This window comes from Canis lupus, chromosome 7, assembly GCF_011100685.1.
Source record: "Canis lupus familiaris isolate Mischka breed German Shepherd chromosome 7, alternate assembly UU_Cfam_GSD_1.0, whole genome shotgun sequence".
Lineage (NCBI taxonomy): Eukaryota > Metazoa > Chordata > Mammalia > Carnivora > Canidae > Canis > Canis lupus.
The window spans coordinates 42,845,957-42,916,609 of NC_049228.1; the positions used below are offsets into that span (position 1 = coordinate 42,845,957).

Here is a 70,653-nt window from a genome sequence, read left to right on the forward strand (position 1 = left end):
ACGTTGGTGCCAGGCTTACCATCCAGCTGCCTAAATCCTACAGCTCTGTATGGTGGTGGTAGAAGTCGCCAGCCCGCAGTGAGGGTGCCGAAGTTCGGAACCATTCCACAATGTGTCCGCGTGGAGAGTGCAGACATTGGGTCATCCGTGTCTGCTTTTACTTGCCATACCCCGTCTCAGGTGATTTTAAGTTTTATTTTTGCCTACAAATGGTTTTTGTTGGCTTGTCCAAATAGTCAAATCTAAAGGATGACCTCAGTGTTGGGGTGTCCCTTTAAAAAATCCGTTTTGGAAAAAAAATAGACTTTTTGATTTATCTAATTTGTCTACTTCTTGTAAAACTTTGAATTTCAGAGCTCCTAGATTATATCTGCTTTTGTTCAGATCTTTAGATTTATTTGATAAGGAAATATTCAAATCATTTATTTTTTAGGGAGAGCTAGGGGAGGGGCAGAGGACAGAGACTCCCCTCTAAGCTTGGAACCCAAGTTGGGGCTCGATCTAATGACCCTGAAATGACCTGAACCAAGATCACAACCTGAGCCAAAATCAAGAGTTGGTCACTTAACCAACTGAGCCACCGAGGTACCCCTATTCATTTTAAATAAAAAATGAGAGTATTAATGAAAGATGTGACCAAGGGCACCTGGGTGGCTCAGTGGTTGAGCGTCTGCCTTCAGCTCAGGTTGTGATTGATCCAGGGTCCTGGGATCGAGTCCCACATCGGGCTCCCTACAGGGAGCCTGCTACTCCCTCTGCCTATGTCTCTGCCTCTCTCTGTGTGTCTCTCATGAATGAATAAATAAAATATTTTTTAAAAGATTTTCACTTGAAACAGCCCTTTTCTGATTCTGAGGGAAAAACAGCCTCTGAGTCTGTAAGTTTATCGTTTTGTAAGCATTGTGAGATGGGACGGGAAAGGTGCATTATAGAAATGTGATTAACATTCTGTGTGAACTCTGGGGTGGAAAGGCAGGGGCCCGGGGAGCTGGCTATAAACGGCTCCCCTGACCATGCACGGCCTCAGTTTATTCACCTGTGAAAATGGGCTCACACATTTCTCAGTGCATCACACAGATAGCTTCACGAAGATGCTGGTGTAACACACCTGGTGCACGCATGTCCAATGCATGGAGTCATTCCTTAGACACTCCAGAGAGAACTGCATTTTCCAAGAGAATTGCAGACAAGCGTAGAGGAATAGTAATTGCCAACTGCTGTCAGCTTTAGTAAGGGTCTTGCATGGGCCCAGGCCAGCCCAGCAGGTGGTGTTTATCTACGGCCACCACGGTGTGTTGTCGCCGAGGTAAATGGCCTCTATCATCGGAGCAGAGCCGGGGCGTAGCTTCCTCTGGCTGTTTCCTCCTCCTCAGCCCTGTTTCCTCTCAGAGCCAGCTCTCCACGTCAGGGGCTGCTCTCCCCCAGGAAGGTCGGAGCGCGGCTCCAGGATTGTTTCTGTTTCTATGGCGCCACAGGCTGAGGGCGGCCAGGTGCTGGGGTGGACGGGGGCCGGGGAAGGGAGGGTGTGCTCAGGCCCTGCTTTCCCCTAATTAAACATTGTTTTCAAGGTGATAATACCTCGCAAATTTTGTCCCACCCCAGGGCCATCCCAGGAAGGAGCATGGCCGGCCACACACTCCCCGGGGATTGGGCTCACAGGCCACCCCAAGGACGAGGAGGGCAGGGCCTCCCCTCCTGCACACACACACACGTGATGACAACCCAAGGTCCTAATTATTGACCATCGTTTCAACACAAACATTGAAATTTCCTGGTGATCAGGACTCTGGTCTTTTTTTTTTTTTTTTTTTTTTTAAGATTTTATTTATTCGTGAGAGACAGAGAGAGAGGGAGAGAGGCAGAGACAGGCAGGGGGAGAAGCAGGCTCCATGCAGGGAGCCCGATGTGGGACTTGATCCCGGGACTCCAGGATCAGGCCATGGGCTGAAGGCAGATGCTAAACCATTGAGTCACCCAGGGATCTGGACTCCGGTCTTAAGGTTGGAATCAAGTCTCTGTTTCTTTCAGCTGGGGCAGAGGTGAGGACCGTGGGAAAGGTGACCCCCGTGGCACCAGGCAGCCCAGACCAAGGACAGACTTGGGTTTTGATCAGAAACTTAAAATTTCTAAATTCACCCTTTGAATTATTTTGTGTTTTCTCTTTCCTCTTTCTTAGCTCTATAGAAACGTTCTTTAAAAAAAAAAAATTCCAGCCCTATCTTACTGGACCAGGAGCAGAGTGTTTTTCATTCTCTGTAACTTGGTCTAGAATAATGGAAAGGAGGCTTAGGATTGAAAGTCAAGAGGCAGGACAGAGAGGCAGCCCTGTGTCCTGCCCGGCTCTCGACAGGGCATCAGACAACTCCAGACACCACTTGGATGTGGGGGATTCAGACCTGGGGGAGCCCCTGTCCAATGACAGGATGGCCGTGGAGGGAAGGCCAGATGGGAGCTCTGGGGCCCAGGAAGGGTGCGGGTGCTTCTGGGGCTTCGCTTCCCAGGAGAATCCTGGGCCCTAGAGCTGCTGAATTGGGGTCCTGGTGACGGGCCGGGCCTCAGGGCGCTCTGGCAAGCTGTGGATGTGAGGTGTCAGGTTGGAGCTAGCTACATTCAGGGCCCCGTTCAGAATTAGAACCTAATCCTGAAGCCAGTGTCACCCTTTTGGATTTAGGGTCCTGGTTTTCCTACTTTACCTTGAATGTTTCATTTGTCATCCCCTCCTTGGGACGGAAGTCAGTAAGTCTACTCCCCAATGTCGCCAAGCCTGTTTCAAGTGACTGGCCCTTTCGTGCTCATCTGGCCTCTCCCTCTGTTTCTTTGCTGACACTTCTCCCTCCGCCCACCCGGACAACAGCAGCAACCTCCTCCTATGTAGAGGATAGGGAAGGAGTCCCCACACGGCCACAGACTTTGGAGACTCACTGCTGGGCCTGGGGGCTGTCCCAAGCCACCCGTACCTGGTCGGTAGACCGTTGAGAGCTCACAGGGCTGGAGCAGTGCCCCGAGTTGCTTGCACTTAGGAAGGTTCTAGACTGTATCCAGGTGGGCAGATTGGAGGCCTCGTGGTGGGCGGTTAGAAGAAATGCAGCACACTCTGGGGCCAGGCTCCAGCTCTAAGGCCTGTGGATCCCAAGCTGGCCAGTCCCACACACTGCTGGCTCCAGCCTGCTGAGGCAGCTTAGCCCCTGCTTGGTTTTTGGATCCTTTACTTCCAATGAAACACAGACATAATCCATGTGACCGTTTGTTTTTTTTTTTAATTTTTATTTATTTATGATAGTCACACAGAGAGAGAGAGAAAGAGGCAGAGACACAGGCAGAGGGAGAAGCAGGCTCCATGCACCGGGAGCCCGACGTGGGACTCGATCCCGGGTCTCCAGGATCGCGCCCTGGGCCAAAGGCAGGCGCCAAACCACTGCACCACCCAGGGATCCCTCCATGTGACCTGTTACACAGCATAAGATGCATGGCATGTGGAGCATCCTGAACTGTTCATCCTTGCCTTTACAACTTGTGCATTTGGAGCGTGGCACGTCCACCCTTCTGCTCCCTGGCCCTATGTTCCCTCCTGGCCTCTGTCCTCTGAGCCCCTCTCTCGCTTCCCCTGGGGTCCCCGCCCTGTATCTCCACTCAGGCAGGTTCCTCCACTGGAAGTGACCTCCTCTGTCACAGTAAACCCACCTTCCATTTCTCTTCCACTTGGAGTCAGTCCAAGCACAGTGGCTTCTGGAGCCCAGCTTCCTGCTCTTGCATCCAGGCTCTGCCACATTTGGGTTTGGACGGTTACCCTAAACTCTGCACTTCAACTTTCTCTTCTGTAAAATTAGGGAAATAACGGTACCCGCTTTGTCGGGCAGTTGTGAAAATCGGTGCACCCAAGACGATGTTAGCTGTTTCTCTTCATCCTGCAGTGATCAGCCTGTCACGTATTATTTGTGAGTGTGTCTGGCTCCCAGTCTTTTGAAACCACCTAGAAGTCCAGAACTCCATCCAGCGTAGGTAAACCTCTGCCATCAGGGTATGTGGCCCAGTGCTGGGAACACGGCAGACAGCTCTTCTTACAATACTATGGTCTCAGCTTTCTAGGCCAGTGGCACCCCAGGGCCATGGGGCAGGTACCCTGTGGCCATGTCCCTTCCCACTCGCAGCTGGGGGCCCCAGAGGCACGTGTGTTCAGGTGCTTCCTGCTCATCGGGCCCGGCTGCGTACCTGGCTCAGGTGCCTGGAGGAAGGTGTTGGGCACACTGCGGAGTGAGCTCCGTGTTCTCTGCCACCTCTATCCAGACAGCGGGAGCTCGGTTCATTAGGGGCTTCCTAGGCCTTTTCCTGTGAAGGTTTTGTCTGTGGTGTGTTTTCAGAAATCCGACGCCGAGGTTCAAAGGACCCCCTGGTGAAGGCTCTCCAGCTGCTTGAGGGTGCCTGTGAGCTGGGCGAGAACAGCGCGAAAACGGAGACTTTGGCCAAGAGACGGAGCTCAAAGGAGCTCCTGGGGAAGCCTCCCCAGCTGTACGACACGCCCTACGAGCCAGCAGATGCAGCTCCTGACCGGAGGGCACGGCTGCCCGTGGAGGACGAGAGGCCAGCGGCCGAGTACGAACAGCCCTGGGAGTGGAAGAAGGAGCAGATTGCGCGGGCACTGTCAGGTGAGGGTCCCCCGCCCCGCACTCCCCTGGCCTTCCTCCCTGCGGCCCCTGCGCCTGCACATCCGAGGGCCTGAGATTGCACCTGTGCCTTTGGCGGCTGAAAACTCCCAGTCCGATGGCTGCCTGCTTGCCTGCCCCTAGGCTCTGAGGTTGGAGCAGCTCTTACCAGCTCCTCCGCGGTGCTCCCCCCCAGAGCCAACGACGTTCCTCCTTAGACGATGGCAATACCGGGTCAGCACATCACGGACCGACCGGTGCTTGGGGGCTGCCGAACTCGCTTGTTTTTCTGTCAATAATCGTCCTACGGGAATCTTTCTCTGAGAGCGAGTATGTAGAATGACGGCAGAGGGGGTTAATGAGCAGGGTCAGTAGAGGGAGGGATATTCTTCCTTTTGCTTCTCCCAGGGTGTAGCTTTTCTGCCTGGCTGAAACCTTAGGAACACAGACCCTCCTTTTCCTTGGATTTAAAAGAGGGATGCCCGTTCCATCCCCCGATAGAGCAGGCTGCTATGGCTGGAGCGTAGAGGGGCAGGATGCCTGACCGCCAGCACCTGAGGCCATCGGCTTGAGTCCCGTGGCCTGTGGCCCCATGGGCACTGGCTCTCCCGCAGACGCCAGCCCCTGCGGCTCCAGACTGTCTGTGTTCTGTCCGGCCCAGGTGCCAGAGTGGCTATCATCCCATAGTTTTTGCTTCCAAGTGCAGTTCTCTGTTTTAATGATTTCATAGTAAAAACTGCTTCTTTGGTTTCATAGAATGAGATGCTCTTTTTTTCTTCTAAATATATTGAAGTAGAAGTTTTTAGAAGTACATGCCCATGTGTCCTGGCACCCCCACCCCACGCATCTCCCCACATGGGAGATGGGCATGTCCCAGGAAGGTGGCCATGGAGGACATCTGCGGTCAGGGTATCTGCAGGGCACTCCTGCTGTTATGATGGGGCTTCCTTCCTAAGCTGAGCCAGGCAAGGGGGTGTTTTCTCCAATGTGCACACGGGCCGCCCTGGGGGCTCTGAGGTGAACAAGCCCTCTTTCCAGTCCAGTTTGAAGGCTCTGACCGACCTTCCGTCAAGGAGGACACAGTGAAGCAGCACCAGCGGCAGAAAAGCTGGACGCAGAAGATCCTGAAGCCAGCTGCCTCAGACCACAGCGAGGGCGAGAGGGTGGACCCAGCCCTGCCACTGGGGAAGCAGCCGTGAGTGTCCTCCTCGCGCACGCCCCACATGAGGGCTGGGGCCTGCCCTCGAGGTGGGGGAACCTCGCCCATGTCACAGGATTATTTTCGTTCATGAGTTCAAGTCTGGGTGGGGCTAATATTATTAGTGAAAACCAGTCTCCAAAGCCCATTTTGTGCAGAATAGAAAGTGCACTGCATCCTAAGAGCCCGGCTTTAAATTTCATTTTCTGGTACAGGCTGAACACTTAAATGACACCAGCTCTATTAAGTCCCTTTCACAGGATCGATAGGTTTTGTGCCCAGGATCACCCACACCCGTACCTTGTCCTGTCTGAACATGAAGCAGGGTCCAGATCAGGCTATTGAGCTTCCCCCAGAACTGCATTAGAAACAGTCCTCTGTGGAGCGGGGCCCTGTCAGGGTCTGTATTTTGACAATGGTGCCTCCCCCTTTACAGTTGGTATCATGGTGCCATCACCCGTGCAGAGGCCGAGAGTCGACTCCAGCCCTGCAAAGAAGCTGGTTATCTGGTTCGAAACAGCGAGTCGGGGAACAGCAAGTACTCCATTGCACTGAAGTGAGTGCGGGAGCTGCGTGGGGCTTCACAGAAGGGGCAGGGAAGGGGGCGGTTGGGGTGAGGAGCATAACGAGTGGCCTTTCATCTCAGGCACAGGACCTGTCAGAAAAGACCAATGTGATGGGGGTTCTCAGGGTGCATATTGCCAGGAGACGCAGCGCCCTTGCTGGAACTGTGGGATGGGATGTGAGAGGCTCAGGTTGGCGAGCCCGTTGGGAGGGAGGTAGATGCCCCATAGTCTCCTGTGATAATGTGGGCCTCTCTTGTCCCTGTTTGTGCTGAACGTTCCCTGACCCATGAGGTCCAGCAGAGATAATCCTGACAAAAAGAGAGTTTCCAACAAGACAGATTGGTGGTTCTCTTATTCTCTAGCATCTGTAACTTTCAGATCCTTGATGTCAAAATGCCATGTGCAGTTTTGATACCAGTTTCTTGTGGGGAAGGAGGAAACGCTGACTTGCTGTTACTTCCCTGTTTAATTGAACCAGAACGTTCATTCTTGCACGAGGGGCCTGGTGGAGCTTGTATTATGGAAATTCTCGCTGCCCTGTGGGCTCAGCGGTGCTGTGTTGGAGGATCATTGTCAAAGCCCTACCAGAGTTTCCTTCCTGAGGAAGCTAAGCCCCTGCAGCTGAAACAATCAGACAGGCTGGGGGTGTTTGAGCAACGTGGCTTGCAGAGCAGGGCCAGCCAGCAGATACACAATACCAGGAATAGCTCTGCCGTGTTCCTGAAACAGGGCTTGTGGGGTAGATCTTGGGCCTTAATATACAACTAGAACAGCCTTCCAATGTGGGGGTGGGAGGGGAGGGAGGAGGAAACTGGGTTGGTTTTGTTGTTGTTGTTGTTGTTGTTGTTGTTATTATTACTATATTATCTGGGGGAGGGAAGAGGGCAGTAAACCTTATGTGTCCTTGTCCCATGACCAAGAAGGTTTTTTTTTTTTTTTTTTTTTAAAGGTGGGTTTTTAAAGGTGGGTTTAAACCTCACATTTGTAATCTGGCAATTCAGAAGACAGGGGAACTGGGCTTTGGTTTTCTTCGTCTTTTTTGGTCCAGTCCCTGATGCCTTGTGTGTATGAAGGACAAACAACGCAAGATGCCCCACCATAGCCAAGGACTTCAAGGCCCTCTGTGATCCCCCTAGACTGCACAGTGTGTTTCTGTTGGCATCTGTGACCGTTCCAGGGACAGGACGGGCAAGACTGCCTGTGACTGTGGCCAACACGGTTGTCAGTGGGGTGGGACCCCTGGCCACCTCATTCACAGCTCCTCCTTGGTTTTGTTTTGGTCTAGGACTAGTCAAGGGTGTGTCCACATCATAGTGGCCCAGACCAAGGACAACAAGTACACACTGAACCAGACGAGCGCAGTCTTCGACAGCATCCCTGAGGTTGTACACTACTATTCCAATGAGAAGCTGCCTTTCAAGGGGGCAGAACACATGAGCTTACTCCACCCTGTGCACAGCAAGCTTCACTAGAGAGCCCGCCAGCAACGGCCCTGGCTGGTCACCCCCACCCCCCTGAGAAGGGTGTCAGCACCCAGCCAGCAGCAGGGGATGAGACTACGCCACAGTCGTCGGTGGGAAGTGGGTGTCTCCATCCAGAAGTCAAAATCTTTGGCCTTACATCCATTCTGTGACACTTGGTTACTGACCAAGTGGCTTTTCTGCAATAAGAAGTCATAATTTACCAGGTGCCTCCTCTCTCTGGAGTAGGCAGGTGGAGGGTGAGTCCGGGAATATTAAGGTTTTCCAAAAATGTACTTGTTTTTACCTGAACACCTGGTCTCTAAACAAACCAACACAAATGCAATTGGCTTTTATGTAAGGCAATAAAAAATGGTCATGTGGACCAGAAGAGCATGTATCACGGATCCGTCCTGGGGAAAAAGGATGAATAGTGGAAAACAAGTGCACAGTGGACGACTTGGAGAAAATGTCCTGCTTCAGCTCTGGAGTCCATGGAAATTCAACTCTCAAGAGATTATTCTGTTGCTCAGCCTTCTAAGAAAGTTTGTTTCCTCCATCTCTGTGGACTTTTTCACCATTATCATCAATATAAACATAAGTAGGAAGGAAGATGCCCCTGATTGAAGAATCCGCAATATAGATTAAGCATTGGTAGCATTATAATTCTGAATTATAGAATAAAATAATGATTTAATTCTTGATTTTTTAAAAATCTGAAAATTTGCACAGCTCAACTTATTGCATAATTATACAGAGCTTCTAAATCTTTCATTTCACCTTCGGACATTTCAGTTGTTAGGGTATGGTTTTTAATTTTGGTCCCCCCATTAGATTTACCTTGTATTTCAGAGTAAATTTTAAATATACGTACCTCTGTCCTAAGGATCTGAGTGCCTGAACTGGGTCTATAACACCTGCAGCTGCTCTTTGCAGAATGACCAGTTCACATTGTATACAAATGGTTTTGAAGACTGAGGTTCCTCTACTACTCCTTAAGATATTAAATTAATACTCATAGTATTATCATCCTTATGGATATTGCCAGTTTACTTACTGTGAAAATAAAAATAAACCATGAGACTGGCATTCTGTGAGGAGGCCCCAGCAAGTGGCCAAGAATGACAGCTGAGCAGGTGCTTCTGTCTCTGGCTTTGCTGTGTGGCTTTCAGAACTGATCCAGATGCAAGTGCGCTGCCATTCATGAAAAGTTCACTTTTGTAGCTTCTTTTAAATACATGAAAAAGGTTGATTTGGTTCATTTTTAGGAAAGTATATCTTTCTAGTTCTTAGTTATCATTTTATTATTATGGTTAGTAAATACCTGCTTCTTTATTCAATTAAGGTTGTAGCCAAACAGTTGTGTGATCTTTGATTTAAAAAATTTGAGAGGAACTTTTTCTTAACTGAATCTCAATGATTTTATTAATAGGGTGTCTGTTTTTTAAATACTGATAGAATTTTTTAAATGTGTATTAGTTCATGTGTGACATCTTTAGTCCAGATTTCTAAAAATTTTTAGCATCTATTAGTTCCAATTCCATTCAACAAATATTTATTATCTTCCATATACAAATAATTCATTTATTAAACTTATTTTTAGTTCGACATTTTAGAAGTGAAAGCTTATTTTTTAAACTTATTCTACAAAATATAGCAGTTATCCTAATTTTAATAAATGCTAAAAAGCCTTGTCAAGTTTTCCGTGTGCACTCGATGTTTGTTGGCCCATTCCCAGCAATGGTGACGAATGTATAACAAAACACCATCTTGAAAGCAAACCTGATGCATTAGGTATTTATTAAACTTCTATTGTATGCTCAGTATTGTGCTTTCTCCACACTGGTTCCCTGGACAGTTATATCATTTTATTTGTGTCATTGAAAGTAAAGATGTGGAGTTTGTATGTGGTCCGGGTCCTACACAGCAACGCAGGGGCTGGAAGAAGAAACGTACATTAGAGCTGAGCTGCCATGTTCTTCCTGGGGTTCTGAGCCTCTTGACAGAAGCAGGGGCTTAACTGTGGCTGTGGCAGCGCAGGCGCCCTGTGCTCAGAAGACAGGCCGGGCAGGTGTCCCTTGCAGGCGTCCCTGATGGCTTCCTCTGGAGGCCTCCTGGACCAGCTGATCTGAACCGCAGACACCTTTCCTCTTGGAGCCCCTGGTGCTTGGGCTTTTTGTCGTTTTGTATCCATACACATATTGTGTCTCCATTCTTTTGAGTTACCTCTATCTCTCAGAATCTTTTCTGATTCTTTCCGGAGAAAATTCTGTTCTCTAGCAGATTGGAGCTCGCCCGCCTTAAATGTGGCACCGGGAGCTCCCTGCGCCTGTGCACCTTCTCCATCACACCCCTTTGTAAACCACACTCTGCGCAGACTCCCTCGATGAATTTATTTAGTTGCTTCATTTCAGGCCATAAGACATTTCTGTTCATTTTGCTGCCATAGCGGTTTCTATCAGGATGAATTTCAACCAGAGGAGTTGTCTGTTTAAATAAGTAGGAATAAAATAGTGGAGTGCATTACGATATGTACAAAAAGGAAAATATTGAGGGGCGCCTGGGGAGTGCAGTTGGTCGTGTGTCCAACTTTTGATTTTGGCTACGATCATGATCTCAGGGTGGTGGGATCAGCCCCATGTCAGGCTCCCCACTCCCCAAGAAGTCTGCTGGAGATTTCTTCTCCCTCTGCCCCTCCCCCATATTCGTGCCCCCCCCTCTCTCTAAAATAAATCTTTTTTTCAAAAAAGGAAAATACCAATATGCCTACTCTCTTTTGGGGAGAGAAATGTCCTTTTAAGTTATCCAGAGTACTTTCTCAAGCATTTATGAAAAGAGCCTTTATTCTCTGCTGAATCCTTACCTATCTATTGGCCTCTGCCATAGGATGGGGAGGTGGGCTGACGATTTTGAGATACGTGGGAAAATAGTCCTGATTTATTAAGTGGATTATTCAACTTCTATTACTCTGTTAATGGCCATTGTGAGTAACTGTTAATACTGGATTGAGCAGATCCAAGCATCTAGGATATTCTACACTAGGGTGGCCTTCCCGTTCTATGAAAATATTGTTTTTCCATCAGTCTAGAGGGAACGCGAAGATATCTGCATCTCACTTCTCCTCTCATCCTTTCAGTAGTCGCCGAATTTCTGTGACCCTTTGTCACTCAGGAGCGCTCTCCCACTTGCCACAAGCGTCACTACTCGGACCTCGCGGTCTCTTTGGAAACATCCTCTTTATTTTAGCCTCCGCTTTTTGTGCCCCAGGAACTTGTACTTGGAGACTCCCGGCCTGGAGCAGCCTCACTTCCTCCAGCGATTCCTGACCCCACAGGAGCGAAGAGACGGCGCGTTACTGCCACCTGCCGGAAGCTCGGCAAATGGCCTCAGGCCGGGCTTGGGGGAGGGCGCTCTGAAGTGTCTGCAGCGGCTGAGACCGGACGGGGCGGGAGGACGCGGGCGCGGATGGGGCCGGGGCCGGGGACGAGGACGGGGCGGACGGGCGCAGACGGGCGCAGACGGGAACGGGGCACGGGGACGGGGAGAGCGCGCGGGCGCAGGCGGGGACGGGGACGGGGAGAGCGCGCGGGCGCAGGCGGGGACGGGGCGGGCGTAGACGCGGACGGGGGACCGGGCGGGCGCAGGCGAGGACGGGACGGGGATGGGGTGGGCGTAGGCGGGGACGGGGACGGGGAGAGCGCGCGGGCGCAGGCGGGGACGGGGGACGGGGCAGGCGCAGGCGGGGATGGGGATAGGGAGAGCGCGCGGGCGCTGACGGGGACTGGGGCCGGGGCGGGCGCAGGCGAGGACGCGGACGGGGGACGGGGCGGGCGCAGGCGGGGCCGGGGGACCCGGAGGGCGCAGGCGGGACACGAGGCGCAGCCGTTGCCATCCCGAAGCCCGGCTTCCCGTGCGGAAGGCAGGCGGCTGTGCGGCGCGGGTGCGGCTGAGAGCCCTGCGCCCTTGGGCCGCGGGTCTCGTCGTCGGCCAGTGAACAGCTGGCAACAGGCCCTGGAGATGGGCTTTGCATTCGGTCATGTCCGTAACCATTCGGTTATTTTGTTAGGGAGCTGTGACATTTGAACATAACTAATACATACTTCTGATGCTTGAGAATATCTGGAGATCCTGGGTGAGGCCAGTGCCCGTCTGGAGTGCTTTGGTAAATTATATGGAGACTGTACAATTTCTGGATGTGTTGCAGCTGCCAGTACAAGCCACGTGCCCTCCTGAAAATGGTTGAATCCGAGATGTAGCTTTAAATAAACATTGTTCCGTGAAAACCTGCCTGTGTGCTCACTTCCATCAGCTTTGAGAATCCCATCCCAGTGTCAACGCTTCCAGGGGCTGCTCACCTGAAGGCTAATGGGAGGGCGCGGAGACCGTGCTGGGCCTGGGTCACCATGAGACCCTCCAAGCATGGTTCCTCCCTAGTCACATGTGGCCCCGGGGAGCTTCAGGCTGGGCTCTTGGCATCTTCTAGAGCAGACAGCCGCTGCCTTGGTCCTCAGCCCCTAACCCACCTACCTGTCATCCGCCATCCTCTGGTAGCTCTGCTTTTGTTCCTATCCTTTGTTATTCATGCAGATGCCGCGTCCTACCCGAAGGAGTTGATGCTTTCTCCTGTTGTGAAGCTTGAAATCTATAATTGTTGAGACTTCTACTACCTGACTTTGATAGTAGCCATGGCTGAGAACCACCAAAGAAAACTGTTCAGAAATGCACAAATACGTTCTAGAATGCTACTATATTTTTTCAGGATCAATTTTTTAATTTCCAGGGCAGCCCCAGTGGCGCAGCGGTTTGGCGCCGCCTGCAGCCTGGGGTGTGATCCTGGAGACCCGGGATCGAGTCCCACATCGGGCTCCCTGCATGGAGCCTGCTTCTCCCTCTGCCTGTGTCTCTGCCTCTCTTTCTCTCTGTGTCTATGAATAAATAGATAAAATCTTTTTAAAAAATTTTAATTTCCATTGAACATTTACCTAAATTGCCAGCAGGTGGTACAAGTGTCTGTTGTGTTTGCCCATCTCTGTGCAACAGAAAAGGAAGTTTGCACTGAGGAGTTTGCACTCTCCTCCCCCCAGCAGAGTACAGCATCACAGTCCAGGCTGAGCACATTTGTAAGAGCCCCTGGTTTGGCTGGAAAGGTCAATGTGTGAGCAACAAGAAGAGACATTGAGCACCGGTGCTGCTGAAACACATGCTCTTGTACATTGCCTGTCTTTAATTCTCCATAACTCTGTGAGCCACGTGGTAGCCTCGTTTTTTGGATCAAGACATCTGGAAGAATCCAATTCCTAGTCCTGGGTGAATCCCAGAGTGAGTTGTGGGGCACAGTCCATAGTCTCCTTGTCACTGTGCCTGCACCTTCTTATAGCCTGTCACCTCCCCACATGTGAAGAGCACAAACGAGTGGCACAAGGTCTGTCAAACTAGCCACTTGGTTTATGAGCAAGTGAAAAATGAAGTTTAAAAAAATGCACAAAAGCGAAGACATGGAAGCAAGCCAAGTGCCCGTGGACAGATGGAGGGATAAACCAAATGTGCAGACAACACAAAACAAATGTTACTCATCCTTAGAAAGAGGCAAGTTCTGACGCGGGCATCAACGTGAGGCTTGAGGATGCTGTATTGAGTGAGACGAGCCAGTCCCAAGAAGACAATACGGTAAGATCCCACTTATATGAGATACCCCATCAAACTCACAGAAACAAAAGAGAGCAGTGGGCAGCAGGCTTGGGGAGAGCGGGAAATGGGGATTATATGACAGCAGTTTTGGTTCTGCAAGATGAAATGTTTCAAGGTTGTGTGCACGATTGTGTAAATATACTCAATGCCACCAAACTGTATACTAGGAAACGGTTCCACGGAAAATTTTGTTATATGTATTTTGCCACAGAGGGAAATAAATAAAAACAACACCAGTGTCTAGACAACCAGGGACCAGGCTGTTCTCCCCACTTGTGAACCCCGTGGACTCGGGTTGAGGCATGGCATCTACCGCCGCACACACCATGCTGGATCTGAGGGCCTATCCTTTCCCCAGTGCGGGACAGGCTCTGCCATGGGACCCATGCTCTTATCAAGTCCAAAATCCAAAAAAAAAACGGTAAAAAAAAAAAAAAGGTCCAAAATCCACAGGTAGCCCCAGAATCACCTCCTCCAAGTCATGAATCACTATCATGTGAGCCACAGTATCCTCTTGGATTCAGACTTAAAATGCCTCCTAAGGATATGTTTTTAATGATTCAGATTACCTTCTGATTTATGATCATAAACAGGATGACTAGTTTTGGATTGAGGGAAGATGCATTCACATAGTAAAAGCTAATGTGAAAGTAATTAGTTTATTGAGGTACCAACCAGTGTGTTGTTGACAAGTGAGGATTGTGGTTTACCTTAGTGATAGTTAAGGAGGAATTATTTTAGGGCACCCCTGGCTGGCTCAGTGGGCAGGATACCCACGGAGATCACTTTAAAAAACAAAATCTTAAAAAAAAGAAAAAGATATATTTATATTCATTTTTAATTGTTTTAAATGGCATATTTGCAAGTGAAACATTCTGCTTAAAATCCTTTCGTTGTTTGTTTGTTTGTTTGTTTGTTTTCTGATGGAGGATGTCAGAGCTTTGGAAAGACTCACATAACGAGCTCCTCTACGCCAGCTTTGCCTTGGCTGTCTCGTGCCCCGCTTTGTTTAACCTGTGGTCCCACCTACTTCTCATACTTCTCCATCAATATTCTTGATAGCACAGTGTGGCTGAGCTATTCCAAAACAGGGACTTATAAATGTTAAATGAAAAGCTTTCTTCAATTGTAAAAGCATGCATGCTCATATGAAAAAATGTTTACTGTGCATAAAAGAAAAAAGTTGAGTATCTATCTAGTTTTTGGTGATTCCCTAATGCTCTTAGAACGTCACAAAAGTTGCTCAATAGAGTGTGTGTACAAGGCTGCCCACTGCCCCCCAGCCGCAGCTCTGGGCAAGCCCCTCATGTGCAACCACACTCCCACTGGACCTGTCTGCCTGAACTCCTAGGCAGACTGGCCATAGACTCCTGGAGACAGTGTTTGCTCACAAACTGTGGTGGACGGTCAGCATCCTAAGGAACAGGCTGGTCCCTCTGTCCCCCAGCCAGCACTGAGAGTCTCACTGTCCAAAGAGAACCACCATGGGATCCCTGGGTGGTGCAGCAGTTTGGCGCCTGCCTTTGGCCCAGGGCGTGATCCTGGAGACCCGGGATCGAATCCCACATCAGGCTACTGGTGCATGGAGCCTGCTTCTCCCTCTGCCTGTGTCTCTGCCTCTCTCTCTCTCTCTCTCTGTGACTATCATAAATAAAAAAAATAAAATAAATAAAATAAAAAAAAAAACCAAAGAGAACCACCATATAGTGTGGTGACCAGAGAGAGTAGGTATAAGGTTTCCATAAAGCACAATTGGAGCATTTCGAGGAAGTTCACCAAAGTGTCTAGCAAGGAAATAGCAGGAGAAAACCAAACCATTCACTCAAGTTCAGAGGTGAGAGCTGGTACAGAGGGGGAAGGAGAGTGGTTAGATTTGGTTTCTGATCAAGGGTCATTTCGAGGAAGGAATTGGCTGCTGCCCCTCCCCTCTGCACCTCATCCTTTGGGGTTTGGCTGCCTTTGGAGGCTCCTGACCCACAGGCTTGGCTTCCTGTCCCTGCTCACATGACAGGTGTTGACAAACCAAACGGGGAACCCAGGTCTATCCACCCCCGTGGAGGTGAGTGGGCCAGGCCCCCGCCCACGAGAGATTGGGAAAAGAACCATCCAGGTGGTCACCAGTGCCTGTGGGCCTAAGGCACATGGTAAGGACAGAGCACGTGCCCCACGTGATCTTGGAGTCGAGCAGACCAGGTTTACGGTCCAGGTGAGCCCCTTAACCAACTCAGAGTCCTTGGACCGACCACTACCTCAAGCTCAACTTCATCCGTGAGCTGGCAAGAGCACTTACCTTGTAGCGTCATTAGGATGACAAAGAATATCCAGTTTGTGAGCACATGGTGGAGCGTCCACAGGCTGCAGCTATTACCAACAGCTCATTTTAACATACTCTTTCTACCAAAAAGGGGCTGTGGCCTTCAAGTGACCAGTAGGGCTGGTGGTGTCTTCTTTGCTGTCCACAGAGTTTGTTGCCCAGTTAATACCACACATGGTCGCAGGATCCTGCCTGCAGCCTAGTGGTCTCCAGCACAGAGACTAACACTGGTTGTGCTGTGGGGGACCTGGGAGTGCCCACTCAGGCCACAGACACCCTGAGCCAGAGACCTGGGGCTGGAGCCCAAGCTGCTCCTGACCCTCAGACCTGCCCACGGAAATGATCCGCCAAAGGACGCCATACGTCCTCAGGTGTGGAGCTCCCACAGCACCCACATCGTCCTAGAAATGGCCACGGTTCATAGTCACTCCTGAGCTCCATGACCATCTTCCTCAGAGCCATCTGGGAGGCTTGCTTTCTATGCCCACATCAGACCCGCTGAACAGGGGTCCCTGTGGATGCCCACGGGATTTTGGATGCCCACGGGATCCGCAGGGAGCCGCAGGCAAGTGGCTCTACAAGCGGGTGTCTGCCCCTCATCTCTCACTGGGCACAGACTCCAAGATGTCACACTTACAACATCCAGCATTCCAAAATCCCTATTGCACAGCACATCAGCTTAGCAACCAAAATAGAACGCAGTTGTCTTCTCAATGAATTCTATTCTGCAGAATCATAGTGAAGCTTCCATTATGCGCAGTGAGATTTGTGAACGCTGGCAACTCTATTAAGAGATCTGAAGTTCTCTTAGAAGAATGTCCTTAATTAAACAGTACATCTGTAGCACGAATGTTTTTTAATTTTTATTTATTTATGATAGTCACACAGAGATAGAGAGAGAGGTAGAGACATAGGCAGAGGGAGAAGCAGGCTCCATGCACCGGGAGCCCGACGTGGGATTCGATTCTGGGTCTCCAGGATCGCGCCCTGGGCCAAAGGCAGGCGCTAAACCGCTGCGCCACCCAGGGATCCCAGCACGAATGTTTAATGACTTTACTGAAAAACTTATTTTACTCGTTTTGAATCCTCACCTAAACGACTGGTGTGAAATAAGACACGGCTAAGGTGTTTGTGTGCTCAGTGACACACACTTGCAGTAGGCAGGGACTTCCATGAGGACACTGGGGCAGGTCAGCACCCGGAGACAGCACAGGGTTAGGTCATCGGTCATCACCATACCAGCACAGGCGGCATGTGCGGGGGCGGGGGGCTAACCCCCTAGCCTGGCCTTTGCACAGCCCAGCTGCGGCAGGAAGCCGGAGGCCTCCAGCAGCAAGCAGTGGGTCTCCTGCCCCTGGCCCGGGCATCTCTCGGGTGTGGACAGTCCTGGACGGAGGAGAGTTCTCTCCTCAGCGTCTGTTCTCATAGCTGGTGGCCCTTTGCCACCTCCAGGAATCACTCACTCACAGCACCCCCCAGTTCTGGTGGAAGGAGCCTCAGGACCATGTCACCCTGATGGTGACACTGGAGAGAGATGCACCTCCTTCTGTTTCCGGCCCGCTCCCACACTGGCACGGCCCACAGTGGCCACCCGGGGGGGACATCTGCTTCCTGCCACACTTCAGGCTGAACGGAGGCCAACCTCAAGGAGATGTGGCCCGCAGCTCATCCTGGGCCTCGGACTGCCAGCCCAACTCACATCAGTCCTCGGCTGCCCAGCCCAGAGCCGTTGGCATGACACCCCTGGTCCATGGAGCACCCACACGATGGCTCTCCTCTGTTTGGAAGATGTGGGGTGGCCGTGCCCTGGGTCTTTCCTGCCAAAGACCCTTTTCCAGAGGGGACACGTTTGGCTGATGATCGGGAGGGTGGGGTTGCCTTTGTGACACCATTCACATGCCCCCCACCCCCATACAACAAATAGTTTTTTGATGAATAACTGCCCTCCCTTCCTCCCTGACACGCCCATCACAGGGCCACAATGATAAACATGGCAGCAGTATCCACGCCCTTCCAGAAACCCCACGATTCATTTTGGGAAACATTTTTATAATTCAAGTCTTTCGAGAAATTGCTCATTTCTTGAAACTATCTCTTTTTAGAGGTAGCTCAATCCTGCCGGGGGCGGGGGGGGGGGGGCTCCCCACGTGGTCCTGAGCTTGACGCTGTGTTTCTCCAACCCTTCCCTCTCTAAGCAGGCAAGTCTTTCCCCTAAACAACACAGGGCACCAAACCATAATTACATCTCAAGCATATTTTTAGAAATTATTTATTTCAAACATGTACAATTTTCACTTTGAATGCAAAATAGCTGATAAAAAGAGAAAAATATTGAAAAACATTATACTGACCCTTTGCCCCATATACAGACATCAGCCTTTGGTATTTGCTTTCAGGTAGTTAGGTAAAAAAATTTTTAAAAATTAAAACTATTATTTTTCTTTAAAAAAAAGGTAAAGTTGAGGTATTATATTTAACAGATGTGTGATACCCATCCAAACACAGTTTCTCTGCTAATTAACAGCCTTGCTAACGTGCTGTTCCAATCCTCTTCCTAAAGCAGACATTCATTTGAGCATATGTTCATAAAACTGGCAGCATTCCTTAATAATCAGTAAGGTTGTCATAGAAACTCCCTGGCACTGCCCCCAGGCCACCCCAAGGACACAACGCTAGCAGAACCTGCAGAGGATGCACAGGGGTGTCTGGCACAGAGCCTGAGCCAGCTGGCCTGCCTTCCAGCAATAGCCCCGCTGCCAACTGCCGCATGGGAGAGCTGGCATGACCTCGGAAGGGCCACCCATTGCCCCTGCTTCTCCAAATGAAGGCACATTTCTCACCAACTCTACCTGAAACTGGATGTCAGACTCTTCCCCAAGTGGGTCAACCTTCAGTACCTTTGATGAGGGGATATAGCTCAGCTGGGCAAGATATTCCTAAACATTCTGCAGGAAACCCACAGACATACCATGACCACGTCAAGCCTGCCCCACACGGCTCTTCTCACCAGCGGGAGGCTCCCAACATGGTTCCAGTGGCAGCTGCCACACCTCATCACGGTATCCTGCCCCTGGGATAGCAGGGGACTGGCAGAGGTTCTGTGAGCCCAGAGCCTGGCACACAGACTTCAAGGTCAAGACCTCGTCAGAGCAAAGAGCTCTCAGAGTTACCAAAAGCTTTGTAGGTCTATTCAATGCTACCCACTTGAAGTTTCAGAAACATTTCCATTAATGCTACAAGAATTACTGACCACATTAGTTGAGACCTTGACCCAGCATATTTTCAACTTTTCTCACCCAGCAAGAAGAGCTGTCATCTCAGGTCTGGCTGTGGTACAGGGGTCAGGTGAGTAACACCCCTCTCGAGGGAAACAGGTGCCCTGTAGGACATGGGGGAGGTCGGTTGAGGCATGCTCACTGACAGGGTTTCGAGATTCCAGCGCAAAGCCCAGCAGGTGCACTTGAGCACACTGAGCATGACCTACAATCCAGAGAAAAATACTTTTCCTTCATTTTCACTAGCTTATAAAGAAATAAAGGGAAAACACCCTCTCCAATACTTTAAAAAAAAAAAAAAAAGGCAGTTTCATTACAATAATAATGAAAGTAACAACAGGAGATCAGAGCAGCGCCTGCGCTATCTGTTTCATCTTCCGCCACCCCTGGGGCCTGGCTCTGGTGGCACTCTTGGAAAAGAAGAGGCTTCTCGTGCACAGTCTCATTTGTGTATTTCTCTTTAACAGCATTTTTGCTGTTCTCAAACTTTAGAGAAAAACAACAACAAACACCTGCCTCACTTCTGGCAGCATCAGGACCCAAAGTCACACACAGAACCGCCCGGCCGTGGCGCCAGAGCACACAACCGATGGGACCCAGCAAATAGTCAATAAAGCATGGCTCTCCTCCTCCTGTCGCCACCTGTCGCCACCTGTGCGCCACTGTGCTTGTTTCTCCAAAAAGACAGGCTACTAGAAAAGTCTGTGGTCTGGTGACTTCTTAGGTGGTCACAAGGCTGACTTTAGTCACCGCTTCACTCTGGGACATCCCGTGCGGTGACCACACACATCCCTGAATTGGCAAGGCCACACTCACAAGTGTGAGTAGCCACCCCACCACAGCAACACACATGGTGACATACTCGGTCAGTGCCCTAATCCTACCCAACCTGAAGCAAATTGAGGAGTCACGTAAGAGGATAACCCCAAGGGAGAGGATGGTGTGACAAGGCCTTGGACAACCTGGGGCTCAGGGGTGGACGCTGGATGCCGTGTTCACAGCTGCCAGGACGGGAACAGCGTGCCCCCAGGTTACAGAAGACACACACTATGTTTTCATGTTTCACTATGTTTTTTAAGACAAAAACAAGATGTAGAATGAAACCAGACTCTCTGCTTTAAAAGGAAAACTGTGTTTTCTCCCTTTTCACTTGACTGTTTTGTGCTAAAAAGGTTACTAAGTTTTTCCCCCCAAGTTATTCATACATTGACAGTGAGCACAGGCTCTCCCACTCTCTCAACATAAAACAACAGGTGTTTCTTTCTTTCTTTCTTTCTTTTTTTTTTAAAGCAAGTTAAAATGCATTCTTGCCAGGATCTTTTTGTCTTTTCACATTAACATCATCTTCCCTTGTTTCTTCGGCTCAACTGAAAACAAAGTCGTGGCAGCAGGAGTACAGCAGCCGCAGGCCTGGACCCCCAAGGCAGAAGCCCCCTGCAGCCAGCTCTCCTCCCTGGGAACAGGGAGGCCTGTCCCCATGACCCTCTTCCTCTTGGTCCCTCCTCCTGAAGTCCTGGGATCCCAAGAGGGGAAGTAGACTAGTGCACCTGCTTCCGGATTCAGCAAGTGCCTGGGTCACCATTCACATTCAGCAAAATGCTAATGAGGAACTAATCACAACTGCATGCCAAACCCACAGGCCCTGAGATTCTCAGCAATACCTCTGTGCTGATTCCAGGTGTGGGGAAGAAGGCAGGTGCTTCTCCCATCCTCAGACCTGGAAAGACTGAATCGTGAAAGCAGAGGTTCCACAGACAAGCTGGGAGGTGAGGCTGTGCCGGGAGCTGCCAGGGGCGTCTCAGCAGGAAACCTGCCACCTGCTGTAGGCTGCAGCTTGTGCCTCCGCAACCACCCGGCTCTGCCCACCTGAGTGTCCTGCCCCCTCTGGGCACCGGCATGGACTCCAGCTCCTTTAGGCACTTGGGAAAGGAGGGTTCCAAGACTCAATCACCTCTTCCTTCTGAACAGAGGCAGCAAGCAAACCTGTTTCAAGAAGTGAAGCACCTTGCACGAGGCCCTCCTGCACAGGCAGAGCTCCAGGCCCCACGCCCCTGAGATGAGTTGGTTTGTGCTTCATTGTTCACACAGCTCAGCAGGTCTGGCGCCCTGCTGGCCAGGCGCCACCCAGCCAGCTATCTGGGGAAGAAGTAGTCTGTATTGCTGATGTCGTAGGGGCTCTGTGGGCCCCTGGCATCCGGGTGGCTGTGCCTCGAGGTGTTGTCAGACCCAAGGCTGCTGGGGGACACTGGTGGGGAGATGAGGGGCACACGAACCGGGGTGGGCTTGGGCCTCTCAGGGACCAGCTGTCCCAGAGAATACGGCGGGTGCACGCTGGCCTTGCCTTCCTTCAGGGCATGCAGCTTCCACGTCTTCTTGAACCTTCACAGGGACACACAAACACAAATCATACACATGTTTAGTTCCCCCATGACAGACCTGCTCTGGTGGCCTAGCACTCCCGGCTTTTGGCTCAAGAGTTACAACAATTTATTCCGTCACTGGGAGGTTGGTTACACAATACCCTGAGGAACCAGGGGTATCATGGTCCGACTTAGAGATGGGGAAACTGAGGCTCGCATGGCCATAAGTGTCCTTCTATAGCCCTGGGGACTTGGTCGGTCCTATACCAGAGGCTGCCCACAGGCCCACAGGCCCACAGGCCCACAGGCCCACAGGCCCACATCACTGGCCCCAAATCCATTCGCTTAAAAAAGAGCACATATTCTTTTAGCGCGGAAGGAACTCAGGCCTCTCAGCTGGGCTGAGGTGGGCAGGGCACAGCAGCAGCAGGAAGGGCTGCCCCCCCTCCTGCTCCCAGTCCCCCAGCACTCGGCCCACTCCTGCCACCCCGCGTGGGCACCCCTGGGGCACGAGTGAGTCATCTGGCAGGAAAGTGGATGTGACACAGGAAGGAGATAAACATCTCTCTGATCACAGCTTCCTTGCCCTGCTCGGCTCTGAGCCCTCAGTCAGGGCTCAGGAACCAAGACAAGTCACTCTGCCGACCAGAGAACCATTAGCTGGCGACAGTCATCTCCTGAGATGTGTCAGGCCTGCGCTGGGGAAGCACCCCTCGCCCTGCCTCCCACTGTCACCACCAACTCCCACGCAGGCCCAGACGCTCCCCCAGTCCCTTCTCCAGGAAGGGCTTGGAGGCAGGAGGGAAGCCAAGGCCAAAAACAAGTTTTGGGGGTTTTCCTTGGGTTTCTTTTTATATCAACAGGCTATTCCTGTCGTGCTGATGATAAATCATTGATAGTTGGCTCCCAGCCCATTATCCAAATGGAATAAACAACGTGCAGAATGGGGCCGAGGGCTCCCCACCTGGCAGAGAGTACAGCAGGGGCGCTTCCCACAGCTCCGCTGGGCAGGGTCCTGGGGGTTAACACCCTCCCTCGGGACCCCAGTATAGACTGAGGGCAGGGGGCACTCTCAGACCCTCTGGCCCAGGAATCCACTTCTGGGAACAGAGCCTAAGGAAGTTCCAGAGCCGCGGGAAAAGCTTTATGCACAAAGATGTTTAGCACAGAGTTGTCTGTGAGAGCGAAACCACCACCAATAGGAGGTTGGCTGAGAGGCCTGGGTACATCCGCTTAACGGCACCTGCAGCTAAGGTGAGGGTTACAAAGAAATGAGATAATGCGAAAAAAAATGCTTATGTTATAATTGACACTAAATTTAAAAGGCAGGACTGAGAGTTCTAGATGCAAAATAATCACAGCTACATAAAAACAAGACACTGGGCCAAGGAAAGAGCCTCAGGAAACTCACCTGAACCTAAAAAATTCTTCATCTGGATTCAAACTGCAAGGGTGTGTTCACTTCGTGCAAGCTCGGGGATGTGTGTACTTTTCTGTGTGTTTGCAAGATTCTGATCACATTTGCATGTTAAAAATTAACAGTCTTTGGATAATTCATGATGTTTTTCTTTTATTTGTCACTATTTTTTTTAAGATTTTATTTATTTATTCATGAGAGACACAGAGAGATAGAGCCAGAGACATAGGCAGAGGGTAAAGCAGGCTCCATGCAGAGAACCCGATGTGGGACTCGATCCCAGAACCCCAGGATCATGACCTGACCCAAAGGCAGACACTCAACCACTGAGCCCCCCGGGTGCCCCTGTTTGTCACTATTTATCAAATCAGCATATACCACAATGAAGTCTCTGTTGACATTAGCTAACCCACAGGGAAAGCAGTGTCTGACCTCTTTTTTTCCAAAGCAAGTAACTGGATGTATAACTGAGAAAAATGAGCTTTGCTTCTTCTGAAATAGTTTGAGTGAATAAGATGATTTTGAAAAATCACTAAGGTCAGGGGCGCCTGGGTGGCTTAGTGGGTGAAGCTTCTGCCTTCAGCTCAGGTCGTGATCTCAGGGTCCTGGGGTCGAGCCCTGTGTCAGGCTCGCTGCTTATCGAAGAGTCTGCTTCTCCGTCTCCCTTTCCCTCTCCCCCTGGTCATGTTCTCTCTCAAATAAATAAATAAAATCTTAAAAAAATAATAAAAAATAAAAATCACTAAGCTCAAAGGGACTTTGGTAGCAGCCAGCCTGGGGGTGTCCACAGCTGGCTCTGCTCTGGCCTGAGAAGGGGACTGGTGGGCCAGGGACGAGGGAGGGTGGGACCCTGCTGCCAGACTTCACACCTCAGCCTCTTCCTCTATCTTACATATTGCGCTTCACAATGTTTTGCTTAAAGAAAACATTCTGCAGCCAAAACAAAATTTTAAAAACATAACAACCATCACTTCTAAACAAGTCACAGGTAGAAACCAAGACCTAGTGAGAAGTGACATAGAGAGCTGCCCGTTCACAGCCACATCTGCGGCACCAGGAGCAGCCTGTGCCCCCACCCTAGAGGTGGGGGCGTAGCTGGTTTTCAAATACTAGAATGAGGCACATAGTTAATTCACAGTGATTTAAACAGGCACGCCCGCAGGAAGTCCTCACTAAAGTGCAGGTCCATTCCAGATAAATACACAGAAAACCAATTCTCGGCTTTGAAGACCCTATTTCTCAGTGCCTCATAGCATAAACCACAGAAAGGGCCCTGGCGGGGCACAGGGCGTGGTGCAGGAGAACTACACCCCCACCTGGAGTCACAACACTGCTTCAGAAGATGCCACACCTGTTTTCAGACACATATAAGTGTCTTTTAATTATCACTAGTAATTGTGGGAAAATACTTAGGAAATACTATGCTTTGCTTGATATACAAAATAAACGTATTACATAGATAAAACGGACTGGCAGGATGTCATATCCTGCGTGTTGCAGTGTGGCCATTCCAGTGGTCACTGAGGCTCTTCCGAATTCCCAGTTTCCCCAGGTTTATATACCTTTCGACATGTGGGCTTTGGGAAAACGGGAAGCCACCAGGCTAGCAAACAAATCACTGAACACTGTCAACACGCGGCACCTGCCCCATCTGTGCCTCCAGGGGCTCTGGTTGTGTAGCAACCGGCTGGTGTCCAAGCACCATCAGCAGATTAGCAAACAAATGTTTATGAAAAACAGGGTCGGTTCCCAACCTAAAGCTTCTCTTTCGATGGTTCAGAGCACACCAAGATGGCGCTGCTTGTTAAGGAAGCCACTGGCCAACACAGGATGGAAGGGACTAGCTGGGCACCTCTCTTAGCTGACGGCCGTTAGTCTGGTGGGCAGGAACTCTTGGGACATGGGTTCTAGTCCTGGCTCCACTAGTAATAAGCTTGTGTCCTTGGGCGAGTCATCTCACCTCTCAAAGCTTTTCCTCATCTGTCAAATTAAAGAATTGGACTACCTGACCTGTAAGGCCCTATCCAAAGAGCATGAGCTTTGGGCTGGGGTCTTGGCTTTCTCGGCACCAGCTGTCATGACCTCGGCTCTTCCAGCTCCCATCTCCTCATCTGCCAAGTGGAAACCCTGACAGTTACTCTATAGGGTCTGTGGTGGCTTATAAGAAAGGTCCTTGGAAGCCCAGACAAGAAAGAGAAACAACATAGAAGTAGGTGCTGGAAGGGGGACCACGAATCCCTCCAAAGGCAGGAGGAAGACCCCAGAATGCCAGCACAGCCCCCCTCTGGTCCAGAGGTGTACGAGACCGCAAGCACTCAGCCCCTCCAAGGACCAACCTCCACACACTTGGAGGCTTATCTTCTGTACACCCTCAGACAGCTTGCTCACCACTACACTGGGACAACAGAGTGGACACAACCCTGGACACAGTTTGAGATGTCACCTTGCCAATCTTCCAACCCAGATAACTTGAGTGGCAAAGCTGTGGCTCAGAGTCTCCATGGGGATCCCATGTATGTGGAAATCTAACCCTCCCTTCCCAGACACCCCAAAACCTCCCCTCACAGTCACTGGTGAGAACCCCTGAAAGCCACGCATGAGGCAAGAGAAGGAGGGACAAGTCTGAAGTTCCTCCTGCGCTCGGGCAATTGTCGCTGTGAGCTGCCATCTGAGCCAAGACCCAACCTAACCTCCCCAGATCTTCAGCATGTGCAAAATTGCTCGTTCCTGTGCTCCAATCATGAACTCTGGAAGGTTCCTTACTGCCCACATAGGAGGAATACTGTTGGCTGACTCTGCAAGCTAGGGAATAGTGACCAAACCAATGGTGCCCAGCTGGAGAGATGGAGACGTGGGCACAGCACCAATGCAGCCCAAGTGTCTCTCCACCTTCAGCAGGACTGAGCACTGACAGGGCCCCTCTAGGTCAGCTGGTTTTGAGATACAGAATATTCCCAGGGGGTCTGGCCAGGCACTCAGACTTGCCAGGCACTCAGACTTTCATGGTGCTTCTCATGTGGCCCTGCCACCACTCTGGTCTATGACTTTTGGAGGATAGGTGAGGTCTTATCACCTACAGCCCCTCAAGCCTAAGGAGCTCCCTCCATATGGGACACACGCCCTCCCCCTCTAGGTCTGTCAAGCAGGCTTTCTGGCCCCTCTGGGTCTGCACAATTTTTCAACATCCGAATTCCAGGGGGCCCATCACAGCATCCTCCCCACCCCACCTCCCACACTGGCAGGGATCAGAATTGTCTACAAACACATCTGCCTGCGGTTTTCACAGGCACCTTGACCTCCATGGTCCCAAACTAGAATCACTGCCCTACCTGGTGGTCTCCCCTGCACCCAGCATCTCCGAGATAGTAACAACACTGCCATCTATACAATTGCCGAGGCCAGAGTCTTGAGGGTCACCCTGGACGTTCCCCCATCTTTCCTTCTCCTCATCTAATCTGTCATCCAATCTTGTCAGTTCCTCCTCTAAAACAGAATCCAAATCAGGTCACACCAGCCAGATAAGGGGCAGAAGGCCACCCCTGGCCACCGCCAGGACCTCACTTACCTGAGGACAATGCCGACACACAGGAGTGTCCCGAAGGCCAGGCTTCCTCCGGCCACCAGGAAGGTGGGCAGCGGTGCTGAAGAAGAATCTTGCACTAGAAGAAAGAAGACAAGGAGGAGGAGAAGGAGCAGAAGGAAGAGGAAGAGAAAACCACTCAGCTGCCTCAAAGGAATGTCAGCCCTAGAGGAGGAATTGGCTCTGTGGACCAACAGGCCATCGGAGGAGCTGGCCCCCCGCAAATCTGACCTCAGGCTCCCACCACATGACAGGAGAGACACCTGAAGCTCAGAGCCACTTGTCAGAGCAGCCTTTCTGGCGGCGTCCAGCCTGTCCCCACAGGGCACAGGGGGTGCAGGACACCAGGGCTTCACAGACTTCATCGACAGCAGCTCCACCAAGGATGCCATCAGAGTTCAGACAGGTTACATCAAGTTTCCTCCACAGGACATCGTGCCTTCTTGGTCACCCCACTCAGTGCTCAAGCCCCAGGAGTGAATTCCCTGAAAGCCGGGACCCCCTGTGTCTTTTCTGCTCTAATGCTCCTAGCTGCTCACATGGAGCCCAGTGCAAAGCAGGCTCTCCACAAATATCACCAAATAGACGAAGGAACAATTGGCTTCACAAGCAGCCATGTCCATCCATGGAGAGGCCTTTCCCACAGCTGACAGAGAGGCTCTGGGTGGCACACCGGCCACTCCAGAGAGGCCATCATGCTCCCTTGCCAGCACTGCACACACTTGCAGGCTCGAGGACTCAGGATTCTAGCTCGTCTGCCCACGTGGCATCCACTGCGGATGCTGGTGCCACCTGACAGTCACCACTTCCAGGGCCCACGGGATGTAGCTTTCAGAAGTCCAGACTGGGCCCAGGCTGCAAGGACAGCTTTCTCCCATCATAGCCTGCATCTCTTGGCAGAGACAGTGGTTTAACAGAGGCCGTGGGATTGGCTTCCTCATTGACGGATACTTCACCATCTTCGGTATTTGTTCCTTTCTCCCTTCAACAAATACTTAGGGACTAGTTACCACCATGTGTCAGAATTTGTTCCAATGTCTAAGCCTTGGGGATACAGGATGACAGAAAACTCCTGCCTTCAAGGAGCTTACTTTTTTTTTTTTTTTTTTAAGTAGGCTCCATGCACAGTGTGGAACCTTATGTGGGGCTTGAACTCATGACTCTGAGATCCATATCTAGGCTGAGACCAAGACTTGGATGCTTTATCCACTGACCCACCCAGGTGCCCCCCTGGATCTTACATTCTAATCAAGGGAGAGACAAACAAATGAACATGAAATATTACCTCAGTAATGACAGGGCAATGATGAAAAGTAAAGCATGGGAAGAAGAGAGTGACGGGGGGCTCTGTCAGACAGTGTGGCCAGGACAGGACTCCCTGACAAGGGAGTGTCTAAGCAGAGACCTGGATGTACAAAGCACCTGGCCAACTGGAGGTTGGAGGAAGAGCATGCAGTATGTGCAAAGGCCCTGAGGTAGAGCAAGGAAGGCAGAGTGAGTGACAGGGAGAATGCGGTAGGCAAAGTCTAAAGCTCTGACCCCACAGAGAACAGAGCTTGGATTTGTGGTTTCAGTCACTTTGGCTGCTGGTGGGAAAAGCATCTGCTGGGTGTTAACAGGAAAAGCCAAGAGACCAGTAGGTAGCTGCTAACGTCCTGCAGGAGGAGAGGCCATAGAGGAGGGCCCAGGAACTGGTGGGGGAGGTGGTGAGAAGTGGTAGCTCCCAGATGTGTCTGGGGAATAACAGGGCCTGCTGACCCCCAGCTTCTGCAACCCAGAGAATGAGCTGCCAATCACCAGGATGAGGAAGACATGAGAAAGGAGAGGAGGCATGAGGTGCTGTTTCAGATTTCCAGCGAGCACGATACCAAGTGCACACATCAACCAGACGGCTGCATACATGAATCTGGGTCATGAATTTGGGAGTCATCAGCCCACAGATGGCCTCTACGGAGACGGGGCTGGATGAGCTCAGCCCCCCGAGGGCCCCTCCCCTACAGCAGCCCTGGAGCTGCGCCCTTGCTTCCACCTCCCCATACCCTCTAGGGGGACACACCCCCTGAGGTCTCTAAAGTCCACCTTGCTCTATCTAGGCCTCTGTTTTGGCCCATCTCCCTGGCTGCCCTCTTTGAGCCTGACCTCAGAGCAGACCCTGGAGATCAGGGGTGCGGGGTTGCTGAGCAGATCTGAACCTCAGTCTGTTAGCAGGTGCTACCTAGCGTGCTCTGCCAAGGCTCACAACTGGGACAGTGCAGCATGGACATCAGGTGGGGCCAGAAATCTGCCCAGGGAAGGGTGGTGAGCCAAGGGCTTCCTCAGAAAGCCAAGAGCTGTCAGAGGAAGCTGCTCCAGGGCTGAAGCTCCGGAGTCGGAGCTCTGGGAATCCCACACATATAGGACCCCTGATTTTTCTTGATGCTTTGCTGGTCTTGTAGGTGTAGGAAAGCTAAGCGCTGAAATCAGGTGTGCCCCCAAGTAATGGTATCCCCCAACACGGCTTCCATTTCAGACTCTGGCAATATTGTTTGTGGCACATGTATTTGTGTTCTGGGCCACCCTTCTCATGGTTCCCTCTAACATATTTCCACTAACAACATCAGACTTGAACATCCAGAGTAGTAACAGAACATTTCTGCCAATGCTCCTTGTCTTCTACAGACTGGCCTCCTGGCAACATTTCCAAGTAAGAAAGGGGTTTTCTGCGGAGAAGACTTTTGTGCCCCTGAGACCACTGGAAAAAAACACCCAGTCCTTACCTGGGAGGCTGGTTGCATTTGCAATATCTTTAGAAATATTATTTTTATTGTCTTCATTAGTGGTCGGTGCCTAAAAGAGAGATTCCCCCGGTAAGTTGGTGTCTGCAGATTCCACCTTCAGCCCCAGCTCGGCACCCACTCTGAAGCAAGCTTTCTATCTCAGCGACCTCTCCATTTCTGGCTTCTTGCCTCAACATCTCGACCACTCTGTGTGTTATCTGTATCTACACCCTATCTACTCAAGGTGGGATTTCTTCCCATCTACCTCTCCAGCATGAGCTTGGGGCACAGCACCTTCTCCAGAAAAGCTTCCCGACAGACTGGCTACAACAGCACCATTCCCCAGGTCCCACACCAGGGTACAGGTGCCCCATCTCCTGGGAAAACCACAGACTAGAATCCTGGACCCAACACTTATTGGCTCTGTGACCTTGAACAGACTTTGTAACCCATGTAGGAGTGTTTTCCTCCCTCCCAGGCACAGCCATCCTGGCTTTGCACCTCAGTTAGCATAATGATTGAACAAGATTGCAGGTGCAAGGCTCAGGGCAGAGCACGGCTGGGCCGGTCCTCAGCCAGCAGCCATCCCCATACCCGGGCTTGGTCAGGAGTCCTCTGGCCACACAGCACAAGTGTCCCTCGGAGCCACTTCTGCTGGGGGCTGCACAGCCCTGCGGCAGGTATGAGTAAGGTGCAAGGCCTAGGTTGCTTCCCTGGGCCGTCAAGCTCCAGGGAGAGCTGAGCCTCCCAGCTTAGCTGGTCCTTAGGGAATTGAGGACTACAGGAGGACACACAGTTGGATGGGAAACTGGATTACACAAAGACCTATTAAGCAGCTTCAGAGGTAATCCTCTTTCCAGAAAATTATGACACCAGGAGCCATAGAGGAAAGGCTCGGATAAACTGAATCTGAGCCACAGGCTAGGTAATCCATGGCACCCACCAGTCAGAGATGAGACGGCAGCCGTGAGCCAGGCCAGCACCACTCCACATGCCACAGGGGCCACAACAGGCCCGGGATGACGGCTCTTACCCTAGTTCACAGGGGCTTGAAGAGGGTGGGCAACGCCACAGCCACGTGTCCAGTACGTGGCAGAGCTGGGATCTAGGGCCAGCCCACCTCCCCCACCCCTAGATGCTGATACCTGACCCCTGACAAGGGCGGGAGCTCACCTGAGTGGAGTGGGGCAGCTCAGTCTCGGCTGCAGGGCTCCTGGATTCTGTGGGGGGAGAGTCTCTATTAATGAATGATTCATGGACCCTGATGGGCTTCAGAAGCAGAGAAAAGCTCATTGCCAAGTTATTTAAACGAGCCTGAGGTTAGACAACCAGATAGCCAACCCTAAAGGATCAGTTTTATAAATGAGGTTATACCCCTATGTTGCAATAGTTTTTAAAAATAAATTAGAAAAGGGGTCCCTGGGTAGCCCAGTTGGTTGAGGGTCCCACTCTTGGGTTCCGCTCAGGTCGTGATCTCAGAGTGGTGAGATGGAGCCCCATGTCGGACTCTGTTCAGCATGGAGCCTGCTGGAGATTCTCTCTCCCTCTCCCTCTGCCTGTTCCCCTACTCACGTTCTCGCAAATAAAAAAATAAATAAAATATTTAAAATTAGATAAATTAGAAATATATTGAGAATATAATGTTGTATGAAAAACCCAAGACAAGGAAAGGCTTAATCTGACCCAAAGTCCCTAAAGAATAGTATTTATATCATAATTTATCCTGTATGATATTATACATCATAACATGTTCACACACAAGAGGAAAAAAACACAAGGACACATCACCAGATATAAGCACTATTAACATCTTAATATTCTTCTACTACTGTTTTTGCAATAAAAAATATTTAAACAAGTTCTCATCCCTCTGGGTGGGTTTGATAGGCTTGGCCTGAGAAGGCATGTGGTTCGGGCACACATGCAGGCCCCTCCCCTCCTGGGAACAGTATTTCTGTATTTCTGCAGAAACCGCAAGCCCCTCCCCCGCACCCCCACCCCAGCAGCAGCAGGTCAAGCATCCAAGCAAGAGCAGGAAGGCGAGGCCAGCTCTGAGGCCAACGCAGGCCCAGGGGACCAGGAGCTGAACTGTGACAGGCAATGGGTGGAATGCACTGGATTTTAAAATATTTTCTTTTCAGTCTATCATTTTTCCATCAAGAAATTTAAAATACCACAGAAATGGTTTACACAAAGATGTGGAGCCTCCCTGAAGCAGGAGGACAATAAGGGGACAGAAGACCAGGTGACCCTGCCCCTCCCAGGAGAGAACCTCCAGCAGGACAGTGTCGTCCCCAGGACAGAGGCAAGCACACACAAGCAGCCCTGTAGCAGACCCCAGGGCCTGCGCACCTCCCTTGGTATAGAGGACACAGAGCCCCAACGTCCCAACCACACAGCACGTCAGCCCACAGTCAGTCCGGGGTAAACGGGAAGGCCCGTCTCCATTCGTTGCTACTCGCCCAACCCAGCGCAGGCTCAGTGGGGTGATGGAAGGAGCAGCAAGAGAGTATAGGCACGATGAAGGTCAGGGGCAGCCCTACACGGGGCTGCTGTCTACTCTCCCCTCTCAGCTCCAATGCCCCACATGGCATGTCGTCCGGAGAAGGATGTTTCACTGCTGCGGCTTAGATTTCTGGGTGTAAAGTGGGGATTTTATCTCAAATAACCCAGAATGAATACAATTTTTCTAATGCATAATAACTCTTACATAACAAGACTCTTTCAAAACTCCCTGAATGACCACGAGGACACTAGATTCAGACCAGTTGGTCCCCAGAGATGAACGTAAACAACTTTTGTATTGTTACAAATAATCATCATTTCCATTTCACAGAAAAGAATGCGGGGCTCGGGGAAGTACTTGTTACCACAAGTAACACGTCACCCACACTGTGTGCGGTCTCGGCACACCTGCTCCAGGTCTCACCTGCCCGTGCTTCTGTCGACGGCCCACCCCTGGGGTGCCCTGGGAAGCGGGCACGCCTCTTTCAGTTTTACAAAGACACGAGGCTCAGAAAGGCGTGATCAAAGTCAGGGAACACATGTTTTTTTCTGTTCAGGCAAAAGTATTTTATATTTCTAACTCCCACATTCATTGAGCACTTACTATGTGCCAATCTCCCCACTTCACGTAAATCAATTTGTTTGGTCTCCACAACAAAATTGTGAGGAAGTATCATTATTTTCCCCCACTTTACAGATGGGGAAACTGAGGCACCAGGAGGTTTAATAACTTGCCGAAAGTTTTGTAAGAAACAAGTGGCAAATCTTTCTGGCTCTAAAAATGAACTTTTTTTTTTTTAAGATTTATTTATTTATTTGAGAAAGAGATGGAGGGAAGGAGGGAGGGGTAGAAGGAGAACTCCAGCAGACTCTGCGCTGAGCGCAAAGCCCAACGACCTCACAACCCTGAGATAATGACCTGAGCTGAAATGAAGAGTTGAATGCTTATCTGACTGTGCCATCCAGGCACCCTTGGACTTTTTTTGTTTGTTTGCTTATTTTAAAACCATCTCAAAAAAAAAAAAAAAAAAAACACATCTCCAGGGCAGCCCTGGTGGCTCAGCGGTTTAGCACTGCCTTCAGCCCAGGGTCTGATCCTGGAGACCCAGGATCGAGTCCCACGTCGGGCTCCCTGCATGGAGCCTGCTTCTCCCTCTGCCTGTGTCTCTACCTCCCTCTCTCTCTCTGTATCTCTCATTAATAAATATATTTTTTTAAATCAAAAAAATCTCCAGATTGAACATTCCTTATCTTTAGGAAAAAAGTAGGAGCTGAGGTAGAAAACAGACGAGTTTCCTCTTCTTCCTAAAACATCTCCCTGGATTTGGAGAGCCTTTAAAGACCCCTGATGCCTGGTCCATCCCAAGATGCTGAGGCCATAGGTCCCAAATGACCTGAACAGATGACACTGAACACAGCTGAGTTCGGGAAATCCTGGATCCAATGGCTATCTATGGTCACTCCTGGTGGACGGCTGCACCCAACCTTCATTAGTGCCACATACCCTCTTGCTTTTTTTTTTTTTTTTTTTACTTTTTAAATCATCTTTCTGAAAAACTGTGTAGTCAGTAAAATTTCAGTTATGGAAAACTACTTAGAAAAGACTAATAGAAACATTAACTGTAGTTGCTACTGTATATCTTCCTTCCATGAATGTTTCCAAGATTAGAGGACATACTTTCATATTCATAACAAAATGAGTGAATGATAAGAGACAATGGGGCCAGGACGCCTAGGTGGCTCAGCGGTTGAGCATCTGCCTTTGGCTCAGAGCATGATCCCGGGATCCATTATCGAGTCCTGCATCAGGCTCCCTGCATGGAGCCTGCTTCGCCCTCTGCCTCTCTCTCTCTCTGTGTTTCTCATGAATAAATAAATAAAATCTTAAAAAGAGAGAGAGAGAGAGAGAGAGAGAGAGATAATGGGGCCCCTGGGTGGCTCTGTCAGTGAAGCATCTGCCTTCAGCTCAGGTCATGAGTCCTGGGTCCTGGGATGGAGTCCTGTGTGGGGCTCCCTGCTCAGTGGGGAGTCTGCTTCTCCCTCTGCTCCTCCCTCTGCTCACACACTCTCTCAAATAAATAAAAAATAAATAAATAAATAAAATCTTTTAAAAAAAAGATTGAAAGAGCACATGTGAAGTATTTTTTTCCCACATGAGTTTTTTTTTTAAGATTTTATTTATTTATTCATGAGAGACAGAGAGAGAGAGGCAGAGACATAGGCAGAGGGAGAAGCAGGCTCCATTCAGGAAGCCTGATGTAGGACTTAATCCCAGGCCTCTAGGATCATGCCCTGAGCCCAAAGCAGACACTCAACCACTGAGTCACCCATGCATCCCTCCCACATGAGTTTTTAAAACAAGAAACTCATTTCTATCAACTTGAAGATTGGTTTGAGTTCACTTCCTTGGGTCTTAGAATGGAGAAATCGAATATAAAAGATGACAGAGGCCTTTGTGACAGATAAGTAATCTTGTTCACGACACTGAACCTCTCCTAGACATTGTTTCTTCATTTCCGAGCAGGGCGGATGGCTTCCTCTCAGACATACATATGCTGAAAGTAGCACCTGCCTGGCACACAATATTTGCTTAAACACTGATCTGACTCTCAAAATTAGGAACACAGAACATCACAAGCCCAGGGATGAGATGCCCAGCATGATGACCACAGTTAATAATACTGCATTGCATATTTGTGTGTTTTTAAATATTATATTCATTTATTCATGGGACACACACACACACACACACACATAGAGAGAGAGAGAGAGAGAGAGAGAGAGAGGCAGGGACACAGGCAGAGGGAGAAGCAGGCTCCACGCCAGGAGCCCAATGTGAGACTCGATCCTGGGACTCCAGGATCACGTCCTGGGCCGAAGACAGGTGCCAAACCACTGAGCCACCCAGGGATCCCCCTGCATTGCATATTTGAAAATTGCTAAAAGAGTGGACCTTAAAAGTTTTCATCAGAAGAAAAAGAAATTTGTGGGACATCTGGGTGGCTCAGCAGTTGAGCATCTGCCTTTGGCTCAGGGCGTGATCCTGGTTCAGGAATTGAGTCCCACATCGGGCTCCCTGCATGGAGCCTGCTTCTCCCTCTGCCTGTGTCTCTGCCTCTCTCTCTGTGTTTTTCATGAATATATAAATAAAATCTTTAAAAAAGAAATTTGTGACCATGTGAAGCAACAAATGCTGAGCAGACAATGTAATCGATCACCACTCAGCAACATAAACAAATATCAAATCATTAAGTTGTATACCTGAAACTAACATGATGTTATATGTTGATTATATCCCAATATAAGTAAAAAAAATATTGGGGGGGGGGCGTTGGACAGAGAACAGAAAACATATTTTTCTTTTTATTTTATTTTATTTTATTTTATTTTATTTATTTTTATTTTTTTAGAAAACATATTTTTCTAACCAGGTGTGTTTAAATTGCGTATCATGAACAATTAAGGGTAGAGCTCAGGGGCAGGAGCACAGAGAGGGAAAGAGGAGTGAGCCAAGAATAAAAAGCAGGAAAAAAAGAAAAGGAGGCCAAGGGTGGTGGCAGAGAGATGAGAGGACAGGAAGGAGGGACCCAGTGCAGGACCAGGCAGGGGGCCAGGCAGCTTCCTGCAGGGTCTCCCCCTCCAGGCTCATTTGCTGCTTCACACTTGCAAATCACCCACCAGAAAGTCAATCACTGCTCCTCCCTTCGTGCAAAACACCAAACCCGCAGGGAGGAGCTGCCAGTCTCCTGGGGAGTCAGTCACCTCCGTCCTGCCCCAAGCACCCTGGGGTGGTCTGCACAGAAGTCCGCTGGTTGGGGGCCGAGGGGAAAACTGCCCAGAAGCAGCAGGACACCCACACGGCCTCCTTCCCCTCGCATAGGGAATGACCATAACCGTAAAGGGAATAGCTACTTTTTACCTAACTGTTTATGTCCTTACTTAGCAAAATTTTAAGTTGGCAATCTTATATGGTGCCCAAGATGACGGAATCCCAGGGTCCAGGACATGCGAGCTGGGCAGCCTGGTACACGGGCGACTGTGGCCCCCGGGCCGAGAGAGAGAGAGAGAGAGAGAGAGAGAGAGAGAGAGAGAGAGAGAGAGTGTGTGTGTGTGTGTGTGTGTGTGTGTGTATACACGCGCACACGCGCACACGCGCACACGAGGCAGGCCAGGCTGGAAGTGCGAGGCAGGCCAGGCTGGAAGTGCGTGCACATGTGGGGCCAGGCCGGGTTCAGGCCCGAGGGAGGGTGGGGAGCGAGGGCCTGGGTGTGAGGAGAGAGCCCATTAGGTTAGCTGAGCGCAGGGGGCACAGTCTCTCCAGAAATGCGTGCCCAGGGGCTCTTCCCCCAGAGACAGAAGGAGGGGGCAGAGGGTCTGAGCTCAGGGCACCCTGAGGCCCCTTGGTGCTACGTGTTTCCTGAGCACTGGGGAGCCGCCCTTGAGGGGGTCATGGGGTTTGCAAGCAGAGAGACATAACCCGCTGTCCTCATGGGCTTCCCAGGTACCCTGCCCCCACGCTCTCTTTGCAGAGGGGCCCTGGGGGCCCGAGGCTCATTCAACATCACTGTGTCAGAGCTGCGGGAGAAGTGTGGAGAACACCCTCCCATGGTGAGCAGGGCTGACTGGCTGCCTGCCCAGGGACCCCTCCTTCCAGCCAGACGTCGGGGGCACAGCTCCATGCGTCATGGCTGCAGGTGCCGTCAGGGGTGACTGGGCCCTACTGGCTGGAGTGCCCCCCAACGCAAGCAGTATGGCTCGGGGAGCAGCCCCCATGTTCCCTCCACCTGCCACCCTCTACCCGACCCTCAGGTGGACTTTCCAAGGTCTGCCTGCACCTGCCCTGCCACTCTCACACCTATTCTCCAGCCTCACCCAAAGCCCCCTTCCCACCTGACATACAGCCAGCCTATAATCTCCTTCTCTCCGGGGACACTCCCACACACCCTCTACCACACGACACAAAAACCTCCTCCATGAAGCTTTTCCTACTGTCTCCATGTGCCCCACAACATGCCAACACCACACTCGGGGAAACATCACACGCACACATGCCCTTTCCACTAGCAGCTGTAGGCCAGTATCCAGGGTAGGGATCCTGGGGTACCCACAGCCCCCTTCCTGTCAGCTCAGGAACCAACCAACACCACATCGCAACTGCCAATTCCTCCAACTGCGTATGCATCACTTTCTGGAGGATGTTTTCTCTTTGCGCTTATAAAAACTTTGCAAGGTCTCAATACTGTCCATCGTGGCAGCTGCCCTTGGTGGGGGACACAAAAGTCACTGGAGTTAATCACCTCTAGCCTCCAGTGTGTCAGGGAAAGGGGACAGCACATGCCCAGCCCAGAGTCCCTGGAGGAGAGCCCTCCGCACGTCAGCCCACGCTGCACCCAGGATGCCAGGGGCAACACGTGTGGAAGATACTGCAGAGTGCACACACTGGCTGGCCCCCACCCAGGGGAGTCTGACAGAGGTGCACCAGGACATATGTGAAAAGTCAATCAGGTAAAGTACTTCTTCAATAAAAATGGCCAGATCTGGTTTTAAAAATAAACTCTCCAAAGGGAGCAAGACTGGGAGCATCCCCACTTCACACATGACAGGGCTAAGGCTCTGAGAGGCTATACAACTGGACTCCTAGGGCCAGTGTGCTCCCCACAACCTCCGTGTCCCCCAGGGATCACCACCTCCACACTGAGGCAGGGAGGCAGTGGCAGCCTGCATCTTCAGGTCCTGGGGGTTGGGAAGCCCACTGATGCCCCAAACATCAAGGAACTGCTACTGTCTGTAAAACACACTGAACCTCACTCTCCAGAAGTGCTCCCCAATCACTTGCTTCAGCCACCAAAGTGCCTCTGGCTCCGCCCTCAGCAGTGGAGGAACAACTGGTTTCTCTCTTGGGCATATTTACCACTGGCTTTGAAGACCCACCAAAACCACACATGGACAGGATAGGGTCTCAAACACATCAGCTGCTTATAGGAGAAGCAGCTAAGTGTCCTGTCCAAGTGTTCACTGTCACTCCAGCAAGGCACAGAAGCTCAAGAATCAGAGACTGTGCCCTGTGCAGGCCAGGTGGCTGCAGCTCCACCACCTTCCACAAATGAGACCAAGTTCAGAGGACGGTAGCCAGACAGGGAAGGAGCCCAGAGGCCATCCTGGACAACAGCCTGGGAAGAGAAACCCAAGCAGACGCAGGTACTTTGGCCATCCCAGAGGACTTCCAAACAGTAGACCAGCAGACTTGTCTCCGGTTACCCCAGAGGACAGGGTTGGGTTCACAGGACAAAGAACTTTCTTCTTGAACAGACATTTCTGCAAGGAAGATACACAAATGCACAGAAGCACATAAAAAGGGATCCCTGGGTGGCGCAGCGGTTTGGCGCCTGCCTTTGGCCCAGGGCGCGATCCTGGAGACCCGGGATCGAATCCCACGTCGGGCTCCCCGTGCATGGAGCCTGCTTCTCCCTCTGCCTGTGTCTCTGCCTCTCTCTCTCTCTGTGACTATCATAAATAAAAAAAAATAAAATAAATAAAAAAAAAAGAAGCACATAAAAAAATGTTCCACATCTCTATTTGTTATGGAAATGTGAGTCAACTGCCACAATACCACTTCACACCCAGTAGGATGGCTATTACCAAAAACAAACAAAAAACAAAATCACAAGTGTTGAGTATGCAAAGAAACTGGAACCCTGGGCATTGCTGACAAGAATGTAAAATGGCACAGCCACCGTGGAAAACAGTGCAGTGGTTCCTCCAAAAATTAAAAACAGAACTACTGTACAATGTAGCAGTTCCACTTCTGGGTGTTTACACAAAAGAACTGAAAGCTGGGACCCAAACAGATATGCACACAGCGACATTCACTGCAGCATCCTCCATGGCCACTAAGAGGTGGACACAACCCAAGTGTCTGTCCACAGGCAAATGGATAAGCAAAATGTGGCCCAGTCACATAACAAATAGTGGTCAGCCTTCAAGAGGACAGAAGCTTTGACATGAGCTGCAGCACGGATGAAGCTCGAGGGCATCATGCTACGAGAAACACACCAGTCCCTAAAAAAGACAGATCCTACTTGATAGCACTTCCACACTTTCCTCCTCCACAAGGAGGAAACCCACAGAGTAGGTGGCGGTCCCCAGGGCTGGGGGGCTCGAGTTTAATGGGGACAAAGGTTCAAGATGAAGAGTCCCAGGAGTGGGTGCTGGATAGCTGCACTAAAGTGCTAATACACCTAATGCCACTGAACATACACTTAAGGATGGTTACAATGGTATTTTACCACAATTAGGCATTTTAAAAAAGAAAGGACTTTCTAACAAAACAGGGTTTCTTAAAGCTTTTTGTGACCTTCTAAATGCAGTGGTTGGGATACAAGGTAAACAGGTCAGCCTGTATCTGGAACATTTTCTCTGCACAACATTGTAAATAACTGTCTCCCCTCGCACAGGCTGCCAAGGCCACAGTCACACAATGAGCATGTTTTGGCTCAAAGTGTATACAAATCAAAGAAAATCATGGACAGGTCAACACAATCTGGCCTGAGGGGTATCACGATTTACTGAAATGGTCTCCCCAAGTAAGACAGGGTAGCTTGGCCTTCCTTCCTGTCCGGGCCTTCACAAGAAGTAAGCTTTTGAGAAGAGGGTCCAATAGAAACCTGCATCCTGGGATCCCTGGGTGGCACAGTGGTTTGGTGCCTGCCTTTGGCCCAGGGCGTGATCCTGGAGACCCAGGATTGAATCCCACATCAGGCTCCCGGTGCATGGAGCCTGCTTCTCCCTCTGCCTGTGTCTCTGCCTCTCTCTCTCTCTCTCTCTCTCTGTGACTATCATAAATAAATAAAAATTTAAAAAAAGTATTAAAAAAAAAAAAAGGAACCTGCATCCTGCTCTCAATGGACAGCAGCAAGTAAAGGACCAGGAGAGACATGAGCCTGCACTGGACCTCATGGGCAACCAATGGCAAGTCTCCCTAACCTGGGCCTCCCCTGGGGGGCAGAGTGGGAGAAGGGGCAGGCCCAGATGGACCTGGGTGGTTGGTTTTATTTCTGTCTTTTCCTTTTTATCCACATGTACTCAATACATGGGTACTTTACTCTCTTTTTTAAATTGCCTGATAATAACAACCCTGTGGTTCAATCCTGTCGCTGGGCTACATAGATGTGACACTGAAGGCAGCCTGGAAGCCATTCTATGATGCCAACATTGGGAACCACGGGATGGGCTGGCTGCTAGAGTGAGTAGTAAGCTCTCTGTCTATGGAAGCATTCAACCAGAGACTGGATGGCCACCCTCTGCACTGTAATCCAGAAGTTCCTTTACCTGGTCCGGGTCTGCTAAATCCTAAGCTTTCATAGGAAGGGATCAAGAGATGCCTCAAACTTTTCTCAGGAAAAATGTAAAACAGCCATGTTAGATTGCTGGTCAGGAGGCAGCACGAGAAGAATTAGAAATAGCTTCCTCTGGAAAGCAGGCCTGGAAATGGGAAGGGCCAGGACGAGCGATGCTGTTATTATAAACCCTTCTCTGCTTCTGGGCCATAAGATTGTACTAACTTGATAAAAATTTCAGCAGTTAAACACACACACACACACACACACATATTAATCATGCTGTTGCTAAACAGTACATTTTCCAAAACTAATGACAGGCGAAGGCTCACTGTGTTCTCCATACACACAACCATACTCAGAAAGAGGAAAGCCACATGCTAAGATGTTCTCCCTGCTGTTCTACAGGTGGTGAAGACACTGACAATAGTTATTTTTCATACATTTGTGGGATAACAAGCATGGTGATTTCAATAATTCCCCAAAGGCAATCCTTATTGCCTTTAACGTCTTTCTAAAAATAAGCGATGTCAGTCACTGCGGCACACTAAATACAGCTACAGGTTCTTTGTGGCCTCCATCCAGCTGCAGGGTGAGCTTGCCACCTGCGCCTGCATGAGCAGCGGGAAGGGGAGGCTGGGGAGGCCACAGGAGGCCACAGGGATACACTGCCCACCGAGACAGAGCCGGCACAGGAGCGCCTGGGGGCCGGCCTTCCACAATCCTGAAGGATGTCCAATTTCGGGGTGACTTGCTGCACAGCAGGAGGTAACCGGGATGTCACCAGAGCTCACACAGCCCCCCGCGCCCCTCACGGTACCTGTCCAGGGGGTGCCCACTGCCTCCTGGCTCCACGTACTCCAGGAACCATGCCCAAACTCCTCTCGGGCCCGAAGCTGCACCACGTGCCTCATGCCCCTCCAGGCGTCATGGATGATGCAGTGATGCTGGAACTCCTTGATCTGAGGTTGGGAGGGCCACGAGGAGTCGGGGTAAGGCCTGGGGGCTCTGGTCAGGTCCCTTTGCAGAGACACAGGTGCCCCCCGGGCCAGCCCTGCCCTTAGGCCGCATCCTCCCTCGAGTGCCTGAGTGACCAGGCTACAGTGAGATGCTCCAGAGGCTCAGAGTGGGATGCCCCACCCCCGGTGCATGGGGGCGGGGGTGGGGGGTTTGGGGAGTGGGGGAGGTAGGGGGTGGACCGTGACACCCTCAACACATGCGTGGCCCACCTGCCCCTGCATCACACTTGTCCTCCATCCAGGCCTGTGAAGATGAGGGGCCCAACGTCCTCAGTCCCGTTTGAGAAATGAGACAATAAGGCTTAGAAAAATTCAGAGGCTACCCTAAGGCTGCTCTGGCACAAGGCACAGAGTGGCACCCAAATCCTGGTTTCTTTCCAATACCTTTCCTGCCACCCCTGAGTACCAAGCTGCAGAAGTAAAGGAAGAACTTACCATCAACATTGTGAACGTCTTTGACCTTTCAGCCCGGTACCGGAGTTCAAACTGTAGCCTGTAGAAATAGGAATTCCAGGAAGGAGGGTCTTGCCAGGAGACCCTGAGCCAGCGGGGGTTCCTGTCCACGGCAGTGACGGTGATGTTGACAGGCGGGTCAGGCTGAACTGTGGGCCAAGAGAACACGCTCTCATGCAGCAGCATGTGTGGGCTGGGCAAGCTCCCCCAAATCAGCCAGGACTACCCCACCCCCCCCACCTCTGGCATCCAGGCCATCTCCCCCACCTTCATCCACCAGTCAGGCCTCTGGCCAGTAAACCCCAAAAGGCAGCAGCTCATCAAACCTCGCAAGAGGCACCCCTTACCCCCCAGGAGGTCTCTGCAGGGCCCTGGGTCAGAAGGGATGGGGCATGGAGCAGTGGGGGCGGGGGGGGGTTCCAGAGGAGCTCACTCACGGATTCCGTAGCCCTCAAATGTTTGTGGAGTGCTGGACCTGCTCCCAGCGCTGTTGGTGACGCACAAGGACACGACATACAAGGAGTTGTCTCCCTCGGGGACGGCCAGCTGGCAAGAGAACTTCTGGGGCCCCTGAGCATAAGGGCATGGCTCCTGGGAATCTCCTACTGGGCGGCCCCGACTGTGGACACAGGACAGGGACAGGCTGGCTGATGCCCACCTCGCCGGGCTTTGTTAGGATCAAGTGGAAACTGAGCGAGACATCCAGGGTAGCACTTGGTAGGGCAGCTCAAAACCCTGAGCTAAAAGACTCACTGGGCCCTGGAGGCATTGGGCGGGGGGGGGGCAGCACACGCCAGGAAAGGCCCCAGCCCAGCCTCAAACCTCCAAGCAAACAGACTTGCTCTTTGGTGACAGGGACAGCCCGGGGACCTGGGCTTGCAGGCACTGCACTTCCCATTTCCCAAGGAGAAGGCAGCGTTTCCGGCCCAGGAGCCCATCAAGACTGCTGAGTGGGTGAGTCACACACGGTCACACCTGGCCTGGAAGCCTGAGACGTCATCCACGTAGGACAAGTGTGGGCACACGAGGTGCCAGCAGCCACTCGTCTTGCTGCCGGAGGACAGATCACTGCTGATTCAGGTTCAGACCCCAGGCCCAGAACAAACTCTTTCTGGGAAGCCTGCTACACTGCCCCCAGCGGGACTGAGAGCCCCCCCGCACCCCACCACCATCCAGGCTTCCACCCCACCTGACATGGAGAAGCAGCCCCCCACCACCACCGTGTAGGGACCGAGGGTGGTATCTCTCCCGCAGTCCTGGTAAGTGGCCATCCCTGGGCACCGCTGACCACCCGGCACCTGGGCCCAGGGTATAAATGTGTGCGCACACCTCGCCCAGGGGCCTGATGAGCCCCCACGGGCTTTGGCTGCTCCTGACTCCCTTCCACTGGCCCCACCATTCACCAGGCAGGTGGGAGCCAGCACTTGAAGTATGCAGGTTCCAGCAACACCTGAACCAGCTTCCTGGGCCGGCCTAGGCAGCTGCCAGCCTGGGCAAAACGTCCTATCTAGGGAGGAGCACTCTCCAGGCCCCAGTCACACCCACAACTCAGCTGTGGGATTGTGGGGTTTTGCAGTCCTCCCTCTGGGCAGCTGTGCCGTTTGCAGACGGATAGTCTACACAGCTGTGCACGGAGACCAAGACTTTCATATTAGTGCCCGACCACTCTCCACAGACACATGGGTGGAAACCCAGCCCCTGCTGAAGTCACTGCTCAGATTTTTTGACACCCTAATGACCAACAGCTCAAACGCCAGCAGGAACCCCCAGACTAAGGGGCCCTGCGCTCTGGCTCTGGCCTCTCCCATCTGCTGGTGGAGCCTCCGGAGCTCCCCCTAGGCTGGCTGTGCCTCCCCCACGGCCCCCTCCTCTCAGGGCCCATCTAGTGGGAGGAGCCTGAGGAAAGACTTGTGAGGAGCTAGCAGCTCTCCCTGCCCCTCCCAGGGACATGTGTCTCCTTCAGAGCAACACCCCAAACCTGGCGTTTGGAATGCAATCAGGCACACTGGGAGCTGAGTCCTAGCAGAGCCACTGGCAAGCAGGGCCACCTTAGGGCAAGCTACTTGCTTGCTGGCTCGACCTCAGCTTTGCCATCTGCTGCACAAGGAACACAACGCCTGCTCCCCAAGGCTCTCAGGGCCCTACACGCAGCACTGGCCAGCCCCCCCATGCTCCCAGGACAGAGTCGGGGAACCATCGGCCGGCCAGCCCGTCCCCCTCAGTGCAGGAGCCCAGCCCGGATACTCACAACTTCCTCACCAGTAACGTGGCTCTGGTCTTTGGGGAGGGAGGGTGCCGAGGACTCCACTCACAGAATACCATGCTCAGGGGACTCTTTCGGAAGCAGGCAAGCTGGGGCTCCTCGGGAGGGGCTAAAGGGGGAGCAGACCTGGCATGACGGGAGCCCGCCCCTCAGCCCCCAGCCCACTCACACCCACTCCATCCCACACTGACCATATTCACCAGCAAGGGCACCGGGCCCCCGGACTGAGCCGTAAAGGACAGCACTCAAATCTAGGCCTCAGGCTGGGACCCCAGGCCTCAGCCCTAAGCACTCAGGCCAGGGCAGGGAGGGGCCAGGTCAGCCAGATGCCCCCACCCAGGGGAGCCTCCCATCTCCCACGCTGGCAGAGGCCAGTGGATCTTTCCCAGAATTTGTCGGGCCAAGGAAACAACAGGGTTTCTAGGACATCTGGGACCTGTCTCCCAGCACTCTGAGCACACAACTCACCATCCACCAGCAGACGCACAGTTCCAGCCAGGCGGCCGTCCTGGTAACACGAATAGTTTCCGGAGTCGCTGAGCTGCACAGATCTCAGAAGCAGAGTCCTCCCCACAGCAGCCCTGCTGCCCAGATAGGAGTCGTCCACAAGATTCTGCAGCAGCCACTGAACAGTGCCATTGTCTTCTGGCTCCCCGCCTGGGCACGTCAGGGTCACACTGGCCCCAGGCAGGCTGGTTACCACACCGCTCATCACCTCTGGTGGGAAGACATCGGGGTGGGGGGAGGGCTGTCAGAACTACACATCTCTCAAGTCCATCCACTGATCCACTGGCCTGGCCACAGCCTCCACAGCCTCCTCCGCCTCCTCACCTCCTTGACCAGATCGTGGCAGCAATGGCCTTCCCAGGGGCCTCCGGAAGCCGCCCCTGGCCACCTGATCCTCTGATTAGAAAACCTTTGGGGGGCACGCCTGGGTGGCTCAGCAGTTGAGCATCTGCCTTTGGCTCAGGGCGTGATCCTGGGGTCCTGGGACTGAGGCTCCTTGCAGGGAGGCCTGCTTCTCCCTCTGCCTGTGTCTCTGCCTCTCTCTCTCTCAGTGTCTCTAATGAATAAATAAATAAAATCTTAAAAAACAAAAAAAGAAAACCTTTGGGACACCTGGGGGGCTCAGTGGTTGAGTGTCTGCCTTCAGCTCAGGTCATTGTCACGGGGTCCTGACATGTTAAATCCCATGTTGGGCTCCCTGCTCAGCAGGAATCTGCTTTTTCCTCTGTCCCTCTGCTGGCCCATATGTGTGTACAAGCACTCTCTCTAATACATAAATAAACTCTTGTAAAAATGTATAAGTAAATAAAAATTAATTTAAAAAAATTAAAAAGAAACCCCTTGGGGGTCTGCACTGTTCATAGCATGAATTCTGAGTGTGAGGCACCCCCAGCACTTGCAGGCTCATCTCTCCACAGTCCCCTCAGAAGGGACAGAGCCCCTCCTCCACCCCACACACCCTCTGATTTCAGGTCACACCTCCATACCCCCTCCCTGAGGCCTTCCCTCGCCCCAGGCTGGATTAGGCCTGGGCAGGTGCCATCTTCCTCACCCACCACACACGGCCATGTGGTTACTGAGTCTGTATCTGCCTTCTCTTCAAGACTCTGATGCTACAAGCGTTGACACTGTTTTGTTCTGTTAACATTTCAGCATCTAGACCACTGCCTGGCACATGACAGGGGCCCAGCCAGCATCTGACAGGTTAGTGACAGAAATACCAGGTACCCATGGTGAGGGTGCTCACAAGACGCGGGATACATGAGGAGTCTCGGAACACCTGGGTCTCGAGAGTGGGTGGTCCATTTCACAGACAGTAACCAAGACACAGAGGTTTTGGGAGAGCTGCCCAAGATCACCTGTAAGCTGGCTGCACACCTCTCTATGCAACCACATAGGGAGATGCTGTTTTTATTCCAGGGAGCAAACTCGAAGGTAAAAAAGAACAAATGTGCTCCCTTACCCACGAAAATAATCATGTATGTGCTACTCAAGGAAAGGAATACTGAAATGTAAAGGAACAGGTAAACTTTTTTTAGTATAGGTTTAATACAGTCATAGAATTTGAGATAAAATTAGTCTAACCAATTAATTAAATTAGTCCAAGCAGCTAAGGGAACCGGAGCCAGGAAACTGCCAGTTTTCATAGTAAGCACACTTGGACCTTCAAACCAAATGTACGACTGCTTATTAGACAGCAGCAGCAGTAAACCTGGCCAAAGATTTCAGAAAATCCCAGAAACAACTGGACCTCACTGTCTTCCATGCTCCAGGGCCTAGAGGGCCAGCATGTGTGTCCCCGACCTGCAGAGCCTCCTGCTTAGGAGGACAGGTTCTGACATCACAGCACACCCACAGTGGCCTCAGAGGGACTAAGGGCCAGGGAGTTCCAGGAAGACAGCACCCTCAGAGTGACTGCAGGGCACAGTCCAGAGACCAGGACACCGTGAACCGCCTTCCAGTGTCTCCCTCACCTGACCACTGGGAGCAATCTCTGCCCTGAGGCTGGTGGCAAGGGGCAGGCAGCTACCGGTCATCGTGGGACTTCTTCATTCCAGAGCCGTGGACTCCAGGTGAGAAAAGCAGCTGCATCTCACTGTGCAGAGGGCCCATGTGGCAAGTTCTGACCCTTTTGCCTTGACTTCTCCTCCCTCTGTCCTATATTCCACAAATATCTGAGAAGGCCCCCAGAGCCACGTACCCATGAGGAGGACCAAGCAGTCAGGCAGCAGAAAGATCCTGTCTGCAGGACAGAAGACCACACACCACTGCAGAACGGGGACATATCCCAGCCCTGGAAGCCCAAGTCCATGGAGGGTGCATCTCTGCCCAAGGGGCTTTCCAAAAAGCCCTAATTACAGCACCCCTTCCACATGGGATCCTCAATAATATATTTCTAGGATTTCAGGTACTGTTTTAAACATCCTGGGATGTACTGAAAACACACACGGTAACGTATGCAAATACAAAAACTTTAAGAAGCATGAGATGCCCCTGGACCTTAGCACGACCACTAATCCAGAGCCTCCCTGCCTTCGTGGAGTTATATCTCGGGGGCAACACTCCTTTACTTTTAAAAACAGGCTCATGACGCACAGATCCTGAATTCCTTCTTGGCCTTGGCTGATTTGGGGGCTTTCTATAAGAAGTTTGCTGAGGGTCTGCTGGAACGTGCTCTCATCACTCATGGTGTGTCTGTGACTCATCCCCATGCAGCTGCAGTTCAGTTGCCGAGCACTGATGTGATTCTGCAGAGGCAGGTTTGGGTGGCTTCAGGAGCTCTGCTGCATCAAAGAGCATGGCTCTTGGTCATTTGCCCAAGACTTTCCTGGAGCACGACTGCTAGTCTGAGTGTGTGCCTGTCACACTTGTCCTCTTCTTTCATGGCTGAATACACAGTCTAGCGTGCACAAGCCCAGGGGCACCCAATGGGCAAGTCCAGTCCACAGAACAATTTCCATATGTGCCTGAATGAGGCTATGTTTAGAAGACCCATCCAATGCTCCTCTCTCTCTCTCTCTCTTTAAGATTTTATTTTTAATTAATATCTACACCCAAGGTGAGGCTTGAACTCACAACCCTGAGATCAAGTCACATGCTCTACTGACAGAGTGGCCACATGCCCCTGTCTTTCAACCTTTTTTTCCCCAGATTTTATGTTTACCCCCCTAACACCTCTGATCACCATATCCATATTTCTACTTTTCAATTTTCCACTTGATAAAGCAGCTATAAGGATAAAACTTAACATGAGGTCAAGCTCAAGCACAAATTACCAACACGGTAAGAACAAAGATGGAAATACTGCCAAAGAGGACTGTCTGCTGGTGGGTGTGGTGCATGAAGATCTTCCCATTGGCTAATGCGTGGAAATCAGAATTCACAAGGCACCGATACCCGACAGACACAGGCAAGTTGCATGAAGGCCCACGTAGAGGTCAAGGACCATGAGTGCCTCATCCTTGGACACTTTCACAGGGCACTATCCCCATCCCCAAGCATGACTATGAGACAGTGAGCTTCTGCTAGTGCTCATCAAAGAACTCAGTACGCGCTTAAGATGTGTTTTACGTCCTCCCAGAGGGACAGGGCCTCCACCCTGAAACCCGCCAGCGGGCTTGTCACAGATGACACAGAGGTCCTGCGGCTGCCATGGAGTGCACAGCCAACACTGCAGTCCAGAGGAGCCAGTCACAACAGGAGGTGCTGCAGAAAGAACCTGTGAGCCAGGAGCCAGAGGGAACCCTCTCTTCTGCGTCCACTTGTCTGGTCACTTCACCTCCCCCAGGGTCAGACGGAAGCTCGCGCAGTGTGCAGCACCAGCCTGAGCAACAGTGGTGGCCGTTCCTTCCCAGCTCTCACAATGGCCAAAGCACTGGGGCAGCTTAGAGAAATAGCAAATAAAAAGGCTTTTTTTCTCATCCACAAAAGCAGAGCTGCTGTGATGGCCACTCCCTCTGCCAAGGAGCTTGAGTAATGGTTTTCTGAACCTTTAAAACTGAGTCACTATTTTTTTTTAACCGGGAATGATTAATTATCAACCACCCATTGGCAACTTGCCTGTCCCAGCCCTTCTTCAAAATATGTTTCTTCTAGGGGCGCCTGGCTGGCTCGGTCAGTACAGCACACAACTCTTGATCTCAGGGTCATGGGTTCAAGCCACATGTCGAGCACAGAAGTTACTCCAAAAAAAATTTTTTTTTAATGTGCAAACTATGTTTCTTCTAGACCTTCTAAAAGCACCATATGCAGACTAGTCAAATACTCAGAGAGAAAAAAACCACAAGAAAAGAATCGTGCCAAAGCCAGAGCAGGTAGGGCTGTCCCTCTGCACCAGCCACCCACTCACCCCTGCTCCTGACGGGTCTCTGAGCCAGTGCCCACGACACCCGCGTGGCTGTGCCAGGGCCTCAGGGCACCTCTTTGAAGGGAGGAAGTGATGTGCCCAGATCCATCCTGGCAGCTCTGCCCGCCTCTCCAGGGGGTGGGACAAGAGCTGAGTCTTTCTCTTCCTCCTCCTTCAGTTTTTGGATTTTCTATAAGCTGTATTAACGTTAGAACCAAGACACATGTGTATTTAAAACAAAGAAGCCATCTGGGTCTGTCAGCAGGAAGGAGGAGATGGGCAGAGTACAAGGCAGGTAGGGGTCCCGGGAGGGTTAGCGCGTCTCCTTAGACCAGCACCTTCCAGGTCAGAGCAGGTCTGCCCTCCCCTGGGGTCTGGGCTCTACAGGCCCGGCCCCCAGCCCTGCTGGCCCATCCAGGCTCCTCCCCAGCAGCCTCACCTCCCCTGAGCAGCCAGGACCCTCCCGAAGCGGGTCTCCTGGGGTGGGGGTGTGGAGGGCCAGAGGGAAGAGACCCCATGGCCGAGCAGTGCTCCTGAGTTCTCCAGGGGCAGCTCAGTGCCCAATGTCCCACGCTGGGCCATGGGAGCAGCAGGAAAGGGGCCACCCTACCCGCGTCAGCCCTGCACCAGGAGCAGCTGCTTAGCTGTTTGGGGGCCGGCTTGTCACCCGTGAAGAATTTCAGGGTTTTGACCTCACTTTGGGGAGAATTGCTGGTGCTCGTCACAATGTACTCCTCTCCCTCCCTGCCCACACTGCAATCTTCAACCTCCACAAAACTCTGCAGGGAGCTTAAAACTGCCCATAACACAGGCTGTTCTGACATAGAAGTCCCCGACATACTGCGGGGTTCAGGGAGGAGGTCTGAGTCAGAGGTCTGACCAGGGGAGGCGCAGAAAGTGCAAGCCCCCCTGAGGGGGACAGCTAGGGTCCTAATGGATGAGACCTGCACAGAGCAGAGGCCCAGTGCCTGCAACCCCGGTCCCTACAGGAGCCACGACTGCCTTCCTTCTGCTTATACTCCAGTCACCCTGACCATGAACCAGCTGTCCCCCAGGTGCCGGTATGAGGGCCCTGAAGGCAGGAGAGTGGAAAGAGCCACCCAGGACCAGGAGCCTCGTCTGTGCTCCCCACAGCCAACGTCAGAAGCAGGACAGCGGCACCTCAGTTTCCTGCGAAGACTGGGGCACCTCACTTGGAACTGAAATCAGGCAAGTGACCACTCCTTCAAACAAACGTCCCAATGCCTCCTCCCTAAACGCCGGTGCACTGGGTGTGTCTGGTCTGCGGGCCTAATGCCTGCCGTGAAGCACACATCTAAGAGCAGGGACAGCCTGGCATGGAAGAAACAGGAGACCCGAATCCACTCCTGGTCTCACCAACAGTTCACGGGCACCTGGGGCCCTTCACGGAGCTGTCGCCTGAGCCCGGCTCTCTGGGAAGGGAGTGTTCAGACCATGGTGCCTACTGCCCAAGTTCCCTCCTCTGGCATCTTACCACACAGAGTCGGAGGCGTCAGCCCTGAAGGCAGGAAGGCCATCCATGTCTGTTTACCTCAGACAATACCAGCTTCAAAACATGTAATTGATCAAGAGGTTTACTATCCTAACAGCTGACAACTTTGGTTTGGAGACAGGTGACAGCCACATGCCAGGCCCTCCAACGAATGCAGTTCCTCTCCCTGGAAAGCTCTAAGTGAGGGCAAGTCCCACAGCCTCCCTGCCTCCTCTTCCTGGAGAGGAAGCGAATCCAGGTCCTAGTAGCCCCTGGCAGCCAGTCCCACCCCTGTGGGCCCTGCAGGCCCAAGAGATCTCGGTCTCTGGGGCCCTGGGGCGCCACACTGCCGGGGGCCCCACACATAGCTCTGGGAAACAGGGCCCCTCCCCTTTCTGGACCTCAGGTCGGGTGCCAGAAACCAAAACAGCTTTGCTGCTTTTCTACTTTTTTTCCTCTTCAAGTAAACTTGCAAATGTCAATAATCAGAAAAACACGCACACAGAGACATATTTCTCAATTCAGTTTCAGCTGCCGTTGCCCTTGCCAGCAAAAACCAGCCCAGCTGCCTGGCCCCACTTATGTAAGCAGTGAACCAGTGGCCCTGCACGCTGCCACTGAGGACACATGCTTCGTGCACACCTGCCAATGCCACAGCCCCGGTTTCTGAGGGACTCAGGTCTGGCTGACAGGCCAGCTGGCAGTACAGGATGGAATCTAACCTCTCGGGTTGCAGAGGCCCAGGATCTCAGAAGGGATGACAGAGAAACCAGGTCCCTTCTCAGCAATAGGGGCCCTGAATTGAAGGGAGTGGCTGCTGAGAAGTGTCCCGAAGAATGTGAGTACCACAGTCCAGACGCATAATTGAGTCCCAGGAACCTAGAAGACGGCCAGGGCTCTGCACCTACCAGCTGAAACACGTTTCCTGATTTCTGTGTTGTCGTCACAATGCTCATCAACAACCATGAGCACTTAGCACCCCCAGTGATGCACCCATGAACCTGCCCCTCCTCACAACCACCCTGCTAGGAAGGGAAGCTCGTCCCATGGCACCATTGGAGCAACACGAGTTCAGAGCAGTTCAGGAACTTGCCAAATTCAAATAGCTGGTGAGGGCAGGGGTCTGGACGGCTCCAGGGACGTCTGGCCAAGTGCCTCTCTCTCCCCTGGGGCAGGTGTCTCTCTGGCCTCCCCCCAGCTCCCCCTCCCCCGAGCTGCCCACCACCTGTCTCTTCCTGCCCTTCTGCCTCTCCACCCAACACAGAGGCTGGTGGGAGGGAGTCCAAGCTGTGAGGGGTCAGGGCAAGAGGCCTCCTCAGGCATCCTGCCACCTGGAATAGTGCCTGGGGGCTCGAACAGGAGTCAGGGACCAAGAACCCTGACCTTCCCGAGGGCACCACTTTGTGAGACCCACACACACACTCCTGCTCTCACCAGGTCACCCATTCACATGCCTAAACACTTAACATCCCCAGGCCCCAAGGAGAGGCCAGGCTGCAGGCTCTGAGGCCCTGCCGCCTTCTCTAACTCAGCTCACCCCCTCCTGCCTCTTCCCAGCACCTCCAGACCCTGACCCCTGCCAGCAGCCTCACCCCTGCTCTCTCGTGTTTACGGTGCTGTACCTGCTTGTATTTGTCTTGTGTTTGGCAGAGCTGGTGTTTACCTTGGCTCCGCACCACGGACTACGCCCTACTTGGGGAGAGGAGGCTCCTCTGGCTACAGATGAGGTGCTGGACGCAGCTCATGGATCCGTGCGGTGACCAACTCAAGAGAGAAACATGGAATCCTGCCCTGGCGGCCTCCGAGGTAACCTGCTGGGTCAACCCCAGACGTCTGGCCTGGTCACCTCCCAGAGATTATCACCTAAATAGAGGAAGAGATACGGAAGGAGGGCAAATGGTTCAACTGCCCCAGAGGCCCACTGAGATTGGCACTGCCTAAGGCCAGAAAGGGACTGCGCCAGGGTGCTGGGCAGGGGGCTCCCCGGGGGCTGCAGCAGGCCTCCTGGGGCCAGGTGCCCCAGGAGGCGTGGCCGGGACTGGACTGGAGCTCACACCCTATTCACATCTAGCCCTTGGCTGGTGTTTCCAGAGCACAGCCATTCTGGTCCCTGAACTCAGCCCGGGGTGGGGGGGGTGTCCTCCTGCAGCCCCACCCTGCGAAGGTGCTGCTGGGTGCTCCCCCATCCCAAACCATCCCCACAGCCTACCCCTCCAGACCTGAGGAAGCTAAGGATTTGAGGAGCCACAGAGTGGTGGGGCAGCACGGAGGCTGATGGTGTTCTCCTCATACGAGTCACGCTCACATGGGCATGCGTTTTGGGAAAATTCATCCAGCTGCACATTTACGCTGAGCGCTCTCATCTGTGGGTGTGCACCAGCACGCGCATTATTATGGAGGCCCTAAAGTCGGCGACTGCAGTCCCATAGCTGCCTGAGCTAGGTCTAGGACCTGAGCACATACTCACCTGAATGCATCCGTGCACACACACGTACCTGCACACGCACAGCCGCGTGCACACACACCCATGCACCTCACTGGTTGGTCCAGCACACCCTGTGGCCCAGAAGGAGCCGTTCCCAGGCGGGCACTAGGCAGGTCCCTGCCCTACTACACTCTATGACAGGAAGACTCAGCATTGTGAATGCTCCCAACACCATTCTCCAACTTTTACCTAATCCTGGTAAAAATACCAACAGGAATTTTTGGGGACTAGACAATCTGATTCCAAAGGAAAAGTCAGCAAGAGCAGCTAGGGCGATTCCGAGGAAGCAGAGGAAGGAGGCAGGAATGAGCCGACCAAACCTTAAAGCAGGTGTTAGGGTTGCCTTTGTGAAAGCAGCGTGGTGCTGCTACAGAGACTACAGCATGGAGAAAATGAGAAATGGTTCAGAAATGACAATGACCAAGAATCGCTTAGTCTGCACTCATGAACTGCACATTTGAAATGGCTAAGATGATACATTTGATGTGTATCTTACCACAATCTCTAACAAGTAGCTCAGTCTGAGCACTGGCTGAATACAGGTCTTATTCCAAGCACTCCTGTATCCCAGCCTGCGCCTCCCCACAGTCAGCCTTCCAGGGGAGGAGGCTGGCGATCCCACTAATGAGGGGAGAGGAAGATTCAAACCCAGGCCTCAGAACATATGCTACTATTCACTACTCACTATGCTGAGAAGCAGTATCAACCAGAACATTTTAGAATTTGGTTGATTTGAAAGGTGGCTTTTTACATCAGTGGGAGAGGGGTGCCTGGGTGGCTCAGTGGGTTAGGGCCTAGTCAGGTCATGCTCTCAGGGTCATGAGATTGGGCACTGCACTCAGCACGGAGTCTGCTTCGTATTCTCTGCCCTTCCCCCATCTAAATGAATAAAATAAAACCAATGGGGGGAAAGTGGATTATTCAATAAACTGTAAAGGGACATTATATTACATAACTGGGGAAACAAAGAGCCACACCCCATGCCTTAGTGTATGATAAATTCAAAATGGACTAAATATTTAAATGTAAAAAGCTCTTTAAGCCATCAAAAAAAGAATAATCTTTTAAAATAATATTGGCGGGGATCCCTGGGTGGCTCGGCGGTTTGGCGCCTGCCTTTGGCCCGGGGCGTGGTCCTGGGGTCCCAGGATCGAGTCCCGCGTCGGGCTCCTAGCGTGGAGCCTGCTTCTCCCTCCTCCCGTGTCTCTGCCTCTCTCTTTCTTTCTATGTCTATCATAAATAAATGAATAAATCTTTAAAAAAAATTTTTTTAAATAATATTGGCTTGGGACACCTGGGTGGCTCAGCAGTTGAGCATCTGCCTTTGGCTCAGGGCGTGATCAGAGTCCTGGGATCAAGTCCCACATCATGCTCCCTGCATGCTGAGCCTGCTTCTCCCTCTGCCTGTGTCTCTGCCTCTGTGTGTGTGTGTGTGTGTGTCCCTCATGAATAAATAAATAAAATCTTAAAAAAAAAAAGACGAACAACCCAATTTTTTAAGTCCGCAATTAGTATGAACAAGAAATTCATAGAAATAGGTTATGCAAATGTCTCTTAAACAGGAAGAAACCTATACAATCTCACTCAGATAAGGTAATTCCACAGAAACACCTTTTTCTGTGTAGATTCTAGTTTAATAACACATTTTTGGCAAAGGTGTAGAGACACGGGCAATCTCTCATTGCAACTGGGGATAGGAATTGGTGCAGCTTCTGTTCTCTCTCAAAATTACAAATGAACATGCCCTTTGACCCACAGACTCTGCTTCAGGGAATGTGGCATTACTGGGGCAAGATGAGAAACAAGTAGGTTACCCACGAGAGGGGACGGGGCAGAGGGACTCTGCACATCCCCATAAGGAGATATCAAAACAGTCCAGAGGAAGTTCTTTATGTGAGTTCCCTCCTACCCCATTAGGTGCAGGGTCAAGAGGCCAAGCACAGGGTTCAGAGCCAAGTTCCAGCCAAAGGGCATTACTCAGGAGCAATGTGACTACGAGCTAGCTGCTCAGGCTCCATTTTCCCATCTGGAAATCGGAAATAATAAGACTACGCACTTCAAGATGCTGTTCTGAGGATCATATTTGATCATTAAGGTTAAAACCCCAGCTCTATTTTCCAGACGTACCTAATCTCTCAAGAAATATGAGTTCTAATCCTTTTTTGTTCCTTTTAAGATTTATTTATTTTAAAGAGAGCGAAAGAGCTGGGGGAGGAGCAAAGGGAGAGAGAGAGAATCCCAAGCAGACTCCCCGCTGAGCTGAGTGGCAGAGCCCCACAGGGGGCTGGATCTCATGACCTGAGAACACGACCTGAGCCAAAACCAAGAGTTAGCCACCTAACCTACTGAGCTGCCTGGGCAGCTCAATAATTCTTAATGCCACTGCATGCACATGTCTCCATTTCTCTGCAAGAAAAGTCCTCATACAATAGCTTCCCCTCCTCTCAGGGTCAATGACATCCATCAAGCCCCACTTTGTGTTGGAAGTGTTGCCTGCTGAGGCGGGAAGGAACCTGCCCTAAACTGGGGGGTTGGCAAGTGGGCCCAACCCCAGGCAGAACCACTGCCTCCCTCGGGGAAAGCTCACTGACAGTAACATGTGTTTGCAAACACACTCCCCCCCACCCCCGCCCGCCCCAGGGAAGGTGAATGCACACAGTGGAAAAGGGACATGTGCATTGTGTTCTTCAGCACTGTTCAGTCCTTGAGACAGGCAGCAGAGCCCACCTGGGCCACCCCAAGGCATGGTGTTGGGGAGACTCTAATACAGATGCTGTGAAAAGAGAAGGTGACCTTAGCATCTCAGTACTTTGTGGGCAGTGGGGGTTGGGGGTGGACTTAGCAGCACACGTTGGCGCAGAAAGCAGGCTTCAGAGCCTGTCACTTCCTTGCTGCGTGATCTTAGGCAAGTTAGAACGTCTTTGAGCATCAGTCTCCCCTTGGCCACTCAAGGACTATTTCAGCGGCCCTCACCTCCGTGTGCATGCTGCATCGTCTCCATCAGCATGCCAGCAAGTTGACAGCTCATTCATCTCTCTCAAAATCCCTTCTCTTGCCCCCACTTTTCCAGTGAAACCACACTGCATTTCTTTAGCCCCTTTATAGCTCACATCCTCAAAGAGCAGCCTATGCTGGCCACTCCCAGTTTTCCTGCCCCCAGCAGGCTGTGAACCTACTCCTGGAAACTTTCGGCCTCCACCATTTCACTGAAACTTCTCCCTTGGAGGTCACCAAAGGCCTGCTTGTTGCTGGGTGCGCTGGTCAGGCCCCTGCCCTGTGGGTCACTGTGGGGCCCTGTGGACTGCCTGTCCTCTTCGACAAGCTGTCCTCAAGGGGCTTTCAGACACCAATTCTCAGGCTCCCTGGGACTGGCCTCACCTCCCCTGCCAGCCTGAGAGGGCTCCACCAGGGCCTCTGCTCTCCTGTTCTCCAGACACACAGCCTGTGTGAGGGCATGAAGTGACATGTGCCCTTAGACAACTCCACACTCATACCTCAAGCCCAGGCCCCACTCCCAAACCCAGATGTCTGCATCCAGCTCCTCAGCATCTTCTGCTGACTCTATGACAGATGTCTCCGTTCCCATAAGTCCCAAACTGACCTCCTGATCTTCCCCTCCAACGAAACCTGTGCAGCCTCCGGCCTGTACCACACACACTTAAGATGTTCGGCTGCTGCTCTGAGTAGAAGCTCTAGAAGCTTCTCTCTCTAGTAGAAGCTGGCACACTTCCCCACACACAGTCTATGCTCACCGTGCTGTTATTTTAATGGGTAAGCAGAGACGGCAGCCCAAAGGCTGCTTCTAGGGACAGGCAGTTGGGAGGTGGAGGGACATCATGGGCGCTGGAGACGCGGCCTGGACACAGGGTCTCCAGGCCACCAGGCAGAGCTAGCGGATGGCAGGTAAGAGTGGAGGGCCTGTCAAGGACGCAGCACCACACTGGACCAGGCCCTGACTCCACCAGGACCGCACACCTCTTTGGATCTCAAGCCCAGGGGAGACATAGTACACAGATTAATTAACCGAAGGAAGCCACGGGGCCTCACCAGCAAGAGGACAAGGTTAGGAGCCTTCCTTTGCCACTCTGGCCCTCCTGGATTCTCTTCTCAAGATTCCGACCTCGATGGCCGTTAAGGACACGACCTCTAGCACTTCCCCATCCAGCCATTGTCTCAGGGGCACCCAAGTGTCCCCATGAAGCCCTCTGCTCCAGAACCTCACAGGCCCTCAGTGTCAGGTCGTATCTGACTGCCAAAGAGCCTGGACCTTCCGTGCCCAGAGTGGGAGTACAAGAAATCTCTAAAGACTTTCTCATTCCTTCAGGCCTTTATCCCAATGTCCTCCCTTCCATGAGAACGTCCCTGGCCAGTTCCACATGCCCCTACATATACACAGTCCCAATTCCCCTCCCCTGCTTTTTTTTCCTCCTTGGCACTAGTAAGCACCTAACTCACATCTCCAAAAGTGGAAGCTTCATTGAACCAGGCAGGGATTTTGTCTGTCTTGCTCATTTTTGCATCTACAGTTCTAAGAATACCACCTGGACCACATGACTAGCTCAAAACACCTTTTTCAAATGTGTGATTTAGCTACACATACTTCAGCACTGGCTCTGCAGAGGGACTTCTCTATGCACCCTGCACAATACCATCTCTCCTTTCATCTTTACCACTACCCATTACACAGTAGAATAATTCATATTCTCTGGATGAGGACAGTGAGTCTCCAAGAAGTAATTTCACTCACAAAAGCTCACATCATTTCTACATAGCAAGGCTGGGCGGAGGTCTGTCCAGCTCCAAAGCCACAACCCCAGCCTGTGATGGTGAACTGTACTCTCATGGAGAAGAGGAGGTCTGGAGAGGGATAACAAGCTACAGCAGAAAAGCTCTAGAAGAAACTGTGCAGTGCTCCACGCAGTGTCGCATCCATAGAACTTCCTACAGAGTTGGAGGACGCTTGCCTCTATTCATACCTGCTACTGAACAACTAAAGAACTCCATTTGTAACTTGACTTCATTATAATTAATTTAAATGTAAACAGCTACCCTGGTAAGTAGGTTAGTGGGACAGTGAGGCAGGGAGAAGGAAGGGATGCACATTTCCAGGAGAGAGCACCCAGGTGGCTTCATGTGATGCTCACAAACATGTGGCAGGGGAGGGGGGTTTGATGCAGTCTGCTGGGGTCATGTACCTACTGTCTGGGGCCCGGTCCTCCCTCCAAGGAGCTTCCTCTCTGCAGCATCCCTATCATCAGATACTTTATCTTTGGGAAGTTGGTAACACGAGGCCTCAGGCAGCTGGGTTTGCTAAGTCCCTCTGAGGGATTTACACTTGGCCATTCTCAAGCTCCTTGCAGGGTGGAGTCTGGGTGGCTGGGACCACACTGGCCCCATAGGGCTTTACAGGGACGCAGTGTTTGCTGAAATGAATAAACAAAGGCAGAGCCAAAGCGGGGAGACATTTCTGGCAACGGAGGAGCCTGATGGGGGAGGGCCTGCCTGATGGGGGAGGGCTCATCTTCGGCCCCTCAGGCGCACACTCCAGTCAGTCATCCCTAAACCAGCGAATCATCAGCCTCGTGTGTTGAAAAGGGCGCTTCCCGAGCCTCACTCCCAGATAGCTCTCTTCAGGAAGGCTGGGGTTGGGGAGTGCAAATATTAGGCAGCACACACATGGCTTCTGATACATCTAAACCCAGAACTACCCTGTGGAGAAATGCTGGTTCAGGGTGAGGCTAGGAACACAGGTAGGCATGGGGGCAGGAAGACATCGCCTAAAGGGAAGTTCAGAAGTTGAAACAGGACTTTTAAGAGACTTAAAGCCGTATGTGCTTGTCTTGTACACTGTCATACCTTGTAGTGGGCGGAAGGACCCTGAGTCACCCGTGTCCTCCCACACCCCACACCGAAGTCCCCAGTCAGTATCCCTAGACTGCAAGTCCACCTGAGCAGCGCTGCCAGCTCTCAGCATGTGGGCTGCACTCATGGCAAGGAAAGCACGCCTCCCAGCTACACACACACACACACACACACACACACACACGTACACACATGAGCCCTCTCCCCGCCCCCCCCCCCCCCGCGGATTTCCCCTCCAACCAACTCTAGCCTCTGCCGCCCTGCCGCTTCTCCAAAGCGAGACATTCACAGTCCTCTACTACTCGCTTCCTGGACGATGTATTTTTACTCCTCAGCTTGTGGGCTGAGTGAGTCTACGTGGGTGTGGGAGGAGAGCTGGGTATTTTCTACTTCTCTGCATTTTCCTTCTGAACCGGGCTTTCACTTCCTCCCCCGACTCTCAGTTCTGTCTTTCCGGGGCTGTCCAGGCCTGGAGATCACCTGGCTCGTCCCTCCGGAGTACCAGGCGAATGAAGACTGCCTACAACAGGCTGTCCTTGCAGAGCCTTGCAACCACTTAGGAGTAACGGGGCACGGCAACTACAGCAGGAACCTCCCAGGGGCAGGTGCCCTGGGGTGTGCTGTGAGGAGCAACAGAGGCGGACCAGAGATCTGTTCCCTCCCCGGGGGAGACTGAAGCAACCCCACCACAGTGGGACAAGCCCAGGCCTCACTTCCCTTCCTGAGGCCCCTTCTGTCCCAGCCCTCAGCCAGCTCTCAACTTGCCCAAAAACACCCCCAGTTCTGCCCGTGGGGCCAGTTCTACATTTGGGTGCCTTGGGGATCTACAGCAGTGAAGCCAAGGGGGGGAGGGCCTCCCCCAAACACCTGACAGTCTCCCATCCCCACTCTCTGAACCTGGCTCCTCTCAAACAAAGTATATTTTATAATCAGCAGAGGATAAAAATAGGCATGTAAGGAACCTGAGGCACAGTCAACAGGGGTTGCTCCTGAAGGAGTTAACCAGTGTGTGCTGAGAAAGGGGACCCATTTATTTTCCTCTGCCCAGCATAAGGGGCCCCACCATCCAGAAAGCAGAGAGCTCACCAGCCTCCAGCTCTAGAGTCCTCTCCCTCCTCAAAGAGAATGATCAGGCTGAGGATGTTTGTCCAGGACAGGAGCCATGGGTTCCCAGAGACCCGCAGGCTGCTCCTCAAAGAAGCCCTGGGATCCTAAAATAAACCTCTTGAAAAGCAGCCCTGGTGCTGGGCTAGAGGGCAGCCTGGACACACAGCTGGGCACACTGCCAGGGCCCAGAGACTGGCCTGGCTGCCAGAGGTGATTACTGTCAACAGGAGCAAAAGGTGCCCACTGCCCTCTGCCTGGGCCTCCTCTCCTCTGGAAAAAGAGGCCTGGATACACCAGCCCCGAGACAACCTCCCCACCCAGGTTAAATTCCCAAGGGACACACACACACACACACACACACACACACACACACAGCCTGCCAGCCCTGGTGTCTGCCCAAGTAAGTGCGGTCGGTGGGAGCCCACGATGCCAGCCCCTTGGCAGTCCCTGCGTTGGGGGCAGAGCCAGCCACCGGACTGCCAGAGTTGACAGCGAGAGGAGAGAAGCTTGCGGGTACCAGGGACCTGCGCACCGGGGGAGGGGTCGTCCCCTTCCCCCCTCCCCCGCCCCAGGGGACCTCTGCCCTCCGTCGGGGCTCCCGGGGCGCAGGCAGGAGGCTCGCCCAGGCCGGGCAGCGTGTAGTCACGCGGACTCGAGGCCGAAGGCGCAGGACGGCGGGGGCGCACGTGTGTCGGGTGGGCGCGGAGCCCGCGGGGACCTCCAGCAACCCCGGGAAGGGGCGCCGCCCCCGCCCTCCCCCGCCCTCCAGGTACGCCCGGTGCCCTTACCCGGCGCGGGGCAGCCCCACGGGGCCAGGGCGGCCCCCGGCGCGGCCAGCAGGGCTGTCAGCAGCGCGCAGCGCAGGGCCAGCATGCTTCCTCCACGGCCGAGGCCCGAGGTCCAGGGCTGCGGGCCGGGCCGGGCGGGCGGCGGGGCGGGGCGGGCTGCGGGGCGGGCTCAGGCCCGGAGGGCAGCGCTCTTGCCCGGGTGGCCTGCTCCCAGCGCGCGGCGAGCCCCCGAGCTCCCTCTGCCCAGGCTCCGTGTCAGCGCCACTTCCCACTCGCGCATGACTCAGAGCCGCCGACCGTCCCGGCAGCGCAGGACGACACTGGAGGAACTCGCGCTGGAGCGTCCCCGCCGGCCCCGGGCGCTGTTACGAAAGCGGAGCGCGTGGCGCAACCGCCCAGCGCTCAACCGACCGCCAGGCCGCTTCCGGCCGCAAGCGCCACACCTGGGCCGCAGCACCCGCGATCCCCCGTCTGTCCCCCGTCCGTGGCCCCCCCGCCCCCGGCCCGGCGGCCTGAGCGCAAGGAGTGAGCACCACCGCTCTGTTTCGATTTTTGGTTTCCAGGATGGGATTGCGCTGTGAAAAGAGCACCTGGAGAGCCAAGAGGAGGCCAAGGACTCAGCATGGGGGTGAAGCTGTCCTCCGCAGCCTGAATTGTCTCTTGGGACCACTTGGGGAGCCCTGAAAACTACGGATGTCTGGGACTCCCCCTCTGAGATTCTGGGGTCAGGTTTGGACATCGGTAGACTATGGGAAAGGTCCCTTCTCTCCCCAGCCTGCTCTCCAGGTGTGCAACAGGGCTGTGAGGTCTGGTTCAGATCTCCCCCGCAACCAGACTTCTGCTTCTTGTGTGTGACTGCTGTCCCAAATCTCTGACTTTACACTCTGCTTGCCCGTCAGATACACAGATCAGAAAGTCTGTCTGGTCAGGGTGACTGTGATGATCCCAGGGGATGACATTGATACAGGTGACACAAGTCTGGGCCACAGGTGCTCAATGAGGTCAGAACCAGCATGTCCAGCCTCCCCATTTGACAGATAGAAACTGGTGCTTGGCTTTCAGGAGCAACCACACAGACCTCTGGAGGGCCCACCTGTGCTCCCCAGGGAGCCTGGGGCTGATAGGGTGGCCTCAGAGTTCAATCTAAAGGGGGGGGAAAAAAACTCCTAAAATAAGGTCTAGGCTGAGCAGTCTCTGGAAAACCAACCACCAATCAGAATGTGCTTTTCCATTTTTGGCTTCAGACTGATCCTCACCCAAATCAAGGTTCCTGGGCCAGCTGGAACGGGCATGACCTGACAGGGGCTCCAAGCTGAAGTGCAGCTCTCAGACCCCATGCATTGGGGTCTCTTTGTGGGAACAGCCATCAGCAGTCTAGGCAGAAGCTGGCACACACCCTGCCCCAGCTCATGGTGGAAGCTGGTTCCGGTAGGCTTCCTTCAGCCACAGCCACAGGCAGGGAAAGAATCACTTGTTGAAGGGTAGATCTTTTGGCCACTAGCCTTCTCTTCCATCTGTAGTAGATGCACACCTGAGAATCACCAGAGGGACAGGCTGCATACCTGTGACCAGAAAGCCTTCTGCTCAAAGAGGAGAGTTTGAAAGAGGGATGTTAAAGCCCAAGAAGAGGTGTCTCAGATCCCACCCCGCTGACTGCACCACACTGAGCCTCCCGTCTCTAATCCACTGGTGAGGAGAGTGTGTTCTGTAGTCAGGACAGGCTGAGTTCCTACCCCAGCTGTGCCACTTGCTGGCTGTGTGACTTGGGCAAGTTACTTAACCTCTCTTGAGCCTCTGATTCCTGATTTTTTTTTTTCTAGATTTTACTTAATTATTCATGAGAGACACACACACACAGAGAGGCAGAGATACAGGCAGAGGGAGAAGCAGACTCCATAAAGGGAGCCTGACGTGGGACTCGATTCTGGGTCTCCAGGATCATGCCCTGGGCCAAAGGCGGTGCTAAACCGCTGAGCCACCTGGGCTGCCCTGATTCCTGATTTTTGAGAGGAGAGCAACAGCATGCAAAGTACTGGTGGTGTTCCAATGAAAAGATCGGCCCATCTTTTCTCAGCCTCATTTTCTGATTTCCATGTCTTGAATATAGTTACATATCTACAATATTATTTTTTAAAGATTTATTTATTTATTCATTAGAGACACACATAGAAAGAACAAGGCAGAGAGAAAAGCAGGCTCCCTGCAGGGAACTCGATGTGGGACTCGATCCTGACTCCAGGATCATGCTCTGAGCTGAAGGCAGACGCCCAACCGCTGAGCCACCCAGGCATCCCTCCAATATTATTTTTATGGCTCCTCACCCCCAGGCCATTCTTCAAGCTATGTCCTCTACCAGAGACTCTGCTCCTTTGTCCTACATCCTGCTCACCCTTAAGATGCACTGGTATGTCTTCTCCCAGAAGGTGTCTACTCTCTTCCACAAGTGCCTGGAACGCTTTCATCCACAAGGTTAGATTAAGTGGCCCATCTCTATGCTCCTCCAAGAGCCCAGGCTGACCTCGTTCACCACCCTGATTTCCCCAACACATCACAAGACCCATCTGTGTATTCTCACCACTGAGCAGGGCCCGGCCCATGAAGAGGGTTTCATATATGATGTGGCCTTCCAGCTCTCTGACCTCTGTCAAGCCCCACCAGAACTCTACATGAAGTGGAGACTCAAAATTCTTTTTTTTTTTTTTTTTTTTAAGATTTTATCTGGGGACACCTGGGTGGCTCAGCGGTTGAGCATCTGCCTTCAGCTCTGGGCATAATCCTGGGGTCCAGGATTGAGTCCTGCCTTGGGCTCCCTGTGGAGAGCCTGCTTCTCCCTCTATCTGTGTCTCTGCCTCTTGCTGTGTCTCTCATGAATAAATAAATAAAATATTTTTTAAAAAAGGTTTTGCCTATCTGAGAGAAAGAGCATGAGCAGGAGGAGGGACAGAGGCAGAGGGAGAAGCAGGCTTCCCACTGAGCAGGGAACCTGATGCAGGGCTTGATCCCAGGACCCCAAGATTATGACCTGAGCCCAAACCAAGTCAAATGCTCAACCGACTGAGCCACCCAGGTGCCCCTGAAAATTCTTGAGACAACATCCTAGACCTTGATCTGAAAAACACTGATAAAAAAGGGAAGAAAATCTACCTGTGTGGCTCATCCTGACCTGCCCTCGCCCAGACCTGGTCCCTGGTACCCATGGAGCTGCCAGCACATCTCACCCTTGGCTTCTCATCCCTGGGGGAGGGGAGAGACTCAGGCTCCGGGGTGAATCACCGAGTGGGAATAGGGCTGTGGGGTCACCAGGAAACAAATGAGAACAGAGTGGGCCGAGGTGAGGTGAGTGGGGTCCCTGGGACCCTACACACCGCACAGCGACTCTGCAGATCCTGGACCAGGGCTTCTCCCTCAGATAACCATGTTGCCAGTGAAGTGCTTTCTCAGGAAGAAGCCTTTGAATTTGTCAACCCCAAGGGCTAGGAGACATAAGTACACTGAGGATCAGAGAAGTTAAGGGCATTGTTCAAGACAGGCTCCGGAGTTAAGTCTGTCCCCCCGCCCCCACCCCCAGCTCTCCTTGTGGAGGGTGCACAGGCCCAGGACCAAGGACATGCCTGCCACACAAGCAGGCACTTGGGGATGGGTCACTCGGGGATGGGTCACTCGGGGATGGGTAGGCTGGGAGGGGAGAGAAGAAGAGCGGGACCTGGCCAGTGGGACACCGCCTTCTGGGGCCCCCCAGCCCTTTGCCACCATGCCCAGTGCGTGTTCCTGTAGTGCCCTTCGTCTCCCCTAGGGGGAGCAGAGGGCGGGGCCACTCCATCAGACTGCCTGCAGTCCTCTCCCACCTCTGACCCCAGAGGCTAACTTCAGAGTGGACCATCTGAGCAATCCTCATTTGTTTCCTTTTAAAATAAACCTGTGATCTAGTGGCAGGTCCGTAGCCATGTGGCATCCAGAAATCACTGTAACTGCAACAGTATCTCATGCAATTGTTGAGTATTTTCTGTTCAAGGATTTCAAAACACTTTTCTAGTTTTTTTGTTTTCTCTCTCACAGAGAGAGAGGCAGAGACACAGGCAGAGGGAGAAGCAGGCTCCTCACAGGGAGCCCGATGTGGGACTCTATCCCAGAACCCGGGGATCACGCCCCTGAGCCAAAGACAGACGCTCAAACACTGAGCAGGTGTCCCTTTTCTAGTGTTTTTAGAACTCTCTTTATCTTGTGTTACTAAAGGCTCATTTTCTATATCATTCCTAATTTTCATGGCATATGCTCTTGGCCAACTCCTGAAAGGAAGGTCTAATAGTCCATAAGCAGAAGCGCAGATAAAGCATGTCCTAATTTTAGTATTTCAAAGGGAGGTGAAATTTTACTTTTAACTTGCTAAAGTTGTTAAAGAAAAACAAGGAATGAAACTCGGTGTCATCACTACATCTGGCCCTGTGAACCCAGAAACCAGGGTCACTGATATTTGAAAAATGTAACATCATTGACTAGTTGCAGTTATTTGAATCAGAAATTGAATGTGAGTGAACGAAGGTTACTTTGTTTTCTTGAAAATTATCTCTTTTTTTTTTTTTTTGAAAATTATCTCTGTTAAAACGAATTCAACCTTTATTTCTTAAAAACAAAACAAAAAATGTAGCACGCTATTTCCTAAATTATGCTCCCTGGAATTGTAGTGGGATAATTCAATATGTGTCTAGAGTCTGCTACCTTGCAAATGTTCTTTATAAGAAAATAATTAGGGATGCCTGAGTGGCTCAGCGGTTAAACATCTGCCTTCAGCTCAGGGCATGATCCTGGAAGCCCAATACAGGAGTTGGAATAGAGCTTGTCCCACCCAGCTGGGTAGCTTTTTGGGTCCTTGTTGCCACACTGCCCTTTCCTGGGGCTCTGAGATAACAGTTGGGCCAACTCCCAATTTATTCATTTCTTGGTGAATCTAGAGCCCCTCTCCTGCCACCACTCAGGGGGAGGTGGCACCCCAGGAAGGGACTGGGTGGCATGGTGCCTGGAGGCAGCAGTGCCCATCTTTGATTGTTGGACCAGGGACTCTGAGGCCAGGAAAGGGGCGAAGAAGGAGAGTGGTGGGGTGGGGTGGGTGGGTGTGGGAAGCCCAATACAGGGTTGCTGGAAATTAAAAACACAGCAACAGAAATGAAGCAACGCAAATTATTTCCCCAAATCCCCAAAAGGCTCAAAGTGACAGTTTGGACTTTGGGAATGGAAGGTGTATAAGTAAGGAAGCAGGTCTCTATTCCTGGCAACAGATCCGTGTCTGGACAGGGCAAAGCAGAGGGTCCTTGAGCTGGGAGACACGCAAGCACAGCGGAGAACCCTGGTGTGGTCTCTGGAATACAGGGCAGTCTGTGTGTATGCGGAGTGTGACCAGCCTGCACCCTCTGCTTCCTTTCAGCAAACAGGATGCTGAGGGCCAAACCTTTTCCCTCCTAGAAGGCGATTGCTAGATTCTGCTCCAGAAAACCTGACCAGCCCAAGAGAAGACCTAACAATCCAGATGTTTGAGAATTCTTGCAGCAGACAGCTGCATCTAGACACCCACTCCACACAGATCTTCCGACCAGTATTTTGGCTCCTCTGCCCCTCTGGCTTGCCCTCTGCACAGGGATGCTCCTGGCCATGGACACCACGAGCAGGCTCTGCCCCCTGGCTTCTGTTTGGTTCAGCCAGTGTGAGACCCAGAAAGAAGGCAAGAGGGAGGGAGAGGCTGGGGCATGTATCCCTCTGTCTCCTGGGATGGGCCACCTCAGACTTCCTGTGTCTCTCAACCCAAGTGATCTCTTGAGATCTATCTATCTCTCTTGCCTTTGTAGGTAAATCCTCCTGAAATTACCTAGTTTGAGTGGACCATATGTTTACTGCCGAGGCCTGACTGATGTAGTGCCCTGCTCATAAATGAACAGTCAAGGATCACCAGACAACTGAGAAAAGATACAAAGACAGAAAAAGCAAGCAATTTGCAGAAATACTCTATATTTAAAAAAAAGGATCACTAATGTCATCAGAGTGACATTGGAAGATCTGGCATCCGTGAAACAAAACGGGATCCAATTCGCAGGGGTTGCTGGAAATTAAAAACACAGCAACAGAAATGAAAAGTGTTGAGGTGACAAAGTTAAAGATAAATAGAAGTGGGCAGCCCTGGTGGCTCAGCGGTTTAGCGCCGCCTTCGGCCCAGGGTCTCACATCGGGCTCCCTGCGTGGAGCCTGGTTCTCCCTCTGCCTGTGTCTCTGCCTATCTCTCTGTGTCTCTCATGAATAAATAAATAAAATCTTTTTTTAAAAAATGATAAATGGAAGTGTTGAAAGATAAAGTCCCAGAAGCTGGAGCAACAAAACCCAAAGAAAGGAAAGAAAAGATGAGAAATGTAGAAAAATAGTCCAAGAGGTGCACTATTTGAATAATAAGAAAAGAGAGAAGAAAAAATAAAGTAATTCAATCAGATTTCTCAGAACTCAGGGAGCCAGGTTTCTGCCCTGAAGAGCCAGTGGAGAACCTCACACAGGGGACCCTGGGGACAAACTCTCAGAAAGAGGGAGAGTGAGCCCCACAGCCGGCTGACATGCCCATCGTCAATCTCCTGCTTCACAGCTCATAATGCCTTTTCACTGATGACTGAGGAATCAGCACAGAACTCTTGAAGCACTTCTCCCTCATGAAAATGCTAAGCTTCTAGGTAGAAGGTGCTGGAGGGACCCAGAAGGAGGAATGGGCTCATCCTTCTGGTTCCAGCAGCTGCACTGCATGCGAAGATGGATGGAAGGGCATGCTGGGGTGCTGCCCCCTGGACACGTACCCCCAGTCCTCCTAAGACAGCCCTTCAGGCAGGACACTGAGCATCCCAGGCCTTCTGCTCCCTCTGTGTGGCAGGCTGTCTGCATCCTGAGGGTTTGCATCCTGCTTGCCCAGTGACTGCAGACCGGCTCCTGCCCGGGAGACCAACCAACTGCTCTGCCATCCACTGGGCTGCAACTTGACCTTCTCTACTGAGGTCTGAACACCTGCATTGAGGAAGGATCCCTTCCAAATGTAGTCTTCCTTGGCTGCCTCAGCCCTCAGTTACCATAGAGTTCTTTTTCATCTTACTATAATTATTTTGTTATAGTTTAATGCTTCTTTATGGTAAAATTCCCTGTTTGTTTTTTTAAATATTTATTTCAGAGAGAGAGAGAGACAGGGAGAGCAAGCAGGGAGAGAACAGGAGAGAGAGAAACAGGATCTCCACAGAGCAGGGAGCCCGACATGGTGCTTGACTCCAGGACCCTGGGGGGGATCAATCAGAGTTGGAGACTTCACCAACTGAGCCACCCATGCTCCCCCCAAATTTTCTATTTATTTTTTTTTAAGATTTTATTTATTCATGAGAGACACACAGAGAGGCAGAGACACAGGCAGAGGGAGAAGCATTCTCCCCGTGGGAAGCCCGATGCAGGACCCCGGGATCACGACCTGAGCCAAAGGCAGACCCTCAACCACTGAGACACCCAGGTGCCCCTAAAATATCCTATTTAAATCACTGTGTGATTCTGTGTCCTGATTGGGCCCAGACTGATAGAACCAGGAGTCAGAAGAGCTTGCTCTGGACAGCAGTACTAGAAGGCGACAGAGTCACACTTTCAAAACGGTGACAGGGAAACATTTCCAGCCCAGGGTCCTATACTCCTGCCAAAGCCCGAGTCACACTGGGACAGAATAAAGCTTTGAAACAAACGTCTGAGAGTCTGGAGCTTCACATACAATGTGGCCAATAAGAGAACAGGTCTGTGGGGTCTAGAGGCAGGAAACAGCAGCAGCGAGCGACCCCCCCCCCCCCACATACACACACACCCCACCCCTCCAGCCGAGGAGGTGGCAGCTGAGCCAGGGACAAGCCTGTCCTACTGGGGACAGAGGTGTCCACGTGGCACAACCAACCATTTCCTCCTCTCTCTCAGAATCGGGCTCTTGCCTCCAGAAGCACTCAGGGGCTCAAAGGACTCTCCAGAGGCTTCACTTCCCCACCTTCCCACACCCACCCACCCCACCCCACCACTCTCCTTCTTCGCCTCTTTCCTGGCCTCAGAGTCCCTGGTCCAACAGTCAAAGATGGCCACTGCTGCCTCCAGGCACCATGCCACCCAGTCCCTTCCTGGGGTGCCACCTCCCCCTGAGTGGTGGCAGGAGAGGGGCTCTAGATTCACCAAGAAATGAATAAATTGGGAGTTGGCCCAACTGTTATCTCAGAGCCCCAGGAAAGGGCAGTGTGGCAACAAGGACCCAAAAAGCTACCCAGCTGGGTGGGACAAGCTCTCTTCCAACTCCTACCCCTCAGGCCCTGGCTCATACCAGAAGGCGGAGTGCCCTGTGCCCATGCCCTGTGCTGTGTACCCTGTGCCCCGGCTGAGAAAGTTCACAGAAACCCTTCCATCTCCCGGCTCATCTCTGGCTGCTCTCCCTCTTCTGCCTGGGCACCCATGACAAACCGTGTCCTTGTCCTGAACACCGACTTGATGTGAGTGTATGTGGTTCTCGCCTGGGGCCCCACACTTAGAGCACTCTGCACCCCACGCACACGCATGCCCACACTCATACCCACGTGCACACATACTGCACAGCACTCGGTTCAGGCTGGGGACAGGCCTGCGTGCACCACAGGAGATACCTCCTCTCTCGCTCTGGACAGGGATGCACTGAGGGCGGATGCAAGTTCTGGGGAATGATACAGCCCACTTGCTGCTCTGGGAGGAGCTGGCCCAGAACCACCATCACCCAAAGGACAACAGCAAATGGCTGAGCCGAAGCCTATTCGCTGCTGTTTGCACCTTGCTGACCCCAGCCCAGGGGCAGCAAACCGTAGCCCTCAGGCCCCTTCGGGCTACCGCTTGTTTTTTAATAGCACATGATGGATGAATCTCATGAATATAAAAAAAGCCAATCACAAAATTGTACAGAGTACGTGATTCAACTTATATAAAATGCAAAAAGTGGCAAAACTGACCTATGATGTCAGGGGGGTGGGCAAGGATAGAGGTTGCCTTTGGGGAAGTGGTGGATAGTGTCTGGAGCAGGGCACAATGAGGTCTCAGGTGGTAATTACATGGGCACTTATTTCTTATTAGAGTTATTTCTAGATATTTGTTTTTGAAGCTGTTATTTTTCCTTCTAAGACACTTCTTTAAAAAATATATTTCTTGGGGCACCTGGGAGGCTCAGTCAGTTAAGTATCTGCCTTCGGCTCAGGTCATGATCTCAGGGTCCTAGGATCGAGTCTCATGTTGGGCTCCCTGGTCAGTGAGGAGTCTGCTTCTCCCTCTGTCCCTCCCTCTTGCTTGTGCTCTTTCAGATAAATATAAAATATTTTTAAAAATAATTTAAAATATGGGGATCCCTGGGTGGTGCAGCGGTTTGGCGCCTGCCTTTGGCCCAGGGCGCGATCCTGGAGACCTGGGATCGAATCCCACATCGGGCTCCCGGTGCATGGAGCCTGCTTCTCCCTCTGCCTGTATCTCTGCCTCTCTCTCTCTCTCTCTGTAACTATCATAAATAAATAAAAATTTTAAAAAATTTAAAAAAATAAAAATTAAAAATAAAAATAATTTAAAATACTTCTTTTGGGGATCCCTGGGTGGCGCAGTGGTTTGGTGCCTGCCTTTGGCCCAGGGCACGATCCTAGAGACCCGGGATCGAATCCCACATCAGGCTCCCGGTGCATGGAGCCTGCTTCTCCCTCTGCCTGTGTCTCTGCCTCTCTCTCTCTCTCTGTGACTATCATAAATAAATAAAATAAAATAAAAAATTTAAAAAAAATAAAATAAAATACTTCTTTTATTGAAATACATTATATATAGACATGAATTGCACTAAACTTAAGTGTATATATAGTTCAGTGGATTTTTGCATAAGTTTACATCGACGAAAGCTCCAGCCAGATCAAGATATAGAATATTTCAAACACAGGTTCTTCCAAATCCCCATCCCCCACAAGAGTAACCACTACTTTGATGATGACTACTGATTGGGTCTGCCTCCTCTTCATTTTGGCATCAATGAGATCACATGGAATGATATCTTTTGTGTCTGTTTTTTTTTTTAAGATTTTATTTATTCATGAGAGACATAGAGAGGCAGAGACATAGGCAGAGGGAGAAGCAGGCTCCCCACGGGGAGCTCGATGGGGGGACTTGATCTCAAGACGCCCCAGGACCCCGGGAATTAGGACCTGAGCCAGAGGCA

General features: G+C 51.9%; 2 protein-coding genes across 5 annotated transcripts in view; one reads left to right on the forward strand and one right to left on the reverse strand.

Moving 5' to 3' along the window:
- SHE (Src homology 2 domain containing E) overlaps positions 1–9,687 on the forward strand; it is a 16,140-nt gene extending 6,453 nt beyond the window's left edge. Inside the window, exons 3-6 of the mRNA XM_038543224.1 lie at positions 4,359–4,643; positions 5,679–5,835; positions 6,275–6,394; positions 7,690–9,687. Coding sequence (XP_038399152.1) covers positions 4,359–4,643; positions 5,679–5,835; positions 6,275–6,394; positions 7,690–7,876 — 749 coding nt within the window. The 3' untranslated portion in view covers positions 7,877–9,687. The remainder of the gene's footprint in view (positions 1–4,358; positions 4,644–5,678; positions 5,836–6,274; positions 6,395–7,689) is intronic.
- Positions 9,688–18,117: 8,430 nt separating this feature from the next.
- Positions 18,118–60,547, reverse strand: IL6R (interleukin 6 receptor). Of its 4 annotated transcripts, none has more exons than XM_038543225.1 (10): positions 60,417–60,547; positions 44,299–44,547; positions 43,816–43,939; positions 42,005–42,186; positions 41,550–41,716; positions 40,916–41,057; positions 30,428–30,474; positions 29,255–29,324; positions 26,484–26,577; positions 18,118–21,520 (listed from the first exon to the last, which is right to left on the reverse strand). In XM_038543225.1, the coding sequence occupies exons 1-10, from the start codon at positions 60,499–60,501 to the stop codon at positions 21,274–21,276; spliced, it is 1,407 nt and encodes a 468-aa protein (XP_038399153.1). In that variant the 5' UTR covers positions 60,502–60,547; the 3' UTR covers positions 18,118–21,273. The 4 variants fall into 4 exon arrangements, with proteins under 4 accessions (XP_038399153.1, XP_038399155.1, XP_038399154.1 ...); XM_038543227.1 differs by lacking the exon at positions 60,417–60,547 and adding an exon at positions 51,838–51,987; XM_038543226.1 differs by lacking the exon at positions 60,417–60,547 and adding an exon at positions 44,662–44,818.
- Positions 60,548–70,653: the final 10,106 nt, after the last annotated feature.

Excerpts from the sequence above, each read along its gene's own strand:
- IL6R (XM_038543225.1), bottom strand. The coding sequence starts at position 60,501 with ATGCTGGCCCTGCGCTGCGCGCTGCTGACAGCCCTGCTGGCCGCGCCG. Across the intron at positions 30,475-40,915 it reads AGTGGGCACCCCCTGGACAG|AATCCAGGAGCCCTGCAGCC; the intron begins GTACCGTGAGGG and ends CTCCCCCCACAG. Across the intron at positions 21,521-26,483 it reads TGTGTCGGCATTGTCCTCAG|GTTCAAGAAGACGTGGAAGC; the intron begins GTAAGTGAGGTC and ends GTCCCTGTGAAG.